General features: G+C 44.8%; 1 protein-coding gene across 1 annotated transcript; it reads right to left on the reverse strand.

Annotated features, from left to right (window-relative positions):
• Window positions 1–14,305: 14,305 nt before the first annotated feature.
• Window positions 14,306–34,536, reverse strand: VSTM2B (V-set and transmembrane domain containing 2B). Its single transcript, XM_063410884.1, has 5 exons — window positions 33,945–34,536; window positions 33,176–33,360; window positions 31,581–31,610; window positions 30,385–30,790; window positions 14,306–15,018 (listed from the first exon to the last, which is right to left on the reverse strand). The coding sequence occupies exons 1-5, from the start codon at window positions 34,015–34,017 to the stop codon at window positions 14,930–14,932; spliced, it is 783 nt and encodes a 260-aa protein (XP_063266954.1). The 5' UTR covers window positions 34,018–34,536; the 3' UTR covers window positions 14,306–14,929.
• Window positions 34,537–72,089: the final 37,553 nt, after the last annotated feature.

Here is a 72,089-nt window from a genome sequence, read left to right on the forward strand (position 1 = left end):
GAAGTACCATGTGTCCCTCAAATGTTTCTTTGCCATATATTTTTCCATTAATTTTTCTGCTTTATCAACTCACCCTTAACTCATGGCTTGTCATTGTGTTCTGCCCCCGCCCCAGGCTGATAAACTCCTTCCCAGCTGAAGGGTCATTATTTCCTTGCAGTCCTGGCTCCTTCTCATCTCGAATTGCAGCTGCTGCTCCAGGGCACAGACAAAAGACTGGCTTGTCTGTGCCTGACAGAAACAAGAAAGCGCTGGGAAGCATAGTCCAAATAGATCTCAGTGCCACAGAAATTGGAAGCAAATAATAGTCCAAAAATGTTCTCAGAAAATACCAATGATTTAATAGCTGGATTTTCAAAAACAAACTGAAACAAAGATTTTTGGCAGGCTGTCCTCACAGCTGATCACACTAGAGGGCAGCCCGAGACTGTCTGTACAGTGCTGTTGGAATTCAGCTCACTGTCTTCAGAGTAAAAAATAAATTAAAAATGTATACAAATTGTGTCCTCTTATGGAAGAAATGTGCCCGTTTGCAGCTTCGTTTATTATACAGAACTTCAGTTCCTCCATATACCAACCCTTTCTGCATCACAGTGTCAGTGAGAAGAGGATTGAGAAGGAATTCAATTTTACCACAAGCTAAGGAGGCCACTTTTTAAACACCAATAAATTCTTGTATCAAAATAAGAAGTTATATCCGTGTGGGCAACCCTAGAATACCTGGAGATAACTATTGCAAACTACAAGTACCCAGCCTAGGTGCACAGAGCAGTGTTAAATAGCAACACTTGACTCCCAAAACAGTAATGAGCAGTCAGAAGAGCTGAGGCTTTGGCAGCTCATGTTTGGTTTCCCTGCATGCTGGGATCACGTATGATCCAAACACGTATCAGCATGACAGGCACCACTTCTGCTCCTGAACAGCTTGTATTTACTAATTAATACCAGCATTCAGCATTCATGTATTATTCCATGACAGTCTGTCTCACAGTCATTACTTTTGTTATGCTTTGAGTCTCATTTAGAACTTGTTGAATATTCTATTTTAAAACTTAATTAACATTGGCTCATGTGTGATAGGGAGGTATGATACAGAAATGAGTATTAAGAATAGTAAATTAGAAAGTAGTAATAGTCATTGGAGTTACTGCAGATTGGCTAGTTTAATGTATTTCATTTGGTTTTGGTTAAACTACATAAAATTAACTTAAGTCATTAAAATTTGAAAATAATACAGTATTTAAAATAAAAGGTGTATGTTAAAGTAATTTGCATTTCCCTGAAGCATCTTTTGCTGTTTCCCAGCAGGTGCTTGGGCCAGAGGCAGGTGGGTGCTCTGGCTGGGACCGTGGGTGCTGCCTCTGACACCCCAACCCACGAGGGAGCAGAGGCTGCAGCCAGGCTGGGCAGTGCCTGCAGCCTCCTGCACAGCTCCCAGCCAGCAGCTGCTTCCTGCCAAACAGCCACCGTGCCTGGAGTCACAACTGCTGTGAAATCCCAGGGAAGCTGAGAGGGTTCATTAACTGAACAGATAGGAATTTCTCATTTTTCCTCTATAATGAGGCATCTTTCTCAAAAGCATGACTCTCAGCAAAGCCCTGTTCCTGCCAGACTCTTTGGAAGCAGCATGCTGAGGCCATCAGGAGTGAGCCATTCCTTTTAACACAGCAAGGCTTCTTGTGCACCTCCAAAGGATGCAGTTGCTGAATACACACTGGAAGGGCTCCTCTGCAGCACTCAGCTTCAGGTGCCGCTGGTTTGAGCATGTCTGTCACAGCACACCAGCTCACGAGGGTCCTGCCCAGAGGACCTGTGTGTCTCAGGCAGAGTGACCCAGAGAAAAACAAGAAGTGGGAACTATTTGTCTGTGGAAACCGGGCTGGATGAGCCCTGTTGGCACAGTCAGCACCTGAATTCACAGTGTCCTGAGCTGCTGCCTGAGGCAGTCTGAGGGGAGAGCTGTGATTCCCAGCTGATACGGAGTGGTGCATACTCACACAGGTTGCTGTGAACCCATAATGCTGCCTGGGACCATGTTGGTAATGCGTGGAGGCAGCATTACTTTAATAATGTTCCTGGTTATCTGCATTGGTGTTTTATCAACCAGTCACAGAGGCATCAGTGACTGTATAAAGTATGACCCACACCATCAAGGGAAATTCAGCTAAATCCTCCTCACTGGACTGCAGTGGAGGGCACTGAGCTGTGCTCAGAACTCTTGAAGTTTTCATCCGTGGGAGTGTGAAAAGCAGTCACAGCATCTGAGGGCTTGGACTCCCACTGCAGGCAGAGTCCTTATGAGCAGTGCTCAGCTCTTGCACAGAGCTGGCGATGAGGCTTTCAGCTCCCTGTCTGTAATCCCATTTCTTCAGGACTGCCGGAGTGTGGTGGGGCAGTGAGGGGGTTAATGCTGCAGCAGTTCTTTGATAATTGAAAAAGAAAAAAGCCCATCCAAAGCTAACCAAAACAACCCCCTGTTTGAGGTCAGTGCTCTAGTAAGTGCCTTTTAAAGAAACAATAACCTGGTGCAATAGAAAATATTCTGTCCCTCTCTTCAGTAGAAATCTGATAAACCACAGAGAGAGGCAGGTGTCCAAGGAGATAAAAGTAATAAATGTGGCTGCAGTTCGGGAGTGAGTTGGGTTGTCAGGCTGGTAATTAAATGAAAGCCCTCTCAGGAAATGCTGGAAGCTAATAGATACACATGGAGATGCCAATTCATTTGCCTCAGCAATATATGTTAATTTTAGCATGGGATTAATTTATACATTTTGCAGTGGGATGAAATGGCAAGGATGGGAGGGGGAGAGCTTTCATTCTGCCAGTGATAGAGATTATTAAGCACCTTATACTTGTTAAAAGCAGAACCGTGTGTGAAAATGGGAGAGAGAAAATGTTTAATTCAAGTATACTCTCTAAACAGAATTAACTAATCACAGACTTATATCTGACCCAAAGCACTCTTGCAGACAGCTGCCAGGGGCTCCTTGGCTTTGCTACAGCTCAGTGAGTACAGAGCCCTCGTTAGCAGGTAGCTCCAGTCACTCTGTGTTGCTGTGGTTTAAAGGATTTCTGAGTTACGAGAGTGTGAAATGAGGAGTGCTGCAGGGGCGGGTCCTGCTACAGGAAGAACAGCGGTTGTTTGGGACTACAGCAAGCTCAAGGATGGATGCTCTGGCAAGCGTACAGAGGAGCTGCAGGAAAGGACAGATTTGTGTGTAAAACCACGCTGGTAATCACTGAGAGATCTGGTATTCACCTAGGGAGCTGGTAAACACCAAGAGCTGGTAACTTCAGCAGAGCTGGTGGTCACCACAGGGCTGTGTGTGCCATGCAGGCTTGGGGCAGTGAACAAGTCACTGCTCAGGACCACACTGACCACAGAGCTACCCAGCTCCTTCTGGTTTGTGCTTGTCTTGTTCTGGAGGAAAGCTGAGGCCAGGCAGACATCGAAGTAGGGGAGATGTTGTCCAGGGGCAGAGGGCAGTGAGAGGGCTGTGACCCTGCTGTGCCCTCAGGAGGTGGGTGTTACTGTCCCTCTCTGAGGTCGTTTTTGAACCTGGCACCACTTCAGTGCTGTTTGTCACAGGTACTGAGCTCTCATGTGACATTCCTGCAGCTCTCAGGTGCACAGCTGAGGACAGTCTTGCTGCTCCCTGTGCACGCCCAGGCCCGTGCTGAGCCTGGAGCTGCCAGTGCCTGTGGTGGTGTCTGCCAGGACCCTCCGCTGCTGGCAGCACCAGGTGCTGCTGGGGACACGAAACGAGGCCCTGATTTACACATCCAAGTGTGGCATTAAGAGCTTGACTACGGATATCTCAGTGCTGAAACACACTGCAGCACAGCAGGCTTCTTTCTGAAAAAACCCCTCTGATCTGTAAAATTATCAGCATTGAGGCAGCAGAAGCAAAGCAGATTTTCCTTTATTTTCTTCTGCCTTAGAGGAGGAATACTCACTTGCCCTTCAGTATGATTACAGCCCATTTACCAACACTTCTTTTTTTTTTTTAATTCAGACCTACATTTTGGAAGAGTCACAAGGAAGAAGTGTTTCTTTTCAGAGCCTGGAGCAGCCAGCACAAAGGTAAAGTTTATTTAACAAAAAGAATAGTTCCAGCTGAATACATATTGTGAAATTACAGTATTATTTAAAACAAAATAGAAATGGTTGTGGGTCAGGGTCAGGGAAGGAAGATGATGACATCTGCTGCAAAGTGCATCCAACAACTGTCTTCAAATTTTAAAGTTTTTTTAATAGGATGTTTTTTCTTTTCTTTGTGTAATTATTCAAAATAATAGAACTAGAAAAAAATGTACTAGATGCTGAAAGCAAAGTCGAAGCTTGCTCAGGGATTGCAAGTAGAGGCATTATAAGTGGTGCCTCAAATGCTGATTTCAGAGTTACGGGCTCTGCCTGTCCAGGATGGAGGGCTGTGTCCTTCCTGCCCACACATGTGTCCCCTAAGGGATGTCCTCCCTGCATGGCTGGCCAGGGCAGGACTCCGAGGGACCCCACGAGGGCTGGCCCTGCCTGCACACTCCTTGCTTAACAGCCATTGCCCTGATGCCACAGAAGTCACCTCTATCCTTTTTGTTCCAGACTGCAGCTGTCAAAAATCCACACTCTTCATGAGAAGGAGAGTTGTTACCCACTTTTGATAATGGTACTTTTAGTTGGCTCTTGCCACTCTTGCTACACAGTCTGGCTGCTGTGTTTCCTCCCAGGCACTGCTGTAGTGTCCCTCTGCCCCTGCTCCAAGGGCTCTCAGTGTTTCCATCACACTGGGAGGTGAGCTGGGAACAAACCCAGGGATATCCTGGAGGTCCTACCAGCATCAGCCCTGTGCGAGCTGTGGGAGACATGGAGGAGTCAGGAGAGATCATGTCACTACAGGAGGGCTCCTGTGCCAAGGAGATCATCTTAAAGAAACCCTCCCTGTCCCCTGAGGACTGACCTACAGGGATTTTAAGGGACTGTGGGGCATGCTTTAATGTGTCTTTGTCTTGACACTACTGAATCGTACTGAGCCCTTCTGTAACCCTGGCATTTAAACACAGGTATTGTGTGTTATCCTCTTCTCATTAATTGAAACAAACAAAAAACCCAAACAAACAAAAACACATGAACAAACAAACAAAAAACACAAAAAAGAAGGTAGAAATAATAATTTCCCTCATTGTCATGCATATGAAAATACCAAACTGCACAGCTGGGACATTTTTGGTGCTCACACAGATATACAGAGTCATTTCTGGTGGTAGAAAATGCGGATGTTCCAGTTGCCAGAGTAGGTACATTCCCTGCAGCTCAGATTCTGCTCTGGCTGGGAAGCACCAAGACATTGCCCATCTTTGGCCAGAGGTGATGGCCGAGCAAAGCAGCTGGAGCCCTCCTTGTCCCCGAGTGTTGCAGGAGGCGTTTCCAGAGCCCGGCGCCTCTCCAGGTGTGGCACAACAGCTCCACTGCCACGTCCTGCTGCTGCCACGTCCTGCTGCTGCCACGTCCTGCTGCTGCCACGTCCTGCAGTGCTTTAAAACCAGCTGAGCCTCCCACATGGCAGCGTGATTTACTAAACCACTAAGATATTGGGTCAGCCTTGTAAATCATTTTAATTATTTCACTAAACAGGTTGTGGAAATAGATCAGTAGAAAATATGGCATTTAGGCTTACAGTGCTGTGCATTCATTATGGGAAAGGAATTATATTAACTGATTTAGGAGCTAATAATAACTGAAAATAACAATTTAATGGAAGCCTTCCAATCCTGTACTTTCAAAGCAGGATACAGCTATATGCAGTCTACTCATTTTAATCTCAGTCAAGTATACAGAGCAATCTTTTGACTCTCAGAGAAATGTCAGTCAAGTACAAGTACTTGCAGACTTTCACATCCCATAAATTACATTATAATAAAACCAAAACAAAGAAACTGTCAACAACCATTTTTACCTACTGGCAGGGTCACACGAACTAGACACATGAAAAATAAGAAAATATATTGCAATCTAACAAAGTGAAAGAGTTGCACAGTAGGGCTGTTTTCCTCTTGCAGTTTTTATTTCTGTGAGACCATAGTTTGTGCTGCAGAGCTTGAAGGACACTTCCCTCTCTAAGATATTGGGATTTTATCTCAAACATCTGAATAGTAAATATATGCTATATTTCTGTGAATATACACTATATATATGATTTATTTATGCAAGGAGACAGGGAGGAAAACAAACCAGAAAAACCTAATCTCACCTATGCAGCAAAAGCCAGGTCTCACCATTCAGTAGTTGGGTCAGCATTGCTCTGTTACAATTATTTCACTGTAGCTGAACTTAATTTGATATGCTGTGTCCTGGTTTTCTTAATGCATGCATGACAGTCACCTGTGCTGTTAAAATATTTCCTCCTGAAATAAGCTGTACATTGTGATTCTTTAATGCCTTATTGGCCACCGAGTCACCAGCAGCAGGGCTGTGGGCAGAATGCGAGCTGCGATCAGATAGTGCCCCTGTGTCAGGCTGGTTCGGAAGCTGCAGTCCCCTGATAGGCACTTGTCACACCGGCTATCTCCACTCTGCTTTGCAGGCACAGTTAAGCTTTTCTTTAAGCCCTCAGGCTAGATAGCTTTGGAATTATGCACTTCATCACACCCCAATTAGCTAGGGATGCATGACAAAACCCGTTATCAGTTCGTTTAGGTGGGAAAACACCGTATTTTGCTTCTTGGTTCAGCACGTGAAGGAAAATACCCCTTTTTTTTTTTTTTTTTTTTTTTTTTTTTTTTCTCCACCGAGAAAAGCTTGTTTTAGAGCAGAGTGAAACTTCGAGCTGTGTCAAATCATGCTGCTCCTGCTTATTTACCCGTGTCCTTGAGCTCCATCCGGCTGTTTTGGGAATGCTAAGTGTCGCTAAAATAAAAATGAATGGCTTCGGCGTGACCGCAGAACTCGCTGAGCACATTCCCCTGCAGCAGGGGGGTCTCGTGGTGCTGAGCCCCCGGAGCAGGTGAGATTGTTTTCCTGGAGGAATGGTCCCCAAGGCTCCCCACATGGACCCTGGCTGTACACAACAAACTGGACAGATGTTGTTCCCAAGCCCAGCAAATGCCAGCAGCAACAGATGAGCCCTGAGTGAAGGGAAACGTGCTGGGTGAACAAGTGGCATTTTCATGGCCCTGAACGTGAACAGGGCTTTCTCTGGTGCTGCTGTGCTCCAAAAAACCTGCTGTGGCAAGGTTTGAATTACCCGGGGTAATGAGCCTAAACTGGGTTGAGTTTTTCCATACACATTTACAAACAGGTTGACAAACACTTTCTGAACCCAGCAAAGCTCTTCGCATTTGCTTTTGACATGGTTTTCTTTAGTGAAATGCTTTAATCTAGCATAAGTAGTGTAAGACCTCTCCGGTCATTAAATAATTAACTCAGGTTCATAAAGGGAGTTTATGTTCTTTAAAAATACTGCAAAAAGTTCAACTGCTCGCATTTGACACTGTGGCAAGGTGGATTTAGTTCCTTTTATTCAGTCTTGTTATTAAGTCATGTTAGAGCTCCCATTCTGACAGGAGCCTGCTGTGGTTGCTGAGTGCTCCGTGCTGGGGCTGGAGCCCCTGGCCCTGAGGGCAGAGCCCACCTTCTGTGTCTCCCTAGTGCTGGGGAACTGCAAGGTGGCCACATCCACGGACCCCTCCAGGACTGAAGCACTAATAGGTACTCAGTTTTGGTCTTCCTGTCTTGTCAAACCCCACCTGCTTCTCCGGAGACTGAAATGCCAGGGTTATTAATTATTAAAGAATGTCATAAGGAGTCTGGCTGCGTGGTTCTTGGCTAGCTTGGATGCAAAGTCATTATCAGTGACTTAACCATAAATGGAGGTTCATTCTTACCAGGATTGCAATTAGCACCTTGCTGTGCATTTAACTAACTTGAGACTTTCATACCACCATAATATAAAAGTTGAAATTATATCCAGGCTCTCTGTAAATGGATTACACTATTATCATTATTTGTAGCACTGAATGATTGTACTTTTACTGTCTTGCACTGAATTAGCATAAATGAATAACAAACACGAGTGTATTTGGTAAAGACCATAAAGTAAGTGATGTTTCCTTAATCAAACTGTAAATTTTCACTGTCTCATTTGATTGTGTTGCCTTTAGCTTCTCTTGTGCACTTTCTCAAGTGCTGCATTCCCCTCAGGGTAGCAGGTATCACTGACAGACGTGGTTCAGCCTAGATCATCACTCAGTACAGTTATTCCTTGGCCTGACTTGGATTTAGATGTGCACACTGTGTCTGTCTGAAGGTTTATCAACATTCCCAAGCAAGTGCAGCTCTGGAGCTCTCGCACTGCTTGGCTCAGTCAGAGTGAGACACTCTGGGTAGGCACTGCTGGCTTCCCAGGGCACTGTAAATTCAGTACAGCACTGAGGGTGTTTCACAGCATCCTAATTCCTGCCACAGACACAGGATGACTTTATCCAGAGAAAACAGGCTTTTAAATCTTGAGACACTTGAGGGTCCCTGCAGGAAACGATGTGGGGACTTTTCCTTGTGCTCCCACTGTCCCTGCCTGCTCAGGGCAGCAGAGCAGCAGTGGCTGTCCTGCCAGACCAGAGAGAGTGAGGCTGAGACATGGGGCAGGAGCTTTCCTGAGCTGCACAGGCCATGGCTCTGGTGGCCTGGTAATACAGCCCCTGCCATCCTGCTTTCAGTGCTTTGCAGGGGATCCCAGAAAAGACAAATTGAGAGTCTTCACCACCATGCTGGTGATGCTCCATAGGCTTCAGAGAACTGACTCTGCTCCTCAGAGCACAGACTAACCCCCAGCCCAGGGCTGCCTGATGCCAGGAGAGGGCACCTTAATTCCCAAGGGGGGATTTAGTTCTCAGATCCTTGGCTAAGATCTGGCCAAGCTGCTCCTCTCTGGGTCACAGCCATCACCACATTGCTCTCCTGAGGGGAGGATGAGGCAAAGCCAAGAGGGTGTTGGAGTCCTGGCACCGACCTTCCTCACAACAGCCTGAGAGCACAGACACTCTCCCTGTGGGGCTGGTGACACATCCGAAAACTGCAAAGACAGTTGGTTAATGACATACTGACAGGTATCCATCATTTAGATCAACTCTGACAACTCTGGAAGCACTGAAATACAACAGCCCAGAACAGTAAGTAAATACATTACAGCATAGGCATTAAAAAGAGGCTCTGCCATGGGAATTCAGAGCTAAATTTCATGTTTAACATAGATTGTTAATACAGATGGACTCTGTTGAAAAAAAAAAAGAAATTAAAACTTGTTATAAAAACACAGCACTTGGAAATCAGAAATATGGTACTAATTTTTGCCACAGTTGACTTTGTCTGCCAGCCTAAATATCAGCACTTGCCTAGGTACTATGTTGATCATACTAAAAGCCAACATGAGTCACAATACTCACTGGATTGTCAGAGCAACTTCAAAGCCTGAAAAATATTTAGTAATGAAGAATGCCTTTTTTCGTTCATTAAAAGAAATCAATTATTTCATATATCCAAGTAAAATTACAAGAAAATAAAAAAATAAGAGCCCATTTCTGTGGTCATCTGGTTTTTCATCCTGTATAATACTCCTAAAGACTTAACCTGTTGTTTCCTATTTCAGGGAGAATACTAACACTTGAGATGAATGAAAGGGTTTGAAAAATCTGATCATGGAATAGAAAAATGTAACACCCCTTTCCCATCTTCCCCAGAATAAATCCCAAAAATTTCCTGTTAGAAAAGTATAATCTTCAGTTGAACTGTAAACATTTCTGAATTATTTATGAAGATCTTGGTAATTTAGTTTGTATTACACTACAGATGATTTTCCATATGAGATTTAAGAAACAGTTCAATAATAACAGGAAAGGAAATCTATATGCAACAAACAGGGAAATCCATTAACTAACTCTACATCACAGTCCTCTTTGTAATTCTTAATGTAACTGTGTTTTACTTGGAATATCCATAATTGCTATAATTAGAAGACGGGCAGTCACCAGAGGAGAAACAGATTTCAATTCACTCATTTGCATTAGCACGGTTCCTTAAAAAAAGCCACCTTGTTCAGTGCTAAATTCTTCATTTATAATATTATCCATCTCTACTGAGCAGAGGGTGCTGGGTTTTATAAACGTGGTCTACACTCAGCAACAACCCCCCATGCAGCCCTTCCTCCCTGCTCCCCATCCCTGTCACACATTCTGCTGGGGCAGGACAGGCTGATGCAGGGTTCCTTATAGCCTGCCTTGCTCGGATTCCTCAAGCCTTCATTTTGTTCCCGTTGTTTCAAGACCTGTTAATTTTCCTGTGAATTAATTCTGGCAGCTCCTGCATGAACAAACCCAAACCTGGTCCCCGAGTGCCCACAGAAAAGCCCCCAGTTGGCCAGCAGCCCCCACTGCAGCACAGGATCTGCAGCACTGCAGAGAAATGCCACAAGAGCCCAGAAACAGCAGAAAAGAAAGGATCCCCCATCTCTATTCTGCTGTAAGTGGATGTTTTACCATTTCAACCCATTAGCAGCAGTAATTCGCACATGTTGGTATTTTAGGGCTCTCCCAAGGCTTGCAGCACTGGTTTTCCCTGCCCTGCAGGGTGATGCAGGTGGAGTCCCACAGGCACAGAGCTCCCGGGGCTGCAGGGCAGAGCTCCCTGGGCAGGGCTGGCAGAGCCCTTCCCCTGCCCAGTGACACCAGCCAGACACGCTTGCTGCACATTAATATTCTCACAACAACCCCCCTCCAATCAGTCTTTGCTAAAAGCATTAATTAAGACTTTAACATTTCTGATCCCATCAATTTTCTGTTCTCTTCTTATTAAATAGATGTACTAGGGGAGTTTGAATAATAACTGCCCAAAGTTTGAGGATAATGAATAAATGAACTTTGCCAGCCTCTGGCTAAGCATGAAATTTGCTGTGGAGCAACAAATGCAACGGAGGCAGCTCATACATTAACCAACCTAGTTTTGACACACAAGTTTGGGAGCACATTATTTACTTACTTAGTAATTCTAAGCGAGACCAGGCTCCAAAATGTTTTATGCAGGAAATGACAAATGACATGTTCAGACAGTCTTTTGCACTCTCCATCACAGCGTGAAGCTGCTCACTCACCCATCTTCTCTTCAGTGGGTCTGGTCCTCTTGCCATGCACGGAGAGCCTTTCAGCACTGCAGGCTCCATTTTCCTCGGGAACTTTGCCAGGAAAGGAACACACCACAGACTGGGTAATTTTGGTTTTTACTCGCTAGGTCTTGGCACTTTGAAGGTCACCTGTGTGCTATCAAACTTCTTTTGTTCCGTGCATTTTTACATGTGCATGGCTCTAGCACCAGCTCAGTTACCCTGCTGTAAATCCATTCGTTTTTGTGGAAATCCATTAACTCGCAGTGAATTTATGGCAGTATAACTGTGAGCGAGCTGCAGCTGATGGCGCAGACTGGAAATATTACAAGGAAAAGTGCAAAGTTCTATTGATTTTCTCTCAGGAAAAATGTGTGTTTCCTTATGATTATATTACAGATGACTCAGCTCTGGCCCCCAGCAGCCATCCCTCATGTTCCCCTGCGTGCTGGCTGTGCGAGGAGCCCGTGCTGTCCCCAGCCCAGGCACTGCCACCCCACCCGCCGTGCTGGGGGACTCTGTGCCCGGCTCTGTGTGGCACTGCAGGAGCCATGCCACCCTCCCACGGCTCTGCAGCACAGCCACTTACTCCTAATCGATCCTGACAGCAGACACCACGAGGAATGCTGAGATTTATGAAAGAGCAAGATTTGCCACCAGCCTCTGTCCATTAAGGGTACGGCAAAACCTCGCTTTGCCCTTTGTAAATACGATCAGCAGAAGTGAGGCAGTTGCCCTTTTCAGAAGAAAGAGCACTCTCGAAGGACAGATGTTTTAGCAAAAGTTCTCAACACACTCACAAGCAATGAGGCTCCAAATTCTTTACAATTTTTCTTCAAAACGCTTCTCATTCCTTTAAGTGCCTTTCAAAGACTATATACTGTACTGAAAGCTGCAGTCTCCTCTTTAGCTACTTATTTTCCCTGCACTACAGGAATATGGGGCCAATTATAGGCTGTGTATTTTGCCAAAAAAAAAAAGCTGGCCTGAATGTGGAAACCATGGCTCCAAAACCTGAAGGACTAATTTTGCACATTTTTAAAGGCAGACATATAGTGAAGGTAAACGTGTAAAGCAAGGCAATCTCACTTGTTGAAGTTACTGTGTGCTGGGAATGAGTTCTCTTTGCCTGTGTACAGGTCTTCACTGGAAAGCAAAGATGCCTGTTGCTCATGCTAGAAGAGATTTTTCATCAAATCCTCAGATTATTGTTTAGTATTTCTGAGGTCTTATGGTGAATTAGAATATAAGAATTGTTATTCCTACCATGGCACACTTAATTCTGATCTCAGAAAGGATAAAGAAGTTATTTTTAGTTGCAGATTTAATATTTTTTCACCTTTAATGTGATTAAAGTCTAAAATACCTTGGTAATTCTACTCCTGTCATTGCACACAAAACTTGCAGCCACATCCCTTTGCAGGTACCAGGCTACAAAAGGAAGGGAAGGACAAACTCAAAATGATTGATGTATTTCCTCCAAACCACACAGTCTGTAATTCAAGAGACAATGTACTCCATAAGTGATGGAACAAAAGTATCAGAGCAAAGCAGATACCTGTTTACTTGGAGACCAGCTGGAGGGCTGAAGTTAAAATAGAAGCATAACTACTCTTAGACAAAAACGCTTCACTGCTTCAAGCCTCAGCTATTTATTTAGATCAATTTAGGCAGATTTTCTTCTTCCTCTTGTGGAAACAATTTAATTTTCTCTCTCCCTTAGAAGGAAGTTGAGGCCCTGAGAAATATTCTCTGCCCTTGAGGAAACAGCAGCAGCAGAGCTGGCCAGAAGACGCCCAGTCCAAACACAGGTAGGTTTCTCTTGTGTGAGCAGCCCTTGGTGGAAGGGTTCGGAACTCTCCTGACACTGCAGACTCCACGCACACCTCTGCTGGAGTAACTGTCCCTGAGCAAACCCCCAGACAGGAATGCTGCTATTTGTTTAGACATGGTCCAACATGCACATCTTTTTTCCACCCATCTTTTCCTTCCAGGTTTAGAAGCCCTCCTGTGTGCACATGGGAGCCAAGGACTGTGTTGTTCAGTGTCTCACTCTGATGCACTTCCAGGCTCACAATGACCCCCTCCTCTGAGTTCTTCCAAAGAGCAGTTCAGCTTTTTGTGGGAGGGTTATGGATTGTTCCCCCGTCCACTGGATCCTACAGCTGGCAGTAATGGGATGAACATCACTGGGAAGGTTTTATCCCCTTTGGATCCCCATGGTGAGTTTGCCCCAGTGCAAGAGGCTTTCACTACCACAGTGTAGCACACAAATCAAACACAGATCTGCTTGCTCTCAAACCCAGTCACTGCAAGAGGCACAAATCCCTGGCTGTCACTGGCAGCCCTAGGAAAAGGCAATCCTGAGCATCTGGGAAAATGCCAATCCCTTCCTGCCCTGCTGCTGGAGCAGGATTTGGGTACGAGGTGAGGCAGTGGCACGTTCTGTGTTTGCTCTGCAGCTCCTGCAGGCACAGCCCTGCTGCCACTGGAGCTGTCACTCTGCCTTTCCCACAAGGAAATTCCTTTCCAAAATGCCACACAAATGACAGCACAGGAGTCGTAGTCAGGCATAGGAAATTTCAAGGTATTTCACTAAATTCAGCTAACTAAAGTAATATTTCTTTACCAAATCATCTTATTGGCTCCCTTGAAAAACAAGCATTTTGCAACAGAAAAATAACTTCTCTATTTACTATAAAAAAAGCCTTTTTAGAGAAAGCTCACCTGCATAAGAAAAGTGACACAATTATGCATCTTTAAAAATCTGAATATATTTTAAACAAATCTTGGAACTAGGGAACACAGTATTCCAGGATGATTTATTTTGATTTTCCACTGCTTGATTCACCTTTTTTCAGAGAGGCCTGGGGCAAACCAAAGCAATTTCCATTGAATGCCACACACTGTCCCACTGTCCATCTACCAGGTCTTGCCCTGACTGCCCACCAAGGAAAAGGCAGCTGCAGCCTGGGACTGGCTGCCTGCATGTTCTGCTGTGGGCTTTGGCGTCAGGTGAGGATGCCTGAAAAAGAACTGATTTTAATTTTATTTTGTTTGTGATGCATTGTTCCTCAAGTCTCTGTGCTGTGACAAGGCAGGGAATGCATGCAGCCATCAACCCTTCTCAGGGGCATTCAGGACACAGGGAAAGGCACACACATCTGTAAAAACTTTATTTCAAAATCTTTTTATTCAACTGTTATTCAGCAATATACAATACAGTTTATAAACAAATGTCTTACCTTGTCTCCAATCTTCATTTAAAAATAAATATTATTGACAGTGAATATTAATTATGGTAAGATGTACCTTTTTGATGTCTCCAAAAGAAATAATTTAATTAAAAAAGAAAAAGGAAATCCAAAAAAACCTAATCACAATAATTCTACTAAAAATATTTCCTTTCTTAGGAAGGGTTTGACCCAACATCTTTACATATTGTCATAAAGATAACTGCTCAACAGTTCGTGCAAAATGAAGAGTCAGAGGAAAGGTTTAGAAAAGAAAAAAATATTACATTAAAATAGAGGAATCATAAGTGCCATGCACAGAGCAGGGCTTTACACCATAGAGTCTGGAAACTAGATGCATTATTCTATGAGATTTACTCTTCTGTGGCATCCCCAAAAATATGTTTTTCCCCCTATGTAGAATTTATCATGCTTCTTTCAGTCTCTTTCTGTCCATCTTTAAAACAGTAGGGATTTCTTTGTCAGGGGTTTTGTTTGTTATTAAATAGGTTCCTTTCTGTTTGGCTGAGGAGGAGTGGAGGGAGCAGTCCGTCAGTGGTTTACTAATAAATGTACAAGCTTATGCAGTATTAACAGGGACATGTATAAGAGTGGGTCTGTAGCATAAATAGGTCCTGTACCTAGAAAAGAAAGAGACAAGGGAGAGAAGGAGATTTGATTTTTTATCTTTTCCAATATAGAAGATTAAATGCAGAAGAGAAATATAGGAAGATTCATTTTTATCACTTCAGTGCCAGGGGTCAGAAGCTTAATTTTAATAGTAAAACAGCATCCTCAAGCTATCCAACTCAAATAGCTTTTTCTTCCCCCTCCCAAATCTGACTCCACTTAGGTCATTTCATTATGTGTTACTAATGGTATGCCTAAACTTGGCTTCAGCCAAGTTACCAGCAATTGAGATTTCTATAAATACACCATAATCTGGTATATAGTTTCTTGAGAAATGACAGGTATCAACCACCCATTACTTTAAAGGGAAATGACAAATGCTGCGTCTGTACTTCTTGATTAACAGGACATGAACCCATTTCATTTGGAATGGGAACAGCAAGACCTTGACATCTTCTTTACCTTTTATAGGAAAGAGCAGAATTTTAAATTGAAAATGTGCTCAGGAGCTATAGAAAAACAGAGGTCAGGTGTGGAACACATCTGTTCCCGTCAGTGTGTCCCAAGGAGAGCGATGAGCTAACTCCTGGGGCAGGACACGGCCCTCCCTGGGCAGGACACACTGAGAACACTGCCCACAGCACGGAGTGGCAGCCACGTCCCTGCTGCAGCTACCAGGGCCTCACATCCATTTACACCCAGATACTCGCTCAGTTTTTTTGTTTTCCAGCGAGGTGTGCTGGAAGATACAGACAGGTATTTGCTGTGTGCACCGCAGTGTGGAACTTCTCCTGGCAGGGGAGGGCTGAGCCTGGGGCCAAGGTCTGTGTGTCCTGCCCTGTGGGCCATGCTCAGCCAGGAGAGCAGGACACACAGGCAGGAGGCTCTGCCTGTGCCACCTCTGAAATGGCCACTGCTGTGCTGTGCTGGCAGCAAAGGCAAAGGCAGAGCAGCCCTGTGCATGCCCTGCAGCAGCCCTGTGCATGCCCTGCAGCGGCCCTGTGCATGCCCTGCAGCAGCCCTGTGCATGCCCTGCAGCGGCCCTGTGCATGCCCTGCAGCAGCCCTGTGCATGCCCTGCAGCGGCCCTGTGCATGCCCTGCAGCGGCCCCGTGCATGCCCTGCAGCAGCCCCGTGCACACCCTGCAGCAGCCCCAGTGCACGCCCTGCAGCAGCCCCAGTGCACGCCCTGCAGCGGCCCCGTGCATGCCCTGCAGCAGCCCCGTGCACGCCCTGCAGCGGCCCCAGTGCATGCCCTGCAGCGGCCCTGTGCATGCCCTGCAGCGGCCCTGTGCATGCCCTGCAGCGGCCCCGTGCATGCCCTGCAGCAGCACCATGCATGCCCTGCAGCAGCCCCATGCATGCCCTGCAGCAGCTCCAGTGCATGCCCTGCAGCGGCCCCGTGCATGCCCTGCAGCAGCCCCGTGCACGCCCTGCAGCGGCCCCCGTGCATGCCCTGCAGCGGCCCCAGTGCATGCCCTGCAGCATTCCCGGTGCCCGGTGCAGCACGCCGCTGCTGCAGGCAGGACACTGTGCCTGGCGCTCCCTGAGCCCGGCTCAGCCCAGCACACGAGGCCAGGCTGGCCCACAGCAGCTGCCTGGCCCCAGTGTCCCCAGGGGACACCTCCTGAGCCATGAGGGGACCAGCGTGTGCAGCTGTCACCAGCACAGGATGGATGTGAGGGACGTGGGACATTTCCACGCAAAAGCAGCAGCCCAGTGGGAATTTGCCCTGCAGCTCAAGTGCAGAGGGGCACCTGGGGAGAGGCTCCTCTCTGCTGAATACCCCACTACAGGAGTAATCAATGCCCAAACACTGACTGCCACCCAGACCGGGAGAGATACTTTGCAAAGCATGAAAACCTTCAAAATAAGTTTTCTGTGTTCAGTATCTCTGAAAAAGTAATCAGGGCACTTCTGTTTAGGAAACTCACTTCAGGCACTGTAATGTGAATACTTTAGTTTTGGTCTCTAGGACATGTGAGTGTCTCCCAGCTGTGGCATGATCAAAGGAAATGCCTCAAACAGTGCCTGAGCAAAGCACTGCTCTTGGGCTCGCTGCTGCAGCTGCCTCCTGGTTTATCCACACCTCACCAGCAGTGCTGGAGTACCATTACCCAGCATCAAAAACAGGGCATAGCAATGTGGTGTGCAATTGAGGAACTCAAGAAATGTCCCCACAGTGCTGTCTCACAGATGCCCAGACTGTGTGGTGATTATTTAGTTATTAAGGTTTTAATTAAATCCCTGCATGCACAAACATGTGCTAAGGACTGCCTACATAGCAACAGCAAGGTATTAAGAGGAATACAGGATTTTTGTTTTGAGAGCTGAAAAATCATTAACAAACACAGGTAACTGCAGCAGCTAAAGGAGTTGGTTGCAACTCATTGCAAAAAGACACCAAAAGCGTGTGCAGGGAAGTCTTCTCTTCTGGGACATGGCACAGCTGCCAGCAGGCCAGCCCAGGACAGTCCCCACGTGCTGTCACTGTCCCCTGAGCCTGGGCATGGCAGGGGCAGCCTGTCAGCAGCTGACACTCCTGGCAGCTGCACACAGCCCTGTGGTGCCAAATTTGTGCCAATTCCACACCTGCCCAGCACTGCAGGGAAGAGCTGGCCTGGGATATTTACTGTGATCAAACCTGAGGGTGCTGAGAACCCATTTGGGAACCCATTGTTTCCCTGCTAGGGCTGAACTTGTTCTCTCAATGAACAGGGCTCGAGTGTGAGATGCTGCCAGTTACTCAGCAAGATGTGCATTTGTGGGGGGGAATTCCCCTGGAAACACTGAGAAGCCATTTCCCCTGGGGAAATGGGCTCTTGAAGCTCAAGTGCTCTTACAGCCATGATACTGATGGGATGCCAGGAACATCAGCTTAGGATCATTCCTGCCTTGAAGGGAAAGCTATATTAGTCACAACTCCTTGCACCTCCTGTGCACCTGCTTACCAAAACCATTCCTATGTTGGTTTTACCTTTATGTACTAGTTTAAGTTTAAATTCCAATGCAGAACTGTGAATTCAACAGTCCAAACTTTGTCTTTTCCTTCTGTAGAAATTACTGCTGTTTTTAACCTTATACTCTCCATGTTCTCTGATGGCAGAATGTGAGTTCAGACTCTGTTAACAGAATCTCAGCAGTTAAATGAAACATATTTTTAAAAACTATTTGAAAGCAATTATTCTTACTGAACACCACATACAAGCTTCTTTTTTCATACTGATTCAGTGTTGTTCTGCTCCAAGACTTCAGGCAGTATTGGGCACACAGAACTTCAGAATTCACCTCCCTCTAAATAAATGCAGCCCAGAAAAATAATTTCCAGTATTGTCTCCCTGATTAAACTGAGCCATTGATTATAAACAAACTGAACTTAGTGTCTTCAATTCTGCTGTTATTGCAGTAGTGGAAGTCTTGACTTTAAGTTAATAAATTGCTACATCTGTAGATGTAAGCAAACAAAATGTGGGTTTGAGCATGAGGATGTGGACACGATTGACCCAGGTCTTATCCAGACACCCTAAATCAGGAGTACACAGTTACTTGCAAACTACAGACGCTTGCAAGAAAACATTTCACGGATATTTTGAATATTCATTTGATGTTCTGTTATTGCAAGCTTATTTATCACTATATAGACTTAGAGCTTTGCTTTTAAAATATTTATGTGCTCATGGCCAAAAGGGAACGTCTACCACCATGCAGAACAAGAACAAATTGTTCTCTTCGTGTATGGTGAATTGCTCTCTGGCATCACTCATCCTTCTTTGCGATTTATGACACAATAGTGTTTTATTGCAATTTTCTATTTAATAATTTTTTTTAATGCCAGAATTAATCACAGCTTGACTTAAAACAGTTCAATTGAAAACAAACATGAATTAACCAAGTGACTTGTGACACCCAGAAAAAATGGGATGATTCTTTTACAAGCTATATTTAACCAATGGTCAAAACCCACAATTTCCAACAGTCACCTATTTTTCTTACTAGAAAGAATCTGAGAAGTCCTTTGATGTCTCTTTCTGAGATGGTGCTGAAATGCAGTGGCCCATATAATAAAAAGCTGAAAGACATCAGTAGCCTATTTTCCTTGAAAGATGAGATAACACCTAAAATCTGACTGCCTATTGATGATGGAGCTGGGACTCTGGTTGGCAGTGTCACGAGATGTTTCTCTGTACTGCCTTTTATGCAGTAACCTGTTAGCCTTGGCCTATTTCCTTACAGAACAGTGCCCAATTAAAGCCCTTAAACCTGGCATTTCATTAAGAGGGGAGGGATCAAACTGACCATATAGATCTATTCTCTCAGTCCAGAAACTTTGGACTGTGCTTGATACACGTTCTGGTATCCATGGAAAAATGGAGCTTTACATGGGTTGCTGGTCAAGGATCATTACAAGAAATAACCTCCTAGACAACACAGATTCTCTGACACTGACATGCATTTGGAGCACTTGCACTGAAGGGAATTTACCCAACTTCAGACCTAAGAGCTTCTTAGAAGTTTTTAATTGAAATGACTGAAGTCTCTATACACTTACTGAACCAAAGAGATAATAAGCTACACCCCATCAGAACTACTCCACAGATTGAGACAGGATCTTATAAACTGCCTACACCCTTCCACTCTTAAGTGCTTCCAGCACAATCCACACACTGCATTTTTGCTTTTTTTAATGTTTTTTTTTGTACCCAATGCCTTAAAATTCCTACTCTTCCCCAAGAGCTGATTCTGCAGGTTGCTGTGTAGAACTGCATGCAGAGCTTGTGCTGACTTTAGCAGACCCTCCCAGCTCGACCCTAGAGCACTGCAGGAACAGGAGGTGGTGTTGTTCGATTGGTACAACAGAAAAAAACACTGAACTATGGTGTCCCCTTACTCCTGGCTGCCTGTGGATCATCCTGCCCAGGCACCAAAAGGCAGAAACAGCTCCTCAGCTGCCTTTTGGTGTAGGTAATTTCTGCAGCGGTGACTTCCCACATATTTATGAGCAGCTGCATGGGATCTGCTCGCCACTGAACCTGCCTGGAAGGCATGATGACAAAATTAGTTTTCTATCCACTACAGTTTTTATTTATGATTCGCTGAGTTTTGGAACAGCTTTCCATAACTCATCTCAAGAAAATGCCTCACAGAAGTCAGCATGTGTTTTTATTTTTATACAACCATGCAGGTAGAAGCTTGTGATTCTGCTTTGTTCCTTCATCCATGACATCAAGGTTTTTAAGGTCAGGAGTAAATCTTCTCTCACAGCCAAGTGAAACTATCAGCATTGCCCTCCACACCCTTCATGCTAATGCCCACATTTCACTTTCCTTATCCACACCAGAGCCACAAACACTCCAGGAAGCTGACAGCAGTTTTACTGGCTAGAAGACACTGACCAGAGTTTTTTAAAACTCTGTCATCATTTCAGGTCTTCTCAAATACACCTGAGTTTCACTGTTTCTCTACCTTCTCTCTTAAGATATCCACTGCAATATTCAGGCTTACATTTAGAGGTGAGTTGCCAAAACCCCATGTTACAAGAGTAACTGAAAGCCTCCCCATCCTAATTTTGAAAACTCAACAGATTTTAATATTTCAACTAAGATTCCATTTGCATTTGGAGTATTTAGCAGTCCTGAAATAAGCATGTTTTACTTGCCTACAGCTGTATCTACATGCTGGGCCAAACTCACCTGAAAACAAGGAGGTGAGGCAGAATTTAAGGCTTGATAACTCTACAGGGCAGCACAGCACAAACTTTCTGAATAGGTAGAAAAATAAATATGTGTATTTGAGAAATGCCAATTCCTTGTAGCAGCCTGGTCCTTAATTTTGACTGTTCTTGACATGACAACTCAAAAAGCTCACCTAGGACAGAACACTGGTGGTGTTTTAGTGGTTTGTGGTTTAGGACTTTGGTGTTTTAGCATGGTAGCAGGAAATCTATAGATTAGAAAACAAACTGGATGGCCGTGAGAGACGGGTGTAGTCATGCAAGGAAATGATGCAGAAATAGAAGTTTAGTTCTGATAAGAAGCTAAGAGAAGAAAAATATTCCTTCTGCAGTATTGATTTTCTGAAACACTGCAGTGCTCTGCTGGAAGTCAATGTGTGAGTGCCTGTAGGACAGGACAGACACAGGCAGTGGTAGAGGAGTTGGGGATGTGTTTCTTAAGGCACCTGCAACTCTTGAGGTGGATTTTGATCTCAACAGAGCTCATTTTAACTGAGACTCATTAAGGCCAAATTTTCCTTGAAGTGTTAGTGCTGACAATCCCTGCCATGGTACACAGACCAGCCAAGTGCTCTGCTATCCTCTGCAGAGGCTCCTCCCTCTCCTGCATCCTGAGGACATCAGCAGACATAAGGTACAGGATTACATGGACAATTGATCTGACCCATTCCACAGCTGCTGCAGGTCTGCAAGGCACAGCACTTTTGTATTAACCACAGCTATCACAAACAGAGCAGCTGAACTGGTGGGTTTGATGGATGGAGGGAAATGCATATTTGCTATGGAGCAAGAAATATTTCTACCTTTATACAGAAATACTTCTGTTTGTGATGTTCCCAGAGAAATATGTGGTTTCATTTTCAACAGATTGGAAAAAAACCATCTCCCACTACAAGAAATAGGGGTAACACAATTTGGGAAATGTTTTCCCTCAGTATCCCCATTTCCCTTCTGTGGTAGCCAAAAGTGTATAGAACAATCAGCACTGTTACCAAAGGCCCCCTCTGCTTCTTCAGACACCACGTGTGCCTGTGAACACCTCTGAGCTCAGAGCCCAGACAGCCCAGCAGAGCAGCAGCTGAGCTGAGCGAGTCAGGCCCTTGAGGGGCTGCCCTTGGGATGTCTTCTGCACTGGAGAGAGCCAAACCAACCACCCCAAGTATCCACTCAGGAGAAATTAAAGAGTAACTTCAAGGCAACACCAGAACTAATTTATAACAAGCTCCAAAAGGAAACACTGCTCTAGATGGTGTCAATGGAGAATAGAAATGCATCCTGAATGCTTAAAATGAGTAATTCATTCTATATAGATTATACAGTTTAAGTACTTTCTATTGGTTTGCATTTAAATAAGCCAGTAACTTTCCTCTTTTAAGACCTGCAGCTGGTGTCTACTTTGTGTTACCCTCACATAAACAGATTTCTGCTTTGGTATCGGTGAAATGATCCTTCCTTGCCAAACATCTTATTAAGACACTCAAACCATGCAACTGTGAATTTGTTTTAATTTCCACATTTTTCTGCAGTTCCATGATCTAAAATTAACTTAAAACCAAGAACTGTTAATTCATTCCTTGAAAGTTGAATAATGAGAGATATAAAATTCTTTGTAATGAAATTTGGTGGAAAATGAATTCTAAACTAAAATACAGAGAAAAATAAGTAACTGCATTAGTGGTAGTTCAGGTGGTAAATAAGCAGCCAGCCCTACACTTCCTTCTTCTGTACTATTATGTGAGCAATTCCAGAGCATATCCATTCACACAAGTAGCAAAAGCACAACTCAAACTGCCCAGATCACGAGGCAATGAAAAATACTGAGAGCTGGTTTCAGCTACTGAGCTTTGAAGCAAGTTTGGGGCTTATTCTCAGGTTTTTCATTACAAGTAGGAGGACTAAAAAGTCATATTGCAGAAAAGCAGGCAAGCTAGATATGGTCACATAATTCCACAGGCTGGAACTTTATGAAAAGACTGACAAAAAGAGTCCCACTGGACTGAACCATAGGTTTCACATTCTGCAACTGATACAAGTTGTAAATATTTGAAACCCAGAAATAAAGACGATGACAATGTGGTTCTCACTTCACTGGTTTTAGAGTATTTTTGACTTGATCAGGATTAGGAGCAAGCTGTCAATGTAAATGTAGTTGTAATTATCACTCCAATCAGAATTAAACTTAACCAGATGCAAGTGCAGATTAAGGGGTTTTTTTAAAAAATAACCCTATCCTATCTATACTTAAAAAAACAGAGCTAAGTGCATTAGCAGAATGCATGATGACACACTAAAATGGCTGTATTGAGAGCATGTGCCTGAAAAAAGGAGAGCCTGTGATTTCGATAAAGAAGGCATCATCTTTTTGCTGTAAACAAACAGCAGCATTTTGGGACTGACCCACAAATACACAGACCCTCCAAACATTTCCAATGACTGATATTTGCTAGATGTTAGTTAACTAAAGACTTTGCTATGCCCTAGGTGTAAGGGAGGCCAAACTTTGCAGAATAAAGTAGAAAGGAGTCATTTGACAAAACTGTGGACATGGGATATTCCTCTGTACATGTGAAATCTCCAGATTCTCGGCGTGAGAGAGACTCAGATTAGCATACCAATTTTAAAAATTATAAAGCAGTAAACTCTTTCTCATTCTGTCAGTTTGATGAATTTTACCCACAGAATCACAGAACTGGTGAGGCTGGAAAAGAGCTCTAAGGTCTCCAAGTCCAGCCATGAACTCAGTACCACCACACTGTCTACCACTAGCCCGTGTCCTGAGGTGACCCATTCCCACGGCTCCTGAACACCCCCAGGAGCAGGGAAACCAAAGGAACGATGCCCAGGAGAGCTCCCTGTGCTCTGGCTGCTTTGGGAGCCAGCAGGCTCTCCCTGCACACCCAGGGATGCCCTGCTGCCAGCCACGAGAGCAGATACTGGGGGGATGCTGGAGCTCCTCTGCTCCGGGAGCGCGGCTCCCTCCTCCAGCCCCGCTCACGCAGACCCCTCCTCAGAGCACGGCTGCTGCTCTGCCAAACTGCTCCTCTTCCCAGCTAATAAAATTGCCTCCCAGCTGATAACAGCCTAGCAATATAAACTACTCGGTTGTTAGCCGCTGTTGTGACAAATAATACCGTTCTGCTGACAACCCCATTTTTTCCAATACAAACCCACTTGAACTGTTTATTATTGACATATGGGACTGCTCTGCCATTATCTAATTTTAAAAAACACATAGTAAACAGCAATAGTGAGCCTGACAGCATTCTTACTGCTTTAGCAAAGCTAAATCAAAATCCAAAGCAACCTCCTTTTATTGCCAGCACAGTCCTGTCAGGCTCTCTCAAGTGAAAAAGAAACACCTACACAGGACTACTGAGAGATTCATTTCCTGGCAGAGGCTACTTTGTGTTTGCTTTCCAACCACAGCCCACACTACTAAAAGCCTTCTCAAAACCAGCACCAGTAAGGCTGTCTGGGCATTTCTTTGTGCCACGATTGCTAAGTTTTAAACTGCTAGGGACCCATATAAATCGACAACACAGTTCAAGCATTAGTTTATACATCAGTAAAGCTGCACGAGTATAGCAGACCTGGGGAGTGCATAACAGTTACTGCCTCTCGTAAAAGATACAAAGTTAGCTGGTTCTGCAAACTAAGACTCCATTTGCACAGTGCCTATTTTTGCTAAAGAACTAGCACTACATGCATATTTCTGCCCCAAATGCTGTTTGTTCATGCAAAAACACATATGGGAGCACTCAGCACCTTTCTTCATATAAATTTCTTATTTTCACTCCCTCACTAATGCATCAGTCTTATTTAGAAATCTAGACCAGTGTTAGGTACAGCTTCCACATTCATTAAGAAGACCTGGAATACCCCCTTCATTGTGTTTAGTAGTATTTTTAGAAGACTTTTTCATCTGTAACTTAAAGATATTAAAGAAATTCCAATAATATTCAGATTTCTTCAAGGGCATTGAACAGGCTGGAGTAGAATAGGTTAGTGCAGTTTTGTCTGTCCTCTGGGGAGCAAGCAAGAACTGCTGAAAGGAGGTTATTCAAATAAATTGCATTTCCACAGTACAGAAACACCCAGGCACAGCTTGTTTCTGCCCTAGATAATGAGGTGACACAGTACACCAGTTAGTGCTTTTGTCCAGTTCGAGAATTAATCCATATTACACAGACACAAAAGAAGATATTTGACCTCACTTGTCCCCAAAGCAGTCTAATTTGCCTAGATATTAAAGTGCTAGTGATGTGTATTTAATGAGAATTCTTTTTGCATGTTTATTATCCAGTGACATTTAGGAGGTCAGCCTGATAATTCAGTTATGGCCTCTGTCTTGCTACTTTATTTAATGTAAAGGAAAATGTGATGTGACCCAGGTTGCATTTAACTACAAGGAACAACAGACTTGAGCTCATACACGGACTCATAAAAAGCACAGGGGAAGTGGAGTAGACCCAGACATTACTGAGTGGGAAAGGCAGGGAGCCTGAGCTGAGCAGCCTCATGGACTTTCCCTTCTTGCTATTTCATGTAATGTTCATCTATCAGACATAAACGAGCTCCACAGGCTGTGCCTCAAACTAGCAGAGAGTCACTCAAGCTCTGACAAAGCCAGGAGAGCCCCGAGCTCAAACCCTTACCCCAAGTTAGTCCAAACCCAACCACAGCCCCTCCAAACAGAGTCCCCCACCCAGCCCCAGCTCTGCACCCTCAGTAAAGCACTATGCTCCTTCCTCTGCTGTCTCCAAGCTGCCAAGACAGGCCTCTTGCTTCCTAGAGCACCACAGAGATCCAAGGCTCTCCACACACCTCCTGCCTCAAGGTGGGCTGGCTGTGCATGCCCTGCTCCTCTGAGCACCACGGGCACAGCGCCTGCAGGACTGCAACCTGCTGCTTTATCTTGGCCAAGCAGCCCAGGAGCACAGCTCCTTCTGCCTCACACATAAAAGGCTTTGAGGAGGGGAGGGACAGGCATGGAGTGAAGATTTATGTTCTTTCCTTGCGATGACCACTTCATCTGTGCATAACACATGAGCCTGTGTCCCTCCTAGAGCTTCTTGTTTCACACTCCCATCTTTGTTTATTTTATTTAAAGCTTTCACTTCTGAGCTTTGAGGCTAGAGATCAAACAAATAAAAGGGAATTTGGAAGCTGCAGTGTCTGATCTACATTCTGCTCAGAAGTTAAACTAAAAATTGCCCCCAAGCCAATACACAGGCACTCATTTTGGAGACCATTAGGTAGGATATAATACAGTGAATTTCCCTCCCAGGAGGTCAGGATGAAGACGCTTGTTTATTACTTCACCATTAGATGACAAAGTTAGTCTCACAACTAAGGCACTGGACTTAAATTTAGAACATCTGAAATCGAGTTTTCATATTTAATTTCACAGCTGTCACACGACTCAACAAAGTCAGTTATTGTTCTTGGGTCATTTATCTGTCTCAAACACTTGGAGTACAAACTTCCTGAGACAGAGGTACCCTGTGTTTCACTCAGTGATGCTCCTGCATCCCCCCTACTCTACCCAGTAAAAACCAGGAGCTCTTCCAAACAGTAACAACTCTGCACACTTCCCCTTGCTCACCCCATTTTTTTTCCTACAGTGTAAGGTTCCATTTGTGTACAAGCATTTAAACTAAAAGCTCAATATCATTTCGTTTAGAACCACATGGACGACTGCTTCTCTGATAGTGTTCAAAATGGTCTTGCCAGCAGATCTTTGTCTCCTCACAGCCCAAATCCCATTTGCTAGGTTTCCACCTCAGTTCACCTTGCTGGCAGACAAGCAGTAACCTTTCTGACTCATGAGACCACAGCACCAAGTTTGTATATGGTTCTTTAGACACCACAGATAAAATTCTGTTTAAGTAGCTAGTATTTGTGGCATACTGGTCAAATTTTCAATTATACTGGATCTATTGCCTTGTATACCATAATGCTGATCACAAACTTCAGCCAAATACCATTTCTGATGATGCCCAAACCAATGGATTTTCTGTTTATACTCAGGTTGTCAGATGAGACTCTGCTCTTTAGATAATCTCAGTAACAGACACATTTATCCTAATAAATCCATGTTTCAGTTCACTTAGAAGATGTAAAAATCACACTTTTCCATGGTGCATGACTGGGGAAGCACTTAAAGTCAACAAGAGCCCTGCAGGCACATCCCAATGCAGCATTTGATCTACAATCATGCTTGTTGGAATCCAAGTACTTGAGGCCCTCTCTTACTACTCTGGAAGTATTGGGAAGATTTCTATTGCAAGGAAAATAGGATTAGAGGCCTTTTCATGCAGGATACTGTAGCTACTGCCATGCCAGCAGCTCTTAGGCAGAGCTCTCCAGTGTCTTAAATGAGGGTGCTTCTTAATCACTGATAGCAAATCCATTGTTTGATTACATTTCTGCTTTTGTACAGAGGAAATATCCCTGTGTACAATGAAATTATTAGAAATGCTAAATACTTTCAATGTATTAGACTATTCAATTATTACACACAGATTTGGTGCAAGTACTTATCTGTGTTACGGAGCTCAGAATAGGATAATGAAGTGTATGTGTCACGCTGCTATGCAGATATAACTCATACAGCAACTCAAGGTTAGGTCCTGCAGTCTTAAACACCACATGAACAAAGATTCAGTTGGATTTGTTTGCCCTACTGTGTGGAAAACCAGTTAATATACTGCCTCAGGAGGGTGGACTTGAAACAGGGCTTCTAGTTCCCACAAGAAAATAAAAGGGAAAAAAAACCATATTTCCTATAGAGCAACTGCATTCTTTATGGAGAACAGTGATTATTGTACCTAACTCTAAAGAACACCACTTTAACACACAAATGGGAAACTCAGAAGGTCTAAGGTGCCATTTTCTTCTGGGACATTTTGAAGAAACTTTAGTGCTTATCCAACCCAAGTGGCAGCACTGGACACCCCATCTTCCCTTTCCTCACCAAGGCAGGTGACACTCCTGCAAGCCCTCATCACACTGACTGCCACGTTAGTGTTTTATCCACGTCTCTATGCAACATCCATGTCTAGGGAAGACTTCTTGCCTCTACACCAAGCTGCCTCTCTGCTTCACACCAAATCCCTGGCCCAGACAGTCTTTCTAAGACACCCAGGAGATGAGGACTGGGACAGCAGCAATCTGCTTTACAGAAGCAACCAAAGAGACATCTTGTGGCAACAAGACTCAGTTCTGGTCCAGAAGGCACCTCAATCATGAATTCTTGAGGGTCAAGTCCCTCAGCTGCAAATCTCCTAAGCCATTCTGTGACTGATGTTCTATTGATTCATAATTACAGACAGCTCCAAACTACCACAGGTACAGAAATTACAACAAACCAGGGAGAAGCCTATTATTAAGGGAGGTCTTGATTCAAGCAGAGTAAAAAGGTATTATTTATATTATACAAGAGGACCATAACAAAGGACACGATTAATTACCCCTCTCTTATGGGGACAAAAGCAGGCGCTGGTCTACATGAAGTCAGCACAGGAACAGGAACAGTGTGGCTGGGCTTCCTCCAGCACTGGAGCTGCCACGGAGTGGCACTGTTCACAGAGACCAGTGTGCCCAGCAGGGAGCTCACGGCACCACATTTTGGTTTAGCCAGTTTTGTAGCCCTCAGCATCAGTCTCCACCTGTGTTTTTGTAGTCTGCTACCTTTTCCACTGATTTAAACCATTCCATTACCTCCACTGCTGGCCACAACGCTACCAGTTTATTTTCAGAATTTAATGCAGCCTAGAAAGGATGCAGAAGTGCCATATCCCAAACCACAGACATGTAAAAAATCAGGACAGACAGCAGTTTAGCTGATCTGGGCAGGAGGTCTTGCCCTGACAGGCATATGTGACGTGCTGGCTTGGCGGCACACGCTCCCATCCATCTGTTGACGTGGAACTGAGCCCACTGCACTTCCCCCGTCCTGGTTTGAGTTCATATGCACCACAGAAGCTCTGGGTTCAGCAGGCAGGGTGCACAGGGCTGCAAGTCCTAAACCCAGCCTCTACTGACAGCATGGAAAACACTGCAAGAATTCCCACAGTCACAGAGTGGAGAGGAAACATGAGAACGACCCTTAGCCCTGGGGTCCCAGGAGGAAAGCAGATCTTGCCAAACAAAAAATGATAGATCATGAGCAGTACGATGTCTGGTTTAATTTCTTGGGGTCAGCAGATTCAGCAAAAGCAAAATGAACTTCTTTAAATGCCCACAAGCACCTGCAGCTACATCTCAGGAATTGTCACCTTATCTTCCACTAGACACCAATGAACAACCAGCTTAGTCTTGGGAATGGTAAGGAGTAAAATCTAACTTTCACATGTATTTCTACAGAAGAAAGAAACTAAATTATTCAGAAAACAGGAAAAGGTAGTAGCCAGATAAAACACAGCACCTATAAAGCACCAGCAAGTCAGTGACCCATATAGGAATGTTTTCCATTTCCGTGAGCCAAAACTTGCAACTGTTTGCCCAGAAAGTGTGAGGAGGTATCAGGAAGAAGCGTGAACTTCCCTGCATGAAGATTATGAATCTGCGTCAGAAGAGCCTCAGCAGAGAGGGGAGCTCAGGGCCTTTCCTGCACAGTCAGTGGCATAAGATTGTTTCCCTTCTTCCACAGATAATTTGGCAAGGACATTTGTTCAGCATTAGCTAAGTCACAGTGCCTGAGAGGAGAGCTGAAGCCCAGCCAGAGCAGCACACCTCTGAAGCCTGAAGCACTTTTGCAATGCAGATTTAGGACTATGTTCTTTTCCCAGACATTCCTGTCATTGGATAAATAAAGGTTTGTAACTGCCTTCTCTGGCAAACCACAATATGGTAATGTGGCATTAATAACTTAATACATTATAAACTGATAGATAATCAGTATTAGCATGATGTTTACATTTGGAAAACATTATAGAGCCCTGTATTTCCAATTCTTATCCTGCCATTAATTCAGATGTGGAGCTCATTACACGGCAATTGACATTTCCCTTCTGAATCTGCACTCTGCTCTGCACAGGCCTCGCATCTGCCTGGGACAACCAGCCCTGTAAGCCACTCGCTGATCTAAATTCTCTGCAGGACATCCATGGTGTTTCGCTCATCCCAGGCTGCAGCTACTGTTTCAAACACTGCACCCAAAAAGCTGCGAGGGGGTTCTGAACGTGGGGCCTCCCATTGTACCCACCTTGTACCCGGACCCATCTCCCCAGCTCCGTGCCTGTGCTCCCTGCTGTCCAGGCTGGGGCAAGGCACCAGTCCCGCCCTTTGGGATAACCTAAGTACGCTTTGCCAACAGACCTGGGCGCGATTACCCGGTTTCAGCGCCGCAGAGAGAGTTCCCCACGGCGGGGGGGTCACAGTGCGGGACCCGCAGGCGAGCGGCCGCGGGGCTCCCTGCGGGGCAGGGCTCCCTGCGGGGCAGGGCTCCCTCCCGGCCGCGGGGCTCCCTGCGGGGCAGGGCTCACTGCGAGGCAGGGCTCACTGCGGGGCAGGGCTCCCTCCCGGCCGCGGGGCTCCCTGCGGGGCAGGGCTCCCTCCCGGCCGCGGGGCTCCCTGCGGGGCAGGGCTCCCTCCCGGCCGCGGGGCTCCCTGCGGGGCAGGGCTCCCTCCCGCCCCCGCCCTACCTGACCCGTGCTGCTGGCGGAGGATGGCGGCCTGCCCGGGCGGCGGTGACGCCGACGAGGCTGCGGCGGCGGCCGTCGAGGCGGTGGCGGCGGTGGCGCTGGCGGTGCCCCCCGGGGCCGGGGCCGGCGGCGGGCGCTTGGCGGGGCCGGGCGGCGGCGTGGGGCGGGCGGCGGGGCCGTGGCGGCGCGGGGCCGCCCCGCTCTGGATGTGCGACACCGCCTCGGCCGCCTGCACGTCGGGCGGGGCGAAGCGGGACAGGACGCGCAGCAGCGCCTGGGCCTTGTGCTCCTGCGTCTCGTCGTCGCTGTAGTCCGACACGCGGCACTGGTAGACGCCCTCGTCCTGCCGCCGCACGCCCGACAGGCGCAGCCGGTGCGAGATGTCGTTGCCCTGGACGCGGACCGTCTGCAAGAGAGCGCACGGCGGGCACGGCCTCAGCCACCTGCCCCGGCCCTGCCCTTCGCTGCCGAGAGCACGGAGCCGAGGCTGGTCGCCCCAGACCGGCGGGCGCTGAGCCCAGCACCGCTCTGCTAAAGCCACACCTCGCGGGGGCTATCCAGAGCCAGCCCCTGTCCCCACTGTCCCCACGCCACCTCCCACCTGCCACCACCCCCGCGGGTGTTCGCTCACCCCTGGGCCGGTTCCAAGCCCGGGCAGCCCCCAGCCCTCACGAACCGCCCCGAACCCCTCTGTCCCCCCAGGGAAAGCGGGGCAAGCCCGGCTGGGCGCAGAGTCCCCGCCGCGGGTCCAGGGAGCTGCCCTGTGTCCCCAGCACCGCGGGGAGGGCAGCGGCACCCGCGCCACATCCAAGGAAAAGGGGTGCGTCTCCTGCAGGACAGCCAGAGAAGGGGGTCGCCTCAGGCGACTGGGGGTTGCAAAAGGCTGGGGGAAAATAGCAAGATTCTCTTCTGATTTGGCCTACAGTCCTTTCCCAACGTGGCTAGGGAAGGGCGGTAAGGCAACCTCCTCTGGATTTGCAAGGAATGAGACGTGACTGCAAAACCAGCAACAGATGGTAACAGCGTCTTGAGCCGCGGCACAGTGAGGAGGGGAAACGTGCCACACTCCCGCCGTGCTGCGGGAGCGCGGCTGCCAGCGAGACCAGCTGCATTCGTGTGTCAGGAGAGGAGGGGGCATGCAGGAAATCCCCCGTGCGTGAGAGGACGGGTGTGCACCCATCGCGAGCTGCACTTACGCTGATTTTGGTTGCATCCTTATTTGCTACCTAAAGGAACAGAAAAAAAGGGCAATTAGACTCAGTGCTGCCAGCACATCAACAGGATGCTCATACTCCCACCCCAGTGGAAGGACAGGACATGGGTAGATGCAACTTTCTCCGCTTGCCATTCACACAGCCTGCGTGGCTCAGCGCAGTTCCCCCGGTGATGGGGAGGGCAGCAAACCAGCGCTCAGCCCGGGGGCACTGTTTTGGTAAAGTTCCCGTGCTGCCCCACAGAAGAGCTGCCTTCCCCAGGGGTGCAAACAGCAGCCAAAGAAATGCTTGTTGCATGCTCTGCTGCTCACAGGCACTGACAAACACTGGGGAAGACGCTTCACCAGCAGCGCAGCAGGGGAGGGCTTGGGCAAGCCGGATCCTGCATGGCTCAGGGCAGAGCTTCAGTCCTGAAACACCCTGGGAGCAGGTATCAAGCAGCAGGTTTCATATTTGGTTATGTTTCTGTCTCCAACCAAGCACTGTAAACCTAAGTGATGCCTCAGACCTCACTGATACGCCTCTCGGGGAGACGGTCATCATTCTCCAGGCTTGCTCTGTCATCATTTATTGTAAAAGCAGCTCACAGTTTTTATATAAGGTTAAAGAAGACATTTAAATCCAAGCGATTTATTTCCCAGTCTGACAACTGACTTACACTTTCCCCAGCTAGGCGGCATCGCATTAGCTCAGTGTCTATATGCTTTGCATCTCTATTTGAGCTCTGCAGGAAAACAAGCGTGCCACAGAAACGAGAGCTGGCACGGGCACAGAGGCTGCCGCGGGCCACCCTGCCGGCACAGAGGACAGGGGCTGGAGAGGATGACATGTCCTGCACAGCAGGGCCACACAGCCTCAAAGTCCTGCTTTACCCCACTCCTTGTACAGCCCCGTTTGGCACCTGCAAGTTGTCTTTGCTCTGGTGGGAGGAGGGAGCTGTAGAATGAACTGGCTTATGCTGGGGAAATGCAGCTGAAAAATTTAGACTAAAGCCTAGCCTCACACCAAGCGGCTTTCCAGGGGGAGGGGAAAAGGCACGCAAGATTTAACTCTGCTTCGTGCATTTTAATTGCTGCATCTGACTGAAAACATCTTGCTGAGCTCGGATATGGACACAAGTGTGGACGAGTACAAGTACTGTGTGTTTGCAGATGCAGACTGATACCACATAAACGTACCAACAGAGAGGTGTATTGCTTGTGCCTTTCTCTGCTCTGAGAGCAGAGCCTCTCCCACCTTTTACAGTGATTCCTAGCTCAGTCCACAGAGGCACTGGTTTTTGTTTGTCCACACTTCACACTACAGCTTTTCTTGGGACCTCATTGCTGATTTTGCAGTGGAACATTTATAATTTTCTGTTTACAGTCCTTAAAGCACTGATTTTTTTCCTGACATGAAGTCCCTCATGGTGCATGCCCTGTACTCCTGCATTCCTCAGAGGGCCTGGACACGCTGATGCTTCCTACTGGTGGCTGGCACTGGGCAGAGGAAGCACTCTGGGAATGCTGAGTTTATTCTGATCACTGCTAAGCACGTTGCATTTGATGAAGAGATGTATCTCCATTGCCATGTATTACCTTGCTCCTGCTGCCGGGGACACTGATGGCTAATTCGTGTGCAAGTTCTCTGGCTGGTTCTTTAAGGTACCACCACTGGATTTCCAAGGAGTAAGAGGTGGATCCGCTGGCTCGGAAAGCACAAGGCATCTCAATATCATCTCCCTCCCTAACAGTCACATCTTTGGGAACTTCGGTAAAGGTAGCTGGGAGGGGAAGATAGAGTTACAAGGGCTGGTTAACGAGAGAGATTAAAAGGCAAGATCAGTGCTTTTCAGTCTAACGTGAGCTGCTGCAGCTCAAGAGCTAAGCGCTGAGCGCGACTCAGGTTTCCTGGAGCCCGGGGACCACGGGGTAAGCAGAGCATCCAGGACTGCGCACCCGGGGCAGCTCCGAGCCGGCCCCGTCACCCTGCAGCCGCGGCTTCAGTGGAAAGTTTGAAAAGGACTTTAAGACCCCCTGGTCCTCCTAAGAAAGCCCTCGGCTTGACACAGGGCCACCGGTGTCCCACTGTCCCCTCCCGCCGAGCGGCGGGGGGCCTGTCCCGGGCTGCGCGCCCGCCGCGCCCCGCTCCGTTCCGCTGCGCGCTGCCGGCAGCTGCGGCCCAACAGTGCCACCTTGTTCTGCCGGAGCCCGCCGGGCAGCTCCCTGCCCCCAGCCCCGCGCTGCCAGCGGGGACGCCGGGCCTGGCAGCGGCTGCAGCTCGGCCCCGCAGCCCCGACGGCCCCGCCGCCTCCCGCCGGCAAGTTGTGCCCGGAGCGGCGGGAAGAGGCCGAAGTGTCCTACTCACCGGTGACAATGAACAGCAGAGGAGCGTTGAACATCAGGTAACAAAGGGTGCAGAACAGCCCCCGACTTTCCATCGCATCTATGTGGGCTGCGGGCGGGGACCTGGCTGGGGGCGCAGCCGGGCACGCCTCAATCCATCGCACACGCCGGGCCGGGGCAGGGCTCCTTCCCAAAAAGCCAAAGCCTCCCGGCTAACCTCGGTTTGCGGAGAAGCAAATATAAAATCCACAGCCGGCCGCTCAAACTCGCTCGCAGGTGGAAGCGACGCTTCTGGGAATGCAGCAATAAATCGCGTCCCGCTCCTTCGCTCCGCCGCGGGCGGGATTCACCTGCCCTGCGCTGCCTGCGGGCTCCCGCAGCCCGACAGCGAGGAGGCGACGCCGGGCGCCTCTCCGAGCCCCATCCCACGGAGCGCTCCGCGCCCGGAGCTCGCCGCGAGGTCCAGCGAGGCGGCGGCGGCGGCGGCGGCGGCGGCGGCGGGGACGAGCCTGCCCTCCCTCCCGCGCCCGGGCAGCGCCCGCCGTGCGCCCGTCGCGGGCCCTGCCCCTGCGCGGCGGAGGCGGCGGCAGCCCGAGCCCGCCTCTCCCGCCCGGCCGCGGGAGCCGCTGGCGCCGCGGGATGCGCGGCCCGGCCGAGCTGCCCCGGGCCGGCCCCGCCCGCGCCCCGCCCGCCCGCGCCAGGCCCCGCCCGGCGCCGCCCCGGGCCCGCGGAGCCGCCGGGCTCGCCCGCTGGCCGGCCCGATCCGCTCCGGGCCGCTGCGCCCCGGGCCGCTGCCGGCGCTGGAGTACCTGTGAGGAGGCACCTGAGCCGCCGCACCGACCCCGCGGCTGCCTGCGGCATCCCCGTCCCCGCCCGGGGCTCCTCCGGGCTGCGTGCCCGCCGCGGATGGCTCCGGCAGGCTGCCGAGCTCGCTGCGTTTGGTGCTTGTTAAAATACATCCAAGGGAAAAAAAAACAACCCACCAAACAAACCCACTCCTATTGATTCAGAAAACAGTATCCAAATAAGAAAACGTTTCCACGGATCAGCTGTTTCTCAGGCAAATGTCCCAATTAAAAAATTGAAGTGTCAAAAGTCATCAGCAAAGTCATTACGGTGAGCATAAATCACAAGCAGAATTTGATTTTTGCAGTAAGTAATACGAGGGAGCTGTATTTTAATAAATTCGAGGTGCACTTCTAAAATATTTGCCCTTCCCCCTGCTGGAAATTCCATTAAAAGTCACCATTTTCTTCAGCCACAATTTTATTTCATCACTGTGGTGGCCTGGGACATGTGTTTTAAGATCTGCAGAAAATTTCCTTTATAGTTTTAATGGTTTCATTCTATACCATAATGTGTTAGCTGGATACATGAAGATTTCTATGGAACAAAATATTTGAGATCGTTCACTTTTTGAATAACTAAATCAGACCAGTTTTGATCTACTCTCTAGGTCCCCAGCTGCCTCCCTGTCCCATCAGAAAAATCTCTGGAGGAGGTTTGACCCTGCCAGCTGCTGGCTCCCTGCTAGGAAAACCCACCTCTGCAAGGTTTCCATCAGGAGATTCCAGTAAAATCCACACAGTCCTAAAGAATACCCAAACTGCACCAAATCAATATTTCTTGCTTGAAAATTTTTTCTTCAGAGCATTTTCAGCCGTTCCTACTGATCTTACCATGACTTAAATCCTGTGACAGTCCTCTGGCAGATCTATGACAATTTGCCTGAAGTGCAACTTGCCTTTCTCCAGATTGGGTACTGGCAGCCTAAATCCTGCCCCAGGCAGGGCCCAGTTCCCCAGGCAGATGGAGTTAGCCCCTGCCAATCATAGAAACTTATTGTAATAACTAGTAAACACCACTTCATTAAATAGCCTAACAATTACTGACACTTTGCTTTTTCACCCAAAAGCTCAATGTGCTTCATCCAGCATTATTTCTTTTTTTCTGCAGGGGGTTTTATTGTCACTTTGCCCGAGTCCCCACACAGTGCTTCACCTACCAGGACATGAAGAAGGCAGGGAAAGGCCATCAGGACAGACACCTGAGGAAGGAAAGCCTGCAGCTGCTCTACTCAGCAGCACAAGTCTTTCAGTCAAATCCCAGGAATGGGTTAAGTTGATCTTCTGCTAGAGAGGCAATTCCACAGCTTTGTGCCCTCAGCACAAGGATTGATTAGAAAGCTCCTGTTGGATAAACAGAATCAAAACAAGTAATTTTTGTATCAAATGACTAGTGACGAATCCTGGTTTAAACACTTTTACTCAAGTTTTTATTAAAATTGATGTTTAAAAATTTCTTCTGAGATTGCAACATTGTGAAAATTTACAACAGCTGGGAAAGTGAAAATACCCAGTTTATGTTAAGTGAGTTTTGTTTCTTAGAGATAAAAAATACGTAATAAAAATGAAAAGGAAAGGCAAATGCGTTTAAACTTAGGTCTATTTTAATAAATTTAAGGTTGTTATTGTAGTAGTAGTGTTGGTTAAGACAGTTCTATCTTGAATGGTTCTCTCAATATATAACACTAAACCTTCACTTCTGCTGTATTTACTGCCCTCCAAGTTTGATTTTATGTGTAGCAGCTGACACTGAAGTGCTGATATCTTTGTGTTCAATTAAAGTAAGGAATAAGAAACACAAGAGCGTGTTTTTCACGGTCTTAAGTTAGAGTAATTCAAGACTCTTTTATGTTCTCCTGTTGTGCTAAAACTCTAATGAGGGACTATGGTGCTCTACACTCACTAGCAAGTATTCTGTGCAAATCATCTTGCTCCTAGGATCAAAACAACATTTCAAGTCATTTATTGATTCAATCCTTCTAGCAAAAGGGACTTGTACAGCAAAAGCTCTCACCTGCTTGCACTCTTACCCCAAACAGGTGGCAGGAATGTCACAGGGAGAAGCTCACTTTGCACTTGCTGACTCTGCAGCATCATCCAGCAATTCTCAGAAATCAGGGAAACTATTCAGGTGCTTAAAGTAAAGGCCATGTTTAGTTGATGACCTTAATTTTTTGCTGCAGCTGTCTGTATGGCAGATAGGTAACAATAGTTTACACTTGGGCAAACTGAAGTTGGTTGTTTTTGTGGAGAAATCCTATGGCATTTCCATAGCATTCCACTTCCAAAGCAGATTTTACTAGAAAATCCCTCTAATGCAGAGTAAACCAAACCACAGGAGCATTTGTTCTGTAACAGGAGTCTCCATCACTCTGTACAAGTGGCTTCATTTCTAGGCCATCCTCGAGGGGATGGTGGCAGGGAAAGCTCTGAAGTCCCCATCCTGATCCTGAGCACCTTTCCAGGTAAGGCAGGAGGAGTCTGAAGGGACTCTTGGATAAAACCATTGAAGCCAACAGCAGAATCCCTCCTGAAGGCACAGCCATCCCTGTCATCTCTGAGTCCCATTCTCATACTCCACTGTTAACCCAAATCCCCCTGGTGTGAAATGCAGGAGCACCACTGACCCCAGCAGGGGATGGATGGAGTCCCTGGTGCTTTAGGCAGACACTGTGGCAGACCTCTTTTGATGTTGCTTGACTGTGTTTTACAGGAATTCATTAAATCCCCTAAGTGTTTCCAGCACTTTGTAGCTGATTACACTTAAGAATGTCTGTAAAGTGTCCCTGTAATATTTTTAAATGACTAGCAGCTCCTCTATTTGAATGACCAAAATACTTCCTAATGGCTGCCTGAGGAGCCTTCACTCCTGTCTGGAGTTAATCCACTCAGAAATTAGGGCAGTGTAGATTACCTTTGGAAAGGAGAAAGCTGCAAAAACATCCAAATTTACACACACAAAGCATGTGGGATGAGACATACTTTGAGCTGGTGTAAAAGCACACACTAGATGTGACATGGTATTCCTGCCATATTTAAGTAATATTCATCTCTCCCCTAAATCCTCTGGCAGAAATAAATCCTGTTCAACACTCTATTCTTAGATTTTTCTCAGGTTTTTTTTTCTTCTCATTTTTCTCATTAGACTGACATGTTTTTGTAGTCACAGTGGCCCATTTGGCTTCTAGCCACAGAAAGTAAATGTTCTGCACGCAACCCCTGTGGACATGGGGGGCTGGAGCAGACAGTGCTGTCACCCACAGCTCACACGAGGGGCTCCAGCACACTCAGGGTACCCCCCTGGAACCTGACTAACCTGAGGGGCTCCTGCAAACTGCATTTTCTGTAGAAAATAGGTGAGGGGCGGAAGAGAATATTGGATGTAAAGTGATACAAAAAAAGCAAAAGTAGAGAGATGCTAAAATGTTCATAGCTCTGCTTCCAGCACAGTGACCTTCACTGTGGAGCTTCTATCTCAGAGCAGCTCATAAAAACAGGCTGGCAACTGCCACCCTGGTTGCTTTTAAAATGTCACTGGTTTAACATCAAATCAAGAGGTATAATTGCCTTGTTTCTGTCTTCTCCCCACCCCCAAAATTCCAGTCCTGATGGTGGCCAGAACAAGCCATGTGTTTTGGGGCTGATCAAATATGAACAACAACATATTTGTGTTCCTGGAAGGAGTTTGTAAAAGGTCATAAAAACTGCAAGTTCAAAGGGCTGGAATGTTTTCAATATACACTGTGCATTTCCTATTTCCCATCTCCAGGCAGGGTCTGCACTGCCTTGAGGTTATTCCAGGATCCAGGTGGTAGTCAGAAATCTAACACAGTATCTGAGAAAGAACTGATTGGTGTCAGACGAGGAAATTCAGGGTTAAAACTGGCAGACTGTGCTACCTCTTTGATTTATTTATCCTTACTTTGGACAAGTGACATTTCCACCACAAAACTCCATTTAACTTTCCATGAAACTGATTAAGGTAGAAAGCATGTTTGTGCATTCTGGCCAGGCACAGTTCTCACTTTGTGCAGCAAATGCATTTTTAATTAACTTTAGTTTCTACTTTTGCTTTCTTACCTGACATTCTTTGTTAAATGACCTAACAGGATGAGACACTCGTGCAGAAACATATGGAAAGAGAAGACAACATCTTCATAATAATGCAACAAAATCTCACATTCTAGTATACCATGCTTGCAACAAAATCAAAGACAGTCAGAAAGCCAGGTTATTCCACACTGTAAAATGTATCTGAAATTTATAGCCTTTTTTAATAAAAGATGTGATGCTGGCTGCCTAGCAGACAGGAGTATAAGATGGCAAGAGAAGAAAACACATAAAAATTGTCATCTGTCAGGTCCATCAGCACGTGGGGTTGGCATTTGGCAGCTCAACCTGCAGCAGATGGGAGCTGGGAGCTGCTGCTCCTCCACTGCTCAGTGCAACTCCTGCATACAGGATTGAGCAGATTTATTAGGAAGAGCTTGAAGGAGGTGGGTCACCCAGAGGCAGAGAGTAAAACCAACTCAGCTCAGCCTTGGGAATTAGAAAAAATACTCTGCTTTGCAGAAGTAGGCTAAATACAGGGTAGGAGCCAAAATTCCACATTATCATGAGAAGCTCTGACTCCAAGATGTCTCAGCAGTGCCCAACAGAATGGAGGTGAATTTTTTTGACTCTGAAATATCTCTACCTGCACACTGTGGTTACTTTCTGGGAATAAAATGTTTAACTTGCACCGAGATCTTTAGAAACTATATTAGATCACCATATCTTAGTCCAAGAGAGAACATCAGTGAGTTTGGCAATCCCTTGTATTTCCCACTGTGCTCACAGATATTCATAACATCTCCCACATAGAAAACCAACATATATTTGATCTCAAAGATCTCCCAGCACCTCATAAGGAAAGAAATCCAAGTAAGAAACCAACAGATCAGACAAGATCTGCAGCAAACTATTAAACACTTAGGGCTCTCAGTTCTGCAAGTGTTTCTGTGACCTGCAATATAAATGTCTCAACAATCTCCAAATGTAAAGGGGGAGGAGATGTACGTGCTGTGCAATATTATAAAGAAGAATATATGTTTTCCCATGTGTAAAACCAGGGAGTTTGCTTTACTTTTAAAAAAAGCTAAGATATTTTCCTCTTTCCTATACATTATTTGCATTGCCAGGATCGCATCATGCTGGGCTCTCCACTAGTACAAAGCTAGAAAATCTAAAGGATTAGAATTTCAAGTCACATCTATCCAGTTCTTTGAGAGAGATTCAGTAAATGACTGCAGAATTAGTATAATTGCTGCTACATCACAGATACTAAGCAAATAAAGCCTGATTAAGTAAAGGTGGGGAAGTGAGTTTTATTTGCTTAGGACACAAGATTTATTTTCCTTTCCCTATATATATTTTTAATAATAAATACTTCATAAACAATTGGAAGGGAAACAGTTGCCATTACAAAGTCATCTCTTGCATCCCTCTGGTCAATCTGAAGCTAAAGCTGGTAGAAAGCTTTTAGTTGAAACGTGGTAGAATCAGGTTTCCTGATGTGGCTGCCAAGTAGCTCAGAAATGAGCCAGAATCTGCTCCTGCAGGAGGCAGGGAGCAACTGAGCCAGCAGCACCTGCAGCATCCTCTGCAGCCCGATGGCCTCTGACTCCTGGCCTCACCCAGGTACAGGGACAATCTCCCTGTGCTCACCTGGGGGCCTTTCACCAGCACCAATTGTTTTAAAATCTGTTTAACACACTATACATTCTATTTTATGTAGATCTATATTTATATAAAGAGACATAATGTCTCTATATAGATACATGATATTCAGAGTTGTTGTGCTTTCACTGATTTATGAGATTTTCTATACGAAGTACCTTTATAAATGGCACTTAAGCTGTGAGAATATAAGGGAATACTCCAAATGGATGTGGGTTACTGCAGCTGGCAGGTTGGGGTTTAAGGCCATACATGTCAGTGTGCCGTGGTTTTGAATCATGGGTGAGGGAGACAGCAAGAGAAAAGGTGTTGACAGTGGGAGTCTGGTGAGTTGGTAAAGCCAAAATCATGACCTTTGTTAAATCAATGTAATCAGGAAACATACAGAAATCTCATCTTTCCAAATAACACCAGAGCACAAAAGATCAGAGTGCAAGGAAAAGTTCAATTAAAACAAGAATCTTACAGTACACCTAAAACACATACAACATGGGAAATCATATTGGCTGCATATATGTGGACTAATGCACAGAAAGGCTTCTAGGTATTCAATTAATTTTCCTTTACAGATCAAGAATACATTTATATTTTTAAGGAACTGTCTGCAGCTGCTGTCTGCCTAAACCACAAAAACCTATCCACTTAATAAAAGAATGCAACACAACTCATTGAAGCCAACAGTCTCAAAAAGCATCCATTAATTTTGGATGCTTCTGGTTTCAGATGTCTCTCTTAATGAGCTTGAATGTAAACATGTTCTTAATAATTCTGCCAAAACTGAGCTAATAAATTGATGTCTTCGTTTATCAAGTGAAACACCCGACCTCATGCTGTATGGATGAATCAGATGCTCTGACTTAATCATTTATATTACTTTTCTTTATATGAAAAAGAAAGGAAATTTGGCCCCGATTCCCTGTTCTGTTCTCATTCCTCTCAGCAGCCGTGGCTCTGTGAGAAAGCCTGGCTGGAGCAGCCTGGCTGCGAGGGGCTCCCTCCTCACCCCTCCCAGCACAGCGTGCACTTTTGGAGAGGAGAAGGGAATGTAGGAGGAGTGCTTTTCAGTGTGCAGATAACCCCTCCACTGACAACATACCTCCTCAGTCTGCTGCTGATTTAAGCCCTTACCCACTGTTTCAGAAGGGCTGTGAGAGACCATGGCTCCTAAATGAGAGCTGAAATGGCTCTTTGGTCCAAGCAGGATCAATTAATTCCTGGTGTGTCCTCAGTGCTCACTGCAGTTACAAAGCTGCATGGCTGATGGATGTGTAGGAGAAAGTGCTGGACACTGGGGAAGTTTGGAATGGCCTGTTGGCACATCAGTGTTTTATGGTAGGAAGGACTCTGAAGTAAAATCCATCCAGAAGACTGAACTGCTTATCCCCCAAATGAGAGGAACTGGCCAGTGGGGAAGTATCAGGCAGATGCTGGCACTCAGTTGTGAGGGGCTGGGTTCAGAGCTGCAGCCACTGACCTGGCAGTCTGAGATGTGAGGGAGGCCTCAGCTTCTGCATGGAAGCTTGGAACCCACTCCTGGCCAGGATGAATTTTCTCCTGGGTAATTTTCCTGCAGCCCGTGGCCCTAAAGGAATTTTTTTCCAAAGAAGAAAGAGTTGCATAGCCCCAAAGGATCAACAACAGCCAGGAAGAGGAGCCTCTCCCCATTCTCCAAAGAGTTTGTGGCACTAGAAGACTCAGGGAGATACTGCCATAAAGAAAGGAAGGAAGATGGAAACTAAAAGGCAGATTGTTCTTGATTCCACATCCTTCATGTGCAGACTCTGATGTGTTTTCTCAGTGTTCTCAGGGAAATGAGACTAAAAAGAATTATTTCTCACCTCCCCTATCCCAAGATCTGAACTGATTAACTTCTGACAGGTCACCCTTTTGTACAGATTCTAGTAAGAAACACCAAAACCCAACCTCAGCAGCTCATTTGGTAGGTGTGGATTAGAAGCTGTGCATTACAGAGTGGGAACTAATAATTTTCACCAGACAGGAGTTAGGTGCAAAAAAAGTGGGCAGAAAACACTGGCTGTAGACAAAGCCCAATACTCAGAAGAGATATTTAACAGATGGGAAGATGGATTCACGGAAATGCTCAGAAGAGTATGACTTTTACAAAATTTTAAATAAAGTTTTGTCACTTAAAATAATAATAATAACAAAATAATAATAACCACTGCAGAAATACACAAGTCCCAGCAGTTAATCTACAAAAGCATCCTGTAAGAGTCTGGGACAAAATGTTTCATTTTTTATTTAATATACCTTCCTTTATTCAATATACTTTCATTTAAAAAGAAGTATTTGAAGCAAACAGTTACAACTTTCTAAAAATTCTAGAATTCAGATGTTTACAGATGCTTAAATATTAAGGCTTTCACTTCACTAATCTGAGATTAATCCACCACATAAAAATAGACATTTGTTTAAGTGAATTGACCACACTGCTAGTTAGAGATTTCCATTGTTCAGAAGGTCTGCTCTTTTTTAATCTTTTTTAGGAGATAATCCTCATAATCCTGTATAAAGTTGACCACAATATGTGTTCTCTCTTAGAGCTCTTTGCATTCAGCTGTGATTCTGCCACCACTCAATACTTTTGGCTGCTGTGGAGTTCAGGTTTTCAGGAGGAAACTGAGAAAAAGTTATGAAAATGTTAACTGTGGTGGTAACCAGAATGGATTGAGCCCCAATAATGTTGGCAGACGAACACTGAGGACAAATCTAAGCATGGATTGAGCTTTCTATCCCAGCAAGATGAGTGTTTTTCTTAGAGCATTTGCAGTCTATTCCACTGCTCCCAGCTTAGACCACCGTGTGTGGCAGTTCCATCTGCTACAGAGTTCCAAAGAAAGCTTTGAGTGGGAAACTTCTAGTTGGATTTCAAATCTTAACCTCACCATGCTTGATCTTCTCCTGATTACCAGGATGACATTATCTGCTTCATAGAGTATCCTCTTATCTTATGGGTGATGATTCCTCACTGCTGCTTATGGTTTTCTAGAAAACCTTTTCTTTTCAGGAAAGGTGTTTTTAAAGTCCAACTTCATGGCCTTGTTTTGGGGATTAGAAAAGCCAAGTCAAATAGGTTGGCTGATGAGACTATGATGAAGTTCATGGCAGTGAATCACATGGTTACTGAAAATTCTGATAAAAACAAGTGATATTTTTTAGCATTACGAAGCTCTTCTGTTGTCTGTAGGTTCTGTGTCAACATGATGCCATCAAGTCAAAAGCAGATCTGTGGGAAGCAGAGGCCTGAAATTGGTGATGGCAATTATGGCTAAAAGGGCACAGGCAGTGAGGCCAGGGTGGCCTCCCCAGCACTCCCCATGAAACCTCCAAAATATCTCACCTTTTCAGGGTTAAATTAATAACAGAGATGTCTAAAAATGCAGGTGGACTTCTCTAATGTGACCACTGCAATGATTTTTGTTTTTACAATACTGTCACATGTAGTTAGTTTTTCTTCCAAGATCCTTTTTGTTGTTTTGGCTGTACTTGGATCAACCCATCTATCCAGCCACAGCTGCTGGCAGTTTTAGCAGTTATTTTTGACCTTTCCTGAGAAATAGCTGATAGCTTTCCAGACTCTTTGGCTGGTAGACCTCGAGGTAAGACTAAAATGTTCATCTGATTGCATTTGAACTTGGGGCTTACTCAGGTAGAAAAAACAAGTTGCACTTTTGACAGAGACTCGCTTCCAAAAATATTGAGCAAGTGCTTGGGCTACAGCTTTCTGTTCTATTGAGTTGTATTGCACAGGGAATTTCACACAATATTCCACACACACTGAAAACCACCTTTGTAGTTTATGAAATGTAAATACCATAGAATGGATTTCTATAGATACGTGATTAGAAATTATAGCCTGTCGAAAAGGTCTTATTCATAAAGTTAAATTTGTTGAAAAACCTAAAGATTCACCTTTTAGTCTACAAATATATTAGCCTACAATGATTTTTTAAATTCTCCAAAGTTATTGATAGGCTTTAGTATAACCTTGATAATATATGAGGGCATTTTACACAAGTCAATGTTTTGGATGTGGCATAGCCACTGTTAATTATAGAAATGTCTGCTTACAAATCTAGGAGAGCACCTGTCCTAAAACTGTGCTTTATCTAATTCTCTGCCTACATTCTGTGCAGCTGTATTTTACCATTGCACTCAAAATAAATAGGAGTATGCTGCAGTACAAGTTAATGAATAAATGACGAATTACTAAAACTGTCTGACCAAATTATTCAATCTCTTCATCATGAGTCAGAAATTCTACTTATGTTTCTTCATCATCTATATTTGCTTGTGTATGCTCCCTCAAAACATGCTTTTTAGTTATCACTGTTATTACACACTTTAATGGTTGGTTAGATTTGTCAGATTTTTGCAAATTCAGTGAAATGCCAAACAGAGAACAGACATGAAAGACAGTGTTGTTTTTACTGAAGAATTATTTTTTCCACATTTGATTTGTGCTGGTTTTTAGAGACAGAGGAAAGGAAGGTGTTCCTGATACCACATGCTCACACTGCCAAAATGAATGCCAAGAATCTTTTCTGTCTTGGACTCAACAATGGTTTTGGTTTTATTCCTGTCTTTGGACTGGAGGTTTTGGGAGTTGAGTTCAACAATCTCTGTGAAGAGACTGTGCCTTATCTCCAGGACAAAGTGCCACATAAACCCTTAGTTTAGTTAAACAGTGGTGGTGGGGATCCATTCTTTGATTAGGACCTTGTGGAAGCACCAGCTTGGAGAGTCTGTTATTTTCCCCCAGCTGCTCATTGTCATTAGTCACCTCTCAAGGCTGATTATCTGGAATTCTCTGGCAGGTGCTTGATGCCCACTGTAGCATTTGTGTTTGAAAAACTTGCCTCGCTCATGCTAATAATAAATTATTTCCAGATCTTTGGTTGGTGCTTCTCTCCTCAACCCAGGAAGTAAATTTTTCTTCCATTCATGTAACAAACCCTGATTACATTTTATATAAATGTTCTGATTGGGCAGTGCTGGAACTGCCTGCTCATGGAATTGAATGGCTCCTTCTCCAGCCATCTTAGCAGGAAATGGCTTTCAGGGTTCCAGATGTTGGCTAACTCCCACTAGAGCCTCCTTCCAGCTTAGGATGAGGCAGGAATTCGATGGGTCAGAAGCACTTGTGGAGCTGTAGCCCCTGCCTGCAGCAGTGAGGGCCAGCACCCAGTGTACCTGAGCAGGTGGGACACAGCAGGTGAGGGCAGATAGATTTGGGTCATTCCTTCCAAGTTGTTATACTAAAATTGTGGGGTTTTAAGCAGAGGTTTTGATTCTTTGGAGTCATCCACAGTAGGCAGCTAACAATCCCCACCCTCAGGGAATGGAAAGGGAGAAGCCCCTGTGATGGAGAACTTCAAAGTCTCCACTTCAGCTCCTTCACCTTATGCTCCTTTTCACATAACAGTATCTAATCACAGCAGATATGAATCAGTTCTGCCTCAGGGTCATCATTTCCTCTGTTCTTTGACCCTCTGCAGACAGAGCCTTTGCCCCTTTCCTGGGGCTGCTGAAGGCAGGAATGGACCTTGCTGGTCTCATGCTGCCTCCCCTGTCCCATGGTCATCAGCTGAGTGCATTTTTATACCTTATTGAAATGCACAAAAATGCACTGTCCAATTTACCAGAACTTCCAACTAATTACAAAGTACTTTTTGCAATTTCCTATGTAATATCCTTTTGAAAGTTGCCCTGTTTTCTTTCTCTTTGAATGCGTATTCAGAGCAGGCAGATTTGTAGGCACACAATAAGAAGTTGATTTTGAAAAGAGGTAAATAAATTGCACTGGCTGGAAAAGGGTTTCTTGCTGCCCTTTTATTATGATGTGCACAGAACTTGCTTCAAATTCTTTACTTTGCATTTCTATCACAAAGATAAATGAAATTGTCAATCCTGTTCACATTTCCTTTTGATGGCTATATAAAAGTAATAGCCAGGTGCCAAAAAAAGCTTTCATTAATTCTTCTATTTATTAAGGTGAAAGGAGGACTATTTTACAAACAAAGAAGAATAAACAAACTGTGGTGAATGTCTGCTCTTTTTCTAGAGAATATTCCTTCTTTATCCCTAACTTTAGAATGACTTTGAGCAGTTTTAAAATAGATAAAAAACTTCTTGATTTCAGATTTCTGTAGCTTTATCTCAGTATTCACTGCTGTAACACTACACAGGATAAGTGGAATGCTGCATGGTAATGTTGAAATTTAATCCAGGGAATAAGACCACACTTTAAAAACAGAAAAAAAAAATAAAAAAGAGAGGAATTTTGTACTTGTTCCACAGAGATATCTGATATTAAGGAAAATAAAAAAATCAAACTAAAACTAAACAAAAAACCACCCTACTCTGCTTTTTATATGTGATAGATATAGATATCAACATCATTTCTTCAAAACCATCTTGGGGAAAGAAGCCCTCATAAATCACATTTATTAGGAGTAGTCAGGAGCAGAACAAGCCCTGGGTGCTGCCGTGGAGCTGACACAGAGTGTGCCCCTCTCCCTCTCCTTGGCAGCACAGCAGGGCCAGCCCAGGGACAGCAGCTCCTGCTGCAGCAAGGGGGGACACAGCCAGGCTTGGCACCAGAGGGGCAAGGGGAGGAGGGCTGGGGAGGGGAGAGAGCCCCTGGGGAGCAAGGGGAAAGGTGGACATCAGGGGAAGGTCACAGGCACTGCCCAGGCATGAGACACCCCCTGGGATGGGCATCAGGGAGAGCTGGGGCCCTCGACAAGCATGTGGAAGAACCAGGTTATGGGTTCTCTGCAGATGGGGTAAATCTGCCTGCAGAGAGGGTCAGTTCTTACAGGCTCAGAAATTTCTGTAGACTTTCACCCTTTACTTTTTTCACAGAATTGGTTTTTTTGATAACTATTCTATTCTATTCTATTCTATTCTATTCTATTCTATTCTATTCTATTCTATTCTATTCTATTCTATTCTATTCTATTCTATTCTATTCTATTCTATTCTATTCTATTCTATTCTATTCTATTCTATTCTCCTATCCTATCCTATCCTATCCTATCCTATCCTATCCTATCCTATCCTATCCTATCCTATCCTATCCTATCCTATCCTATCCTATCCTATCCTATCCTATCCTATCCTATCCTATCCTATCCTATCCTATCCTATCCTATCCTATCCTATCCTATCCTATCCTATTCTTTATCCCCCTGTAGTTTTGTCACTCCTGGCAGAGGAATGGGATTTATTAGATTTTGAGAAAACTGCATGCCCCAAGAGACAAATTAATCTTCAGACACTCTGATAATTAAGATGGGGAGATTTGAAAATCACACTACAGTTTAGCAGTATCACTGTAACTTCCTGTCCTGCCTGGAAAGTATTTGAGCAGAGAGTTTCTAAATGTCCAGGTGAGGAAGAAATCTCTTCCTCTGAGGGACAAGGTGAGGGCAATACTTCCCTGAACTCCATGAAACAGGATCAAGTCTAAATTAACACACAGAAGTGGTCTTTGTCCTTCCTATGAGCTGCAAAAGGTCTCAGGACAATTAGTCCTGTCTTTTTTATTGTTTCAGTGTGGAGTTTAAAACCCCTGACCTTTTATCACATCTATTTAGCTCTATATCCATGGCTCAGGAAAAAATTAAAGATGAGATGGGTATTCTGTGTTTGGCAGAGAAATGCAGCACTAATTCATTTTCTGGCTACAACAGTCCAACTGTGTTTAGTTTTTCCTTCCTGTATTCCCATCTAAATGTGCCTCCTCTCTTCCCCTGCTCTTAGACACATTAGCATCTTCATGTGTTTATGTGTCAGTGTAAATCTTCAGAGTCAGTTTTTACTGCAGTTCTGATTAGTGTAGAATATATAAGTCATTCTGCAAAGGTTTGAGTTTTCAGGATAGAAAACCCTTTTGCTGCTTTAGATGTGGTTCAGCCTGCTCTGAACGTGACCATGAGCATTCATTCCCAGACACTGCGAGGCCACAAAGCACGATATTGACTCTGCTCCTGGTGCAGCTGCTGTGATGTTATTCACAGCCAAAGCCCCAAGCCATCTTTCTACTCCACTTTGAAGGAATCACTCTCTTTATCAGTGAAGGAAACAAGCAGCTTGTCTGCTACAACATTCAGAAACCTCCCCTTCCATCTCCTTCCCTCCCTTAGCTGCAATATGAACATCAGATATGGGAGAAAAATAACACTGTGTTTCCTGATGCAATTAATTGTACAATAGTTCAACTTTAACACCTTTGGACATAAGCACAAGTGGGAAGAAAAATTAAAGCTTAGATTCACAAAGCCATGAAAACAGCAGTAAATATCCAGCAAAAAAGATGTTTCCTTATCATCTGCAAGCAAAGGATTTTGCCACTGGGAGATGTTTTAAAACCAATTATTTTAAAACCTACATAAGCACCATTTCTGATTCCATGGGAAAATCATATTCCAGTTCCAAAGGCTTCAGAAAAAACAGGCATAAAAACTTGAGATCTTACTTGAAAACAAGAGATATCTGAAAGTGCAGCCTTCCCTATGGAAGGCACAATTTAAATATCAAGTTTTAGACAAAGCAGAAAGACAAAAACTCAAACCCAGCCCACACCTTGTACCAAACCCAGCTGGTTTTAAGGCTCAGCCCTGGGTTTTTCTTACAGAGAGTTTTGGCAGACACTGTGGCACCCCCCTGCCACACTGGGGACTGCCTTTGGCAGCACCAGTGCAAGGGCTCTGCTGGGCTGACAGAGGAGGTGGGCTAGGTCAGGTCAGCCTCTAATTTCTCTGAAGCAGAGACACCCCTCTGTTTGTTTGCACAGCCCAGCATTCAAAGAAGCTTTCACTGTGGTAAAAATGTCAGTATGCAAGAACTGAGTCCCTGGAGCTTTCCCAGCTAGATTGCTTTTTCTCCCCATCCCTTCACCCTCGTCTGTTTTCTGGGTTTTGTTTTTTTTTTTTCTTTTCGTTTTGGATTTCTTACCCCCATGACACTTAAAAATGATATAAATATTATGGGCTAGGTTCTGGTCTCCTGAAGTAATAATATTGAAGCAGCAAAGGTGTCCATGTTTAAGAACACAGGACTCTCAGCAGCTGCTTGGCTGAATGTTCTTTGCTATGCAAAGCTCTGCAATATTTCCAGTAGTGCCTTATAATGTCAGCCTTTGGAGTATGATAAGGTATCTCTGTGGTTTCATATTGCATCAAGGGGAAATCCAGCATACAAATGACTTGCTCAGGAATAATCTACACAAAATTATTGAAATTTTTAAGCTGTTTCTGCCTTCACTGAGGGAGTGAAATAGATTATATGGTATTGAAGCATTTTGAGGAAAGTTTTTACTGTTTGAAAAGATCATTTAAGTGAGTAGTGTTATATTTATGGAATGTCATATATTAGTGCTCCTGTACATTCCCCTCCATCACCCAAAAGAAAGGGCACTACATCAGGATGGTCAGCAAAATTCAGGTCTGTTTGGTAATGATGCTATTTCCAGACCATGCAACTACCAACCCATGGGAGATTTTACTGGAATATCACTCTCTTGCCTGCAGAATGGTTCTGTACCTGATGTTCAATCATTATGTTCATTAGTGGGGAAAAATCCTTCAGGAGTATCCTTCTTTCTAAAAAGCCATATGCAACTGTGTGGCTAAAAAGCAGAAATGTCTTTAATTATATCAACCATGCTTGCAAATTAAAGGCATAATAACCCATCTGCATCTGTGTACATCGGCTATTAGGCCTGAAGTCAGGATTCATTTGTGTACATCTATTTAAAAAATAAAGGAGTAAAACACATGCACAAGCATAATGTTTAGAGTTTGTGATGGATTGGAATGATATCAAAGGGTGTCAGAACAGTAACTTAGTGATATCACACAAAGAGAAAATCATGAGAAATGCTAGATGATGGCAGGAGAAAGAGGGAAATTTACTTCCATATTTAGAGACTTTTGTCCACAAAAGTAATGAGAATATTCTCACTTAATCCCTCACTTTACCAAATTTTCAGGATAAGGTTTAGGAATATCTTAAAACTGGAGTACAAAGCTGGCATCCTTCCCTGAGTGTCGGAATATCTCAGGAGAACTTCCAGTAGCAGGCATCAATATGTTCATTTAACTTTCTCCTCCAGATCAGGCTTCAGATTCTGGCAGGGAGCTATACTCCCTCATTTTAGATGCAAAATTAAAATTTACATTAACAGAGTTTAAACATCTATAAGGAACATCTGGAAGTGTTTTCCCAAACACTGAATAAGCAAAGGCTCCAGGACTGGCTCCTTTGTTCATGTGTATTTGGTTAAAATATACAACAGCATCAGTGTCAAACAAATGGATGTACTTGAAAGAGCTACAAGGAATTACAAAAGACTCCTGCTCTCTTTACATCAGCTCTGTGATGCTTCCTGCTCCCACCTCTTGTTGAAGCTGCTGCTGTAAACAAACAAACAAAGCCCAGAGCTGTGCCGAGGGTGTTGGAACCATCACCAGCCCCGGCTGGGGAATAAATCCAGGCATCCTGACACTGGCAAGGAGCACACACGTGTTGAGTCTGTGTGGAAACCTGTTCCCTTCAGCCCTGTGACAGGGCAAGGCAGCCAGGACCGTGTGGGCAAAGCCAGCTGGTGTCAGGATGCTTCTCAGGCTGCTGTGGAACTGCTGCTCTGATTAGTAACAGTGCAGCAAAATCCTCCTAACAGCGGAAAACAAAAGAATTTATGGGGGAAAATAAACTTCACAACTCAAAATGCATTCTGTAATCCTGGGTCGTTTCCTGCTGTCCTGATTTATCCAAGCACTCAGGCTAATCTGAGGGTAGTCCTGCCTGCAGCCAGGGCTGGTGCCAGTCCCAGCCATTTCAGCTTTATCTGCTCCCCTTTGGGAATTCCACTGGCAAGCTCCAGTAAGGGTTCAGGGTCCCCATGCAGGAAATGCACAGGCAGTAGAAAGTTTCCTCCAGCATGGATTTAATCCCTGGCTCTGTGTGTGTTAGCAATCAGTAACCTTTGTCATGCTAGTGCAGTTTGTATTTTGTAGTGGTCATACATCTAACAGTAAAGTACATTTGGTTAAGGGATCTGTGCCAAAGAGCACAGGAATATAAGTAATTCTTACAAAGAAAACCTCTAAAAGCAGTGCTACTTCTTCTAAGAGATGCAAAGGGATATTGCTGATTAAGGGTCACTGCTTTCTCTCCCACTGGGGCCATTGCTGTGCTTGGGGCTGGAGGAGACAGAGTTTGGGCTGATGACAGAAATTAGGAGAGCACATTCAAGAGTGACATGAGACCTGGAGGAGCTGATTCCTTGTCTCTAGGTTCTCATGACAAAAAACCCCAGAGGTTTTGTTCTCTACATATTTGTTCTCTCTCTCTTTTTTTAAATTTATTTTTATTTTTTTATTTCTGCCTGAAAGAAAATCTAGTTTTTTCTGGTCTTAGGCCAATTAGTAATCCTGCCTGTGGAACCTATTGGCAGCATCATCAACAGCAGATATGTTCAAAATATAAAGCTGGTCATTCCTGTGCTTTCATCTTAATTGGAGCTTTAACATTCTTTTAAACATTAAATTAGTGCTGGAAAGAAAAGAGTGGGTTTGGGAGGTTAAAAAATCTTTTCTTTCCCATGTTCTTTTCAGAAAGTTATGGTAATTATTTTTATAGTGACAAGAAGATTATTTGACTTAATTTAATACAGAAGACTAAGTTCTCAGGAAAGAAAAAAAAATACTGCAATGTACACAAGTAGAAAAACAATGCCAACATTTCCCTACATCATTAGAAGAACTTCCTTATACTTCTGTGGGATAATTGTGTCCTGGGATGTGTGTTAAAATTTAAGGTACAACTAAAATGTGGGCCATAACCAAGGGTCAGACATCTTCATCCAACTCACAGCTCTAACAATTCCTTCCCCTACCCTCTCCCCAAAATAGTTCTACACTGGAAAGTCTCTAGGTTTTCTCCCTTATAATCAATTTTTTAGAAATTCTTTTAAATTAAGTTTAGCTGTGAACTAATGGAAATAAATTATCTATGAAGTATATCATGGTGGTCCTGCTCTTGCAGTCTGCGGTGCGATGATAAACGACCAGCGTCGTAAAATAGCTGTTAATAGATTTTAAAGCCAGAGGGGAAAATTATGATCATCTAATTCTGACCTCCAGCATGGTGCTGGTGCCTGGACACCCCCTGTAGCTTCTGCATCAGGGCCACAGCTGCTCAAGGAGTGCCAGGACATTTTTCAGCCAGACAAGCCCAGCAGCCCCTTTGGAAAGAGTGAGATGGATTCTCACCTGGTGAAATCAGAATGGTCACAGCACCGTGTTACACCACATGGAAATCTGCTCTGCTGCTTGCTTTCATTATGGTGCCATGAATCCTGTTCTCCTCCCTGGCAGTGCCATTCTCTTTCTCTCTTTGCCTGAGCCGTCCCTCTAAATCTTTCCCATGGCTCTTGTATCTCCATCCCAGCAAGCAGTCCAAGCACCAGCTTTCCCTCTCCTCTCTGCAAACTGCCCTTTCCCTTTCCCTTTCCCTTTCCCTTTCCCTTTCCCTTTCCCTTTCCCTTTCCCTTTCCCTTTCCCTTTCCCTTTCCCTTTCCCTTTCCCTTTCCCTTTCCCTTTCCCTTTCCCTTTCCCTTTCCCTTTCCCTTTCCCTTTCCCTTTCCCTCACCATGTCCCTATCAAATCCACTTGTTGGCACTGGTTTTTAGGGTCTGACATCAATCCCTTGCTCATGACAGCACAGTCTCTCTTCATCCATTTGGGGAATTGTTCACTGATTATAAGGAAACCATGAGCAGAGAGAAAGGATAAATTACTTAACCAATCCTCTACCAATGACTTTGTTATGTCTGCTTTCAGAATTGTGAGCACCATAACTCTCTGATTTCAAGGTTTGTGCTCTAATCAATCACTTATGAGATAGGAAACGAAGATTTTTGTTCAGTTGCTGTATTTTCCTGCTTGTATTTCCACATCCAGGAGAAACTCCACAAAGTAGAGTTCATGGCTGGCAGTGCTGATCATTACTGCTCAGAACTGCTACATTGTTCTCCTCCTACTTAAAAAGTTTTAATGCCCTGTGGATTTTAAAGCTAATTTTTTACTAGGAAAAGACCAAAATGTTTGAGTTTGAGTCCTGAGAATTGCCAGTTTTGATTTACTCAACACCATTCTTTATATTTGTGCAGGCACTTTTCACCCTGCTGGGGCAATGCCAGCCCAGACCATCTACAATTCCTATTAAATAAATACACAAATAACTAACTAAATAAAGAAGATGTACAGACAAAAGATCATCAGGTCTTGTTCAAAACCAGCCAGACTCATGAACTGACAGTGACAGGAGAAAGACCAGAGTGTGCTGCACTGGCTGTCTCTAAGACACTTCCCAGACACCGGGGGCTCACTGAAAGAGAAGCAATTGCTGAAAACTCACCTGAAAGGCACTTGGAAATAAATGCCTGCAGTATTTGCTTGGTGACATGGGCTCCTGGGCAAGTGCAGCAAACACTGGTGCTTGGAGCAAAGGGAAGTCACTTCTGCTGGCTTGCTCTGGCTTTTGATCAAAAAGGATCAAAAGTGGGGTGATCTGAATTGAGTCTTGAACATGGCTTTTCTGGTTAGCATTGCACAATGCCCACTACAGCACTCTCAAGACTTGAGGATGTGAGGGCATAAAGCAGATTTCAAGCCTGAAGAGCAAAATAAATTACTTGGCTTGGGCAGATGGAAAAGGACACTTCTTTTCTCAGCTGTCTAGCAAGCCAGGAGCAGAGTTTAGTCCAGTGAGAACAAAAATAGCCCAATAAAACCCACTGGCTGCAGCAGTACAGATGGCTTGCACCATCTCCTAAGCCATTTACTTTTAGAAGCTGAAAAATGGCAGCGCTGAAATTTTAGGTGAACGTTTCACTGCAGGTGATCATCGTGGTGAGAAGTGTTAACTCAGGCTCTTATCTTGCATCCATTCTCTCAGTGTTTTAACACCTCACTCCTGCCTCCTTCTCTCTCCAAAAGACCTTAAACCAAGCCTGGGCTTCAGCACCCAAGGCAGGAGCACTAACTGTAGGGATTCATTTCAAAATCTTACAGCACATTGATCCTGCCCTCAGAAACAGTTGCTAATTATCACTTTCACAAATATTTACTGCTATCTGAGTCTTGAATAGAATATATTATGAAAATCTCCATATGCCCAGGCACAGCTTGACTTAGCGGGCGAAAGACGACGACTCTATTTTGGATTCACACTGCTGAGAGAGGAACACTCACTGTATTGAATTCATACCTCATTTAAAATTGCCTTTACAGATAATAAATCCAAATGTTCCTTTGATAATTATTCTGTACTAAAATTAATGCCAAATAATGTGCAAGCAAGCAGGCAGGCCTTTATGGGTATGATTACAGCATTTACTTCTCTTTGGGAACTGCTGGAACTGTCTACATAAATAATACCATGCCATTATCCTTAAAGCAGCACATTTGTTTTACAATGAGCCCTTGCCAGGGGAACTTTTTACGTATATACCATTGAAGCTTTCTGTGCACCTTAATCATCTATCATATCCTTTAAGGAAAGATCCTTTAGAAGAGAACTCTTTTTCCCCCCCCACTACTGCTTGACATAAAACCATAAAGGTTGCTAGGAATATTGGAAACCCTCCCTCTGTTCTAAAAGACAATTTATCTTCTTTATTCATTCTGCTTGAATGCCTTTGTAGTGAAAGAAACTTTTACTGTGCTTTGCCTGAAATTCACATAATGCATATGTTATAGTGCATGGTGAACTGCCAGAGTTTCAATGTCTCTCCCAGCCTGACGTGTTTTGCTCCTTCCCTGCTGTGCTGCAGCCCCTTCTTTAATTGAATCCAACTTTTGGGGTACTTGCACTAACATGGAGAAGTGTCACCTGCCTGTTGTGCATTTGGCTCCTGAACTTTGTGTGAAATCTCCGTTGAGACAATTCCTGTGCCCAGTGAACACAGTTGACAAATTGTAACCTCAGCCTGTTTGTTGCTACCAGTGAATTCTAAGTCAACAGCCATATTTTGTGCTGAAGTCAAATAAGCACTAGGAATTGTGAGATAATAGCTTACTTACAAGCTGGAGGGACCTATGCAGCACCCAGTCCATGAAATTACTGAGCTGCTCCTAACACTGGCATCAGAAAACCAAAAATACATGGATGAGGAGAAATGGCAGTTTTGTTGCAGACTGCTACTGAGCAGCCATTACATTCTAATCAGAAACTTTAAAAGGAAAAGAAGGAGTAACTCAATTCAGAGGCCTTTTACTGTCAATTACACCAGACCTTTTCTTATTCATTTTGTGAGCAGCTCCTGAGTGATTCTGATGGAGTGAAATCACAAGTACTGCTCGCCAGTGCAGCTGCAGCTCTCCCAGCCTCACCACATGGACGCTTCTTGCAAGTCAAAATGGGATCTGATAGATTATGAAACAAGGACTCCAAAATTCAGGTAGCATTATGAATGGATTTATATGCTTGGGTCCTTCCTTCCCTAGAGCTGGAAATTGAGGTTGGATGATGTACATTGAGTGTATTTTCTCTTCCAGGGTTCCTCAGCAGGTGAGGTGTCACTGCCTTCCTCTGATAGGTTCCTGTGCACTGTTCTCTAAATTACCAGGCTCTTCTCTGCTCTGAAATGCAAAAAGAAGATTAAAAACCTAGAAAAACTCATCATGGACAAAAGCTTTCCAGCCTGGCCTTGCCTCTGGCTCCCTCCTGCTTTAGGCAGTGTTGGGCCTGTTGATAACTCCATCCATGAGGGAGGGGAGTTGATGCTTTGATCAGGGTAGGAATACCAACAACACTGTGAACACTGAGCAGGCTGGATAAGCCTCTTCCTCCTTGGAGTGCCCAGCCTCAAAGCTAATAAGGCCACTCTGCAGGAGATGCTGAGCACAGCTTTTTTCTCAGCTTTATATTTTTTTTCAAGAACTTTGGTGATTACCTCTCACCCCTAATTTTCCTTCACAACATACACTTAGGTTCCTAGATTTTAGAACTCTTGTAAATGAGAATCTTTGTTTTCCTTGAAAGGTGGATTAAATATCTTTCTGCCCTGATTTTAACGTATTCTCTGAACATTTTTTCATATCCAGTAGCATGCTCATACTTAACAAAGGCAGGGGACAAGGCAACACATGCTCCTGAGATATGCCATCGTATCTTTATTGAGAGCTGGAAATTTTCTGACTCCTGAGGGTGGCAAATGATTTCATAAGCCTGTCCAGGGACATTGGTTGGGCTGGTGATACCTTTAGCAGATGGTGTCTAAACCTTTCTTGTCTCAGTTTTAGTAAAGTTAAATTGCACCAATCACCTTTGGTAGGTGTGCAGGGACTCTGAGTGACTGTACTGGGACTGGCAGCCCAGACTGGAGGCAGGGCAGGACGATTCCCTGGAAAAGCTGCAGTGGTGAAAGGGAGCAAAAGAAGTTTACAGCTCCCTGAAAGGAGGGTGTGGCTAGGGGGGGTCGGGCTCTTCTCCCAGGGAACCAGTGACAGGACAAGAGAACACAGTCTTAAGCTGCACCAGGGAGACTTAGGTTGGACATCAGGAAGAATTTCTTTAAGGAAAGGGTGACTAAACTCTGGAATGGGCTGCCCAGGGAGGTGGGGGTGTCACTGTGCTGGGGCTGTTTGAGGGAAGGCTGGATGTGGCACTCAGTGCCATGGTCTGGTTGATGTGGAGGTTTTCAGTCTTGGACTTGCTGACCTCGGGCCTCTTTTCCCACCTCCCTGATCCTGTCACTCTGTGAGGCTGCACCTCCCCGGCACTTCTGCACTGCAGTAGCTGCTGTTGGATCATAGGACACTGCAAATTCCTTGTCCCCACTCCTGCCAGCCCCGAGCTGAGCCTGGAGCTGTGTTTGCACACAAAGGAACCCAAGCAAAGCTCCGCTCTGGGTGGGAGCAGCAGCAGCAGCAGGGGAGGGCAGGTGCCTCCCTCTGGGCCAGCACCATGGCTGGCAGCAGAGCAAACCCCCAGAGACCTGAGAAACATGGCTGTGGGAGCCAAAACTGCACCTGAAGAGGTTTTTTAGAAGTTCTTATACAAACGACAAAATGGAGAGGTCATCTCTCCTCAGAATTAGAAATCTGAAGGATGCCATAGTTTAGAAAAAGCAAACAAGAGCTGCCAGAATGAGAAGGTGAAATACAGCTCTTGGTGCTGTGACAGAAAATAGGAGACTGGAATCCAAGGGGAAATAGTTTATTCTGTGTTGAGATGTCTGAAGGAAATGGACAACAACTGCACAGACCCAGTTCAATTAGGAAAAAAGATTTAATTTAATTACTTTCCACAGATCTTGGTCTCTGAGAACCAGTCAAATGCAGAGCTAGAAAAGATAAAGGACTGCCTTAGGGGTGAATATTTGCAGCAGAACTCATCTGAAGGAAGTTAAGTTGAACACAGGAAAGTTATGCAGAAGGAGATCTATTTCTCCTTCAAGTTTCCTTACTCTTAAGTGAAGTATTTGCCAACTTTTTTCAATTAGTTTTCTCAGCTGAAAGAACTCTGGAATTGTGAAGCCTTGCAAAGACACATGATTGAATTGATTTGGACAGGTGAGGTTCAGAGCTCACTAAAAGGTCATGCAATTTAAACTGACAGGTATCACAGAAGACAACCTGACTAGTCCAATATATTTCCCCTGCTAGAAAAGCCAAGGACTTTTAAGCAACAGATTATCATGGATGCTGCTACCAAAAGTTATTTAAACTAGAGAGAAAGTGAAGGGTCTAGGTATAGAGACAGAGCTGGCTGCTGAGCCTGCCCCTGCCTGTGTCATGGGAAATCATTCCATATTTTCTGCCCTGCTGTTCCCTGGCCCTTGCAGACACTCCAGTGCCAGGAACACCCAGCACCTGCCACACTGATTCTGGATGCAGAGCACTTACCTCAGAGAGAGTTAGAGGACAGCCCAGGCTGGCCCAGCTCCTGCTTCTCTCACCACTGGTCATACCCTGATAATGAGAACAATCTAATCAGCCAGTGCACTCCCTCCTACATGGAAGGTGATTAATTTCAAAGGTTTTCTATCTCTCACTGAGGCTGAACTTCAGTAACTGCACGAAGACACATCATCAGGACACTTGAAGATATTTTAAACAATTTTAGGCTGTTTTACTTGTCCTGCCCAGACAGAGATGTACAGCCCCAGTTAGGCAGAAAATTTAGTGCTTAGAGAGAATATGGGAAAGAGAACCAAAACCATCCAAGGTTTATTTAAAACCCCTTATTTAGTAACATACCATCTGTTGTAAAGATGGAGAGACCTTCCTTAATTTTCTCTCAGGACAAGGATACAGCTCCAACCCTGCCAAAAGGACCAAGGCAAGAGCTATGCAACTCTACATAGCCAGGATTCCATGGTGGAAAAACAGCCCAACCTTTTCCAACAAAGTGAGCTTCAACACCCTCCAGAGGTGCCCACAAAATGGAAATAATTGGTGTGAAATATTCACAGACCTGCATAGCACATTTCTCCTTATCTCAGTGTGATTGAAGCAACTGCAGGAATTGGTGAATGGTGGACCTGGATAACTGAGAGCTGCTTCACAGTCCTTCACTTTCTGTATTTTGGACCAAATAACCAGGTGGATCAAATAGACCAGCTTTCCTTGACTAGAAGGCTATTTTCATGAGGTGTTTTTATTTATACACGAAGCTGTTCTGGACTCTGAGTGGCAGACCAAGTGCTCTCCCAGAGATGAGTCAGAGTGCTCTCCTTGTAGCGCTAAATTACAGAGGGATTTTCACTGCACACTGACTCCAGCAATATGAAAGGTCAGTACACACGGATCTCTGGCTTCCAATGGGAGATGAGGAAATGCTTAAGCTTTTATCTTGTTTCCCAGTGCTTTGGGTTAAGCCTTACAAGTTTGCTGAAAGCCTTAGTGGCTTATATCTGCTGAATGATAGTGTTAAATCACGGCTGTGTGGTGTCCTGCACAAGGCTGTTCGTGGCCAACTCTCCAGCATGCCCTGCTCTCTGTAAGAAAAGCAGCAGCAGGTAATAGGATTGGGAAGAGGGGCCCATCATCCCTGCCTCCACTGGGTGAAACAGGAGCAGCCATCCATGCAGGCTTAGTGTGCTAAGGTGCTTAGGCCACTTTTGGAGGAGAGACATGGCAGAGTGCTTGAAGAGCTAACAGGGACTGAGGGGAAAGGGGAGAAAATTGAAAAAAAAGGTATTAAACTCTTCCAGAGAGAGCAAACAGTCACAGAAACAATTCCAGTGGCAAAGCTGCATGATGGGAGAGTGCACTGGCACACACCAGTGGAATTTGAAATAAATATGACCAGAGGGTGTTAGAGCAGCAGTGAGGGGATGAGGGAGGGTGAAATGCGCCTCGTGGGGACCTTCAGTGTGTTTGTGCTCGTTTGCTGCTGAGATCCAGGATGCTCTCACTGCTCATGTCAGCAGTCAGAAGTCATAGCATTCTATCTTGGAGGTAGCAGAGGTACCCTCAGCCCCGTGTGGGCTGGCAAGGTCAAAGCCAGCCTAGAGGGAATAAATTTTCTCCTTTGAGTGCCACAAAGCCAAAACCTGACTGTTCACTCTGCCCTCAAACTCTGGATCTGCTGTGTTCGTGGTTTGCTTCTGCACTACCCCTTCAGGTCACGATTGCCACCAGATTTTGTGAAGCACACGTTTAAAACAAACTAAAAGCTTTCCTGAATTTTTAGGAAGAAGTGAAGCAGAAGAATCCTTTCTTTCCTGATTGCAACAGCTCTGGCATTCCCCACAGATCATGCTCACCCTCAGAGACCTTGCATTTCTATTATTAGCATCACTGGCTTTTGCATTCTGTCTTTACATTTCAGTTCTGGGTTGTACCATGGGACTACTCAAAATTTCTGCTTCCTTTCCATTTCATAAATAAACATGCATGGGAGCAAAATCCCCAAGCACTCTTTATATGCAGAAAACTGATTCACCAACAAATAGCAATTTTGCTACGAAAACTGATATTTAGCTTTTTCTGTTGCTGCCTCTGCAGATGGAGAGCAGTGACTTTTATTTTTTGTGCTTGTTATTTCTCAATAACACCATTTTTCCAGTATAGCTTTCAGTAGTTCACTAAAAACTGGCAAAACCTCCAAGATATTTGTTTTATGGTAATAACGCAAGTGATTACACTTTCTAAAGCCAAACAAGTGCTGAGAAATTCTCTGCTTGTCTGAAACGAGGTTTTGCTTGCAAGCCTTCCCTCATGCCCAGCTCCACAACAAGAGGCAAAGCTGATGAGTTTCAAACACTTCTGTTCTGACCAGTCAGTGCCAGCCCAGTTCCTCTGATTTGTGCTAAACTGCTCCTGTTCTGGGGAACACAGGGGAAAGGAGAATGAGCCCCTTTCAGTCAGTTTTGTGATGGACAAAGCTGCTCTCCCTGCAGGGCTGTGCTCCTGTGCTGACTGGGGAAAAAACCAAATCCTGCCACTGCTCCCCTGGCTACAAAACCCCCACCCACTTCAGTCCTGTTCAAAACACTGCAGGAGGAGCTCTGGAAACACAGCCCTGTGTTCCCAACACGTGCTGTGGGCTCAGGGCACAGCTCACACACAGGGCTGACCCTGGGCATCCTCCCAGCACTGGCCCCGGCTCTCCAGCCAAGCAGGGCACTGCAGGGACAGGGGAGATTCCTCTGCTCGTGGGGACGGCTGCTCCTGGAGCAGCAAGAGCCTCCTGGCACCACCACAGAGCATTCAACACAATTCCCTCCCTCCCTCGTTCTGCAGAAGGAGCAATGAGATCTGCAGTGTAATGTATTCAGCAAAGTTTAAATGATAAATGCTGATGGCATTTCCACTCTCTGTTAATATTAGAAAGCTGGGGAAGACTCCCTCTCCTGAGGTGAACCACTGCAAATCAGGAATATTTTAAATCAAAAGAGACGCGGGGCCAGCTTGCAGTGAACTCTAAATTACACAGAATTGACACCTGCTGAATTTAGGGATCCTGTTTAGCCCAGCCCTGCCTGCAAGGTGAGGTGAGGGGTTCAATGCCATGCCACACTTTGAGTGTAGCTGAATTCCTTTCTGGAAGGATCTGACAGTCCTGGCCTTTCCCTGTTTTCTGTACAGAGCTATTTCAAACCTCCTACAGAACAGAGCTCACAGACATCCTTTTAGCAACAGTATCTTTACAATATTGAGAAAAAAAGTGTAATTTTTTGTTTTCCTTTTAATGATTGAAGTCAACATTCATTTTTGTATGGATGTGTGTGTGTATACTAAAATGCTATTTGCTTTGCCTGAAATCTACCTGTGTATGTAATATTTACAGCAAACACTTTTTTTATCAGAAACAGGTAATTAGAAACCATTTCAAGGACACTGCTGGAATATGCCATGAGGACTTTCCCACTGCAGCTGTGGTTGGGAAGGAATTCTGGTCTCAGGAGCTCCAGGAAACCAGAGGAACTCCACAGCTCTCTGGGATTTCTGATTCAGACAGTGGCAACTAAAGCAGAAGTGAACTATTCCCTCTAAATGGCCAAAGGGCTGCGAGAGTGGAGCTGCAGCAGTGGAGAAGTGGGGAAGGGAAGCTGAGCTCTGCCATTTGACAAGTGAATTTCAGAACCTCTACGAACAGCAGAGGTGACAGTGCTGACATTTTGCACATCTGTGGAAAGCACTGAAATTTCTGCAGACAGCCCTGAGAAGGTGAGAAAGAGGGGAATTTCAAGGTGGCATTTTGCTGTGTGTCCATGAGTCCTTGGACCACTCATCACGTTTAGCTTGAATGCAATAAGAAAGGAGACAGCTCCTTCACTCTTAGGGCTCACTGTCAACACTGATGAGCAGCTGCCTGCCAGGGCTTTCCCCTCTCAGAGGATGCACAGGGAGGCTGGAGGTGCTGAGCCCCTGGGGGCTGGACACAAACAAATATTTAGAGATGTTTCTTTTTGGTCCAGGCCCTGCAGTGGGATCTTCACCCCTCTCTCAAGCTGTACTTTGAAAGTAAATGAAAAAAAATGAAATAGAAATGCTTCAACATAACTCTGAAAGGAGCACATTGAGCAGGAAGCTGGCTGTAGCAATTTCATGAGAAGATGAGGGCAAGGTGGTATTAGAAATCCAACCCTTCCCAGGGCCAAAGAGTGTTTTTGGAAGATGCAGGGAGCTGTGCCTGGGATGGGCTGCCTGGGGTTTTGCTGCATGTTTCACTCAGGACATGGCTGAGGTTGCTGTAAGGGGATACAGAAGCCACCAAAGCAACAAAGCATTTGTCATTCCTCCAAAAGTTACTGAATTGCTGAGAAAGCTGCACAAGCTAACACAATATGGTCAAGGAAAGCAGACTGGAAGCCTTTAACATGATTTGCTGCATTCACCTTTAGGTAATGGGTAAGCAAATATTCACCATAAAACCTTTGCAGCCAGTCGTTCACTCACATGGAAAGAAAGGGGCTGTGAAACTGTCACAATTTGGAGGTTCAAGAACAAAGTTCCATCCAGAAGAAGTGAGCTTAAAGAGAGGAGTTACAAACTCTAAATCCAAGCAGTCTTTGGTGTCACAGCTCCTCACACCCCAACCCAATTGCTCAGGGCCAGCGAGAGCTCCAGCAGCAGCCCAGATCACAGAGGCTGAATTTAAAAATACATCACTGACCTGGTCAAACTGTTTTGTCTAAGGAAATAACATTTCCTCAGAGCTGAGCCATTAATCCAGTTAAGTGTAATTAAAGCATTTGCACAAGTCTGAACTAATTTCTCTGTTTACAGAACAGATTGGATAAATATCCCTATGAGAGGCAGAAAATTCATTACAGCAACAGCTTAGGTCCCTGTATTTCTAAGCTGTCCTGATATGAGGAAATTACTTTGGTACCCTAACAAATATATCATTTCAGTAAGCTCTTAATGTAAAAGCACTGTGGAAATAATGTCAACAACCTTGGGATGACTAATAAATAGACTGATGTACATCCAGCTGCACATAACAAACCTTTAGAGATCCTAATGTCATCATAAGCCAATGGAAAAGGTATCACAAGATTACAGCCAAGCCTTTATACACAGGCACAACACCTGCCTCATATTAATATTTCTTTTCCTCCTTATTCTCCCCAGACTGCTGCCCTTGCTGCTCCACGGGCAGCCCTGTGAGCTGGTGCCTCATGACACTCCCAGCTCTTTCCAGCTGCTTCTCAGCTTTGAACTTTCTCAGCAGCAAATCCTGGAGCTGCTGCATTGCTTTTGCTTGCACTTTAGACAGAATTTGGTTATTCTTGGTGCTGTGTAAGGAAACTCCCAGGGCTCCACTCAGCCAGCAGGGACAGAGGGGAGGTGCCTGGGCTGGTGTTGGAGTGCAGTGTTTGCCCAGCAAGGGTTGCACACCTCACAGCAGGCACTAAAGGACTCTGGAACAGGAGGGACGTGTCCCTTCAGCCTTCTGCTTCAAAACAAGGACATTCCTTAAAACCTCAGCTGTGCAGTTTTGATTCTTTTACAGGAATAACAGAGCTTTGGTGCACTGTCCCCCAGCTGAGCTGTGTTAGTGTGATAGAAAAACCCTAAACTGATGTGTGCTACAAAACCATGTGATATGGAGTTGTAAGGAGATACAGCCATGTGGTGTAACTCTAAGTCCAGGGGGTACTAAAAGTGGAAGAACATACCTCAGTGCCAATCTCCAGAGCATCCAAAAATGCATGTTTGAATTCTGCACAGCTGCAGATTAGGGAATTAGAAAGGATACTTGCTGCCAGATCACATTTTTTAAATGACTGATATTTTTTTCCTGTACACATCTGCTTATAAATGGGTTTCACTGTGACACAGACTTTTGGAATGGAGAATTTTCACAAATTCTCTTTCCTTTCCAAGCTTCTGTTGAGTATTAACAAATTTCTGTACATTCCAATCTCACAGGAAAAACCTATTTGAACAAGAGTTTTTCCTGTCCTTATTTGAAAAGATCTCAAACAAGTATAGCTACTATTGCTGACCAGAAGCATTTAACATTGAATTTGTATTCTTCATCTTTAACCTCCAGGCTGTTAAGGTGTAAGGTAAACAAGAACACATCAAGCTCTTCCTTCCACTCCACACACTTCTGTTGTGCTTCCTATTTCCACAGCCTCAGGTCTTGTCCTGGACTCTCCTTCTCCTGGGAGGTGGTGGAAAGGAGACTCCCTCCCAAAGCAAGTGTCCATCCTGCTGTGCTGGCTGCTTGCTGAGATCCTCCTGTTCTCCCTGACAGGGAATGGGATGGCAAAAGCCCAGCCAGCATCTGCTGGTGTTTTCAGGTTTGTATTTTCTGCCATCCTGTTTCTTGCCCAGTTGCACTGCTCGAGATGTGAGCTGGCAGCTGAACACCTTGTTAGGAGATGCTGTCTTGGAGGAGAATGATTTTGTAGCCTCACAGCAGCCAGATTAAGCTGCTGCTAAAGCATCCTTGCAATTCCAAAATCACTGTCTCTTTAGTTTGCATACAGTAAAAGCATCAGCAAAACACACCACAGGCAGAGACAGCCAGCCCAGGGAATGGTATGGCAGCCCTTGAAGTCCTTGAAGTGGTAATTGCACGACCTCTTTATTTATCCATTTGGGTCCATATATCAGCTCTCCACAGGAATCCTGGAGAATTTTAAGTGGCTTTTGTTAATACAGTGAAGAGATAGGCTGATTACCTTGTGCTCATTAGAAGTGTACAAGGCTACCAGAGATAATTGGAGAGCTCTGTGAAATATTTGCCTTTCTCAGGTTGCAAATATTGTAGAACCTCATTAGTTTACCCTGCTATTGCCCATTGACTCATTAACCAGGGGTTTGCAACCTGAAAGGACAGTGGACGAATTCCTAATAAAAGAGGAATGTAGTGCTCCTATTTCTGCAGTTTTACTGCACTAAACAAACTTTCTGGTACAGTTTTGTCTGTGCAACAGACAAGGCATGGTAAGTGAGGAAACCAATGTAACAAAGGATTCAACTTGATGTCATATCAACAGTGTTAATAAAAGTGCTAATAAAAAGGGCTCTGCAAATATGAGAAAAAAGCAAAACTTCTTTATTTTGTATTTATGATTCATTTCAGGCAGGACAGCAGTGAAACTAATTTAGTGTGAAATAGTTTTGTGTCAATGCTCGTCCGTGAGCTGCACCAACACATTCTCATAGGCTCAGGTATGCAAAGGGATCAATGTATTCACATTCCCACCACGGTGGGGCCAAAGGCTGTCCCGGGCACTGCTGCAAGGAGGACAGGGACAGTGCAGATGCACAGCTCCTGAGAACACCCTGCAGCACGTCCTGGAGTGAGGCTGCACAGCCTGGCTGGCTCTGGGCAGAGGAATGGCCTCCCCCTGCAGACACAAACACAGCTCTCCCTGACACAGAGCTGTGCTACTCCTTCCCCAGAGAACATCTCACCACACTGTGCTGTGCTTCTGAACAGCACTGAAGCACCAAAGGGGCCTGTGCAGAGCAGCCCTCCTCTGTGGGCTTCTGACAGACACACCCCAGCTTACACCACCTCACCTGAACCATGGAAACAAAGCCCCTGCTCCGGTTCCAGTGCCACCAACTCATCCTGAATCACCTGAGCCTGGTTCCAGTGCCACCAACTCATCCTGCATCACCTGAACCTGGTTCCAGTGCCACCAACTCATCCTGCATCACCTGAACCATGTTCCAGTGCCACCAACTCATCCTGAATCACCTGAACCTGATTCCAGTGCCACCAACTCATCCTGCATCACCTGCTCTGGTTCCAGTGCCACTAATTCGTTCTGAATCACAGCAGGTATTTGAATAAAAACTCTAATCTTGATTAATCTCTAACTATTGATCGGGAAAGGAGGGAGGAGGTCTCAGCTGAACTGAAAGTCTTTCTAATTGGCCTGTGGCAACTGCATTACAACAGAAATTTTTACAAAAAGTCCTCCAGAAATGCTAGTAACATTTTGAAAAACCCTGTAGTTTCATGGCACAATTTAGTTCTAAATGATTATATAATTACATTTGTGAACGTAATCCTGTGGGGTATTATTCTAATTATAGACCACAATCCTTCTTAGCAGCTTTCAGAGAAATAATTTGTGTAATGAAATGAAGGTTTCCAGCTGCAGCAAACAAACCAATCTCAAACCTATTTTGTAAATGACAGGCTACCCTTAATGGTGTGATCCAGCTTGGATCAATCCACTGACTGTGTCTGCCTGGATTTGGGGGGATTCCTTATTCCAGAGCAGAAAATGGCTGAGGGCAGCTTGCTACCTGCAGAACCCACAGATCTTATCTAAGATGGTAAATAATGCAACAAAAAAAGTTAAAACTGAGTCCCCAGCTCTTCCATCCAAGTGTGAAGTAGCAGCACTCCCAAGTGCTGTTGTACACAGAGGCTGAAGACAAGGGACTCCTGCCCTTGGGGACATGTTTGTTCTGATGATACAAAAGGAAATTCTGCTCACAGAAGATTTTCTCTATAAACCCCAAACTGCATTGCAGAGCAGTGAATGTATTTGAAAAGGAAACACACAGTAACTCCAAATAGGTGTTCAACCTTCACCTGTCTAAACTGGAATCTTTCCAGATACTAAATGTCTCTGTAGGCACTCCAATGCCACAGATTAGTGCTTCATGGCACTGTTACCTGAGACCTGGGATAAAATCTGTTTGCTGTCCCCAAAGTGCCACCAGTCATTTGTTGACACAAAGAGCACCTACAAATCAGCACTTTGTTGTAGCTGTTTCCCAGCAGGCTGTCCTGGAGGACACACCTGCACACCTCCTGCCTGGTGAGCCACCTTGTTTTGTCAGATAGAAACTTCCTGAGATGGTGCCCAGCTTCCCTTCTACTGCTTTTTTATAACATCTTTATACAACCCCTCACCTAAGGTAACAAGGCAGATTATGCCAATGCAGAGGTACTGGAGCGTCCTGTGAGGACAGAGGTTTACAGAAGCTGGAAACAAAAGGCACACACCAAGAAAGTAAATCCACCTTCAAGCAAGAGGAGGATGTTGGTGTTTGGTCAGGAGTCACTGGGAACAGAGTTGGACTGCAGTTGCTCCCCAGACTTGTGCCTTCCTATAGCACTGTAAATACACACTGCAGCTGGGTGGATAATGGGTGTATCCCTACAGCAGTTTACACTGAGAAAAGATGAGCAGGGAATACTCAGAGGAACAGAGAAAACACAGGCTGAACCTATTCAGTTTGACCTGGCTGAAGCTTTCACATTAATGTACTGCAGGACATTGCAGAAAATTTCTGTTCTCACCATATTACTTGATCCTGAGGCTTTTTTATTCTGACTTCCTTAAGCAACCAACCAGTAAACTATCAATTGTTTTTTGGCTCAACATTGTTATAAATGTTGATTATTGGTGTTATCACTACTTATAACCAGGTGTGCTTTGATCTGCTTTAAAATCAGAGTGCTCACAGCAGAGCCAACACAGGGGATGGCTGTGCCTGTGCAGCCCAAGACAAAGACACAGGACTCAGGAACATCTGGAAATGACTGGCACTTGCTGTGTCTTTAGTCAAGAATGCCTGCTAGACCAGGGCAAGAAAACAGATATGCCTATTCCGTGTAGCTCTTCTTTTACAATAATAGTGTTTGTAGAATTGGTAGTCAGCTTGAATTGTGTTCTGTACACTGCATTATACATGCAAATTAATTCCTATTAATCTTTATAATGTTAAGCTCCTGCTAAAAATGTTCATTTAAGAAGTGCCTTTGTTCTTCTGTCTCCCTAATTTCAATTCCCTTCAGTCTCTTCACCCTGTGTATTAAAGCACTTTATTAATTTTGTCACGTTAATCTGATCACTGCTAAACACTCCACCATTTCTAAAGACCTGGGACAAGAGGCTAAGCCACAGTGACACGCAAACAGAAAGCCCCACGTGCAACAGGCACAGCCCTCCCTGGTGCCTGCTCCCACCAGGAGGTGACAATCCCTGCCCTGCTGTGGCCCAGCCACCCACCTGGGCAGGCAGAGGGGCAGGCGAGGCAGGACACACAAATAAAACCTCTTTAGAATAACGGGGGGGGGTTAAGTGTGTCATCAGAAAGGAGGGAATTAAAACCTGGCAGCAGCAAACCCACCCAGTTCTGTGTCATCCTGCATATCAGGGAACGGAAGGCCAGGAGCAGAGAGGATTATCTCTGAATGGTGATTACCCAGGTCCATGGAAATGGCATTAATTCTGAAACTGTGGGATGAAAATAGAGAAGTTACCACCACATAGAACTGTCTCTCCTGTTACAAGATGGACGTGTTAACAAACTGAGGTTTTATGCCAGAACAGATCTGTAAAGAAAGCAGGAATTAATGAGAATTCATAAAACACTATGTACTTAAAAGAACAAATTTCTATTTTAAGATTAATTTCCATTCCCAAAAATGCATGTCCAGAAAAGTGCTGTTTATTTAAACATACCAATACTTTGATAGAAATATCTTTTCCTTTTCCATGTATCCTTACTAAATTCTTGCAAGATTTTAGCAATTATTTTGGCAAATATCTCATGAAAATGTAGATAATTTGATGTTCAGAGGGTACTGAAATAGAGGTGCACTATACAACCTGCCCAGAGCTCCAGGCAGAAGCAACAGCAGGCACAGACAGATTTTTCTGACCGAGCATATTCTATCTCATTATGTGACTGTTGATTAAACTATGCCTAACAGGTAGGTTGTGATTGGTATCACAGACTCTTAAAAAAAACCCCAAAACCCCAAACAAAAACAAACAACACCCCTGAACAAACAAACAAACAAAACCCAACCAAATTAAAAAACTCCACTGAACTGTTTTTCTTGAATAAACATGCAGTCTGAAAACAGAATTTCAAAAGTTGCTTCATGAACAATCCACAGCCTGTCAGCTTTTTGCTTACTTGTAGTATTTGTTAACTACTTCTGAAGGCAGAACAGATTAGGAAATTATGAACCAGTTCACAAACATTTCATTTATTCCAAAGAAAATAAAATTTATAAAAATGAGTACTGTACTCTACAAATTATCATATTTCTGCTGGGAGCATTCACCTGTGCAACCTCCACTAGTGAGCCCCAGAAGGCTCCAAATTGGCCCAGACCTTCTCTGTAATTCCAGAGGAAAGCCTGTCCTGCTCAGCATGTACTAAGTAAAAACATAAACACACATACAGCCTGTTCTTTAATTTTTTTTTCCTGATCTATCTTGATTTCTAAGCAAAAATCCCATGCCTTGAACAGCTGTTGGTAAACACTGCTGTCTAAATTTTCAAACAAGACACCTGGGTCATCCACTGAAAACCTGAGTTCCCTAGATCCTGGTAGATCCATTGGAGCCAGGTGAAACAGTGCTGTGGGACTGAAGGTGGATTTCCTCAAGGTGATTATCATCCTGTCTGCAGACACATCATAAACACACACACGTGAATGTGAAACATTTGTCCTTCATAATGCTTTAACTATTAATGAGATAATATTCTAGTATGATAAATATAAAAAACCAAATAGCATCCAGCTTCAAACACTTGAAATAAGACTCACTACATGCCTCCTACAACCCAAAAGATATGCATAAGCCCAATCCAAACCATGAGACTCTGCTAGGGATGGAAAAAATGGGGCAGTAGCAGCTTAAGCATTATTACAGATTTCTCAGAGGTGCACAGTGGGTTTCAGAGTGCTCAGTTTCCACAGAAACTAAACTACAGATTTCTTGCCTTTTTAAAGTGTAAGTTCTATCAGAGACATAATTTTATTGCAGTTTTATCTGCTTAGTTGAAATAAATACGTGTTGTAAACTTTGGAAAAATGCAGCTCTGAAAAATTTAATTGTCTTTATCTTAATCTATCCAAAACACATAAGTATCAAATATAGGCACGAACCTTGTAGCAGTTACTGGTACAGTGCTAATGGCAATAATTCAAATTCTCTCCAATCCTCCACAGAGAAGTCTGTCATCAAAGCACACTGGCCATAAAGGTTAAGTAAGCTTTGGCAGAACTACAAAATATTTACAATTAAGACCAATAACTTCAGAGATGCAGAAGTGTGAGAGGAGAGCTGTCTGTGCCTTCTGCAGCACAGGGGATTGAGATTCTGCCCAGCTCCTCACATATTTGATTGCTTGATTTATTTCCTGGGAGCCCTTCATTTCAGATGGCATTCTACTTCTTTATCTTTTTTGTGCACATTTTAACTTGTTTACTGATTTACTAAGCAACTTTATATTAGCTCCCACCCAAAGGACTGCTGAAACTGCTCTAAGTATTTACTTTCAATCAGACAGCTTTTCTCTTCCATTTGTTTTCTTGACATTATCTGTGCCTTCATATGAAAGAAGAAGCTCCAGCAGTGCACCTCTATCACAGTGGCTACACATTTTAATCAGAAGGTAGAGGAAACAAACCTGAAAAAATTAATATAAATAGGATGCTTGAACTTTATAACATGACTCTCACAGCTTCATGTCACAGGCATGGTAGCTACTGCAATAGGAAAAGTTCAGCTCAGTGAGTAATTGGAGAATATCTTGCTGATGTTTTTTCAGAGACAATTTACAGAATACAGCTGCTGCCTCCACTCAGATCAAAGCCCCTGTTAAAATGGCTGGGTTTCTCTTCCTTGATAGGATTTGCTTTTCAGCTTCCACACTGAGGGGATCTGATCTCCCTCTCCCCGTGACGGCAGAGGTCGACATTGGAAAGTGGTCTTCCAGTAAAAAATCAAAGTATATTAATAGATACAGAAAAATATCTAACCTGATTCTACAGATCTACACCTGGCAGAGTAACCTGTGCATTTCTTACAATACCAGTAATTTAAAAAACATACATGCTTATTTTCATTTTTAACCCAGCTAAAATAAATGCTTGTCATTCAGTGGGCCTTGCCAAAGAGAAGAACACATGTATGTACGTTTCAGGATACTTAAGTTTATGGAGAAGTTCCAGGGGTAGGAAAAAATGCTCAGAGTTTCAGAATCCTCTGGTGGATTTGATAGGATTTTGTAATTTATAGCTGCTTTTCCCTGGGAAGGACCTCACAGCAGACCCAGGTTGTCACTGAAGGTCAGTATGAAAATCCCTTTAATTTCATGTGTGAATTTCCAAGCTCTTTTGTGGTTAAATCACCAAAGACAAACACTGAACACCAAATAAGTACCAAAGAACACCACTAACTTTAAATCAGGCTTCCACCATCCCTAGACACTACTGAGAGTACAGTGAGCTTAACATATGAGGTGCTAGACACAGACAGATTATTAAAAAGTTATATTGGTGCTTCTGAAATAAACCCCTTGGACTCCCAGAACAGAGCCAGAAGAGCACCCACACTGCCTGATCCAGGCTTGACTTACCTGTTCCTACTACTTCCAATTCAAACTCTGAAGAAGCAGACACAAATCTCAGAAGCAGTAAAACCATGGCTCCTTCTCCCATGGAAAAAATGCCCCAAAACGACCCAATTCCCATGTTCCTGAATTTCTGTAGCTGATTTCTTGGTGACATTTTTCATCTTGACAGCACATTCATGAAATGTGACAAATTTAGGCAACAGTCTCGCACTGAAAAATGTTCCTGTGAACTTTTCCCAGTTAAGC

The sequence above is a fragment of the Prinia subflava genome, chromosome 13 (assembly GCF_021018805.1).
Source record: "Prinia subflava isolate CZ2003 ecotype Zambia chromosome 13, Cam_Psub_1.2, whole genome shotgun sequence".
Classification (NCBI taxonomy): domain Eukaryota; kingdom Metazoa; phylum Chordata; class Aves; order Passeriformes; family Cisticolidae; genus Prinia; species Prinia subflava.

Excerpts from the sequence above, each read along its gene's own strand:
- VSTM2B (XM_063410884.1), bottom strand. The coding sequence starts at position 34,017 with ATGGAAAGTCGGGGGCTGTTCTGCACCCTTTGTTACCTGATGTTCAAC. Across the intron at positions 30,791-31,580 it reads AGGATGCAACCAAAATCAGC|ACGGTCCGCGTCCAGGGCAA; the intron begins GTAAGTGCAGCT and ends GCTCTCTTGCAG. Across the intron at positions 15,019-30,384 it reads CCGCCAGCAGCACGGGTCAG|GTACAGGACCTATTTATGCT; the intron begins GTAGGGCGGGGG and ends TTTCTTTTCTAG.